At 38.6% G+C, this 60,948-nt stretch overlaps 1 protein-coding gene across 1 annotated transcript; it reads right to left on the bottom strand.

Moving 5' to 3' along the window:
• Window positions 1–30,475: 30,475 nt before the first annotated feature.
• CHIC2 (cysteine rich hydrophobic domain 2) lies at window positions 30,476–60,411 on the bottom strand. Its single transcript, XM_027735932.2, has 6 exons — window positions 60,211–60,411; window positions 54,438–54,492; window positions 54,139–54,294; window positions 40,748–40,804; window positions 40,522–40,581; window positions 30,476–37,658 (listed from the first exon to the last, which is right to left on the bottom strand). The coding sequence occupies exons 1-6, from the start codon at window positions 60,327–60,329 to the stop codon at window positions 37,608–37,610; spliced, it is 498 nt and encodes a 165-aa protein (XP_027591733.1). The 5' UTR covers window positions 60,330–60,411; the 3' UTR covers window positions 30,476–37,607.
• Window positions 60,412–60,948: the final 537 nt, after the last annotated feature.

Genomic DNA, 60,948 nt, shown 5'->3' on the forward strand with positions numbered 1-60,948 from the left:
CTTGAGCCCACAGAGCAGTCCAAATGGAGTGGTCACACCAGTTGAGAAAGAAACAGTCAGGATTTCCAATAGCATACAGAGGCACACTCTTGCACAATCTCTCCTCCTGCTTTTGGCTTAGTCACACCAGGGGCTTGGCTAAGCTTGCAAGTGTACATTAAGTCATCACTCAAGCACCAGGCATTTGATGGTTTGTTGTTAATTATCAGTGGCGTTACCTGTAAAATATTCACAGAAAGTTCCATGTGGGTAGAAAAGCATAACTAACTATGTATTAAGGGATAATTTCATTTTTACAAATATACAGGAAATTAAGAACAGCTGGACAGTAAAATACTTCTTTGTATACAGTATTTTTAATATGAGTTCCATCAATTCCCTGGACTTCACTAGTACTGAAGCTTCACTGAACAAAGAACTGGCTTTTAGGTTTTGTTTTCTTGGAATCAAAGCTAGGAAAACACGCAGCAGGATTTTTCACAGGCTTTGCTAATTTTACTTTTTTTAAACAGTTAATTTACTTTACAAACTGCCTGTGATATTTTCAAAAGAGCAATAAATCTTGCAATAGATGCATGCAAGAGCTTGATTCTGCACCTCATGTTTGTCCTGTACCTTAGACTTTTGTTGAGCAAGACACAGAAGTGCCTCACTTTAAATACAGTTGGTCTCAGGCTAACAACATAGAGCCTATGTTAGTTCAGAACCTCACATTTATTGGTCTCAATGGGACCATGAACATCTTTAATGTGTAAGAGCACCCTGCCTGCTGGAAACACCTCCAGTGAACACTGCACAGAAATGTGAAAAACAATCAAATTTTGTATCTGATACAAAGGAGTTTGCTTGCAATAATGGTACTGGGGCATTTGCAGTTTCAGCAAGATCACATTCTGCACTCAGAGAGGACTTCTGTGTGTGTGTGTTTTAGATCAAATAGCCTCCTGCAAATATTTCTGGACTTGTAAGACAGAGACGTTCAGATTTCCCTCACAAATAAAGACTAACCTCACCTAGAGAGTTCTTGATAGGACAACTGCCATTCCAGAATTTTATAATGCAGATTTGGCCACACTCCAAAAATTCGGAAAAAAAAAGTTTGGATGCCATCAACCCAGGGACGTTTTGGAATGTGCTAATAATTCCCAGCAGAAAGTGGTCAGGTTTGGCTCCTAGTGACTAATGAAGCTGTCATACACCATCCCTTCCTGCTGTTTAATAATGCTTTCAAAAGGGTCCTTTATGGAGATGAATAGTATAGTAGTGCTGCAGCTGAGGAACTGGCATGCTGTCAAAGAAAATAGAGGCCAGTTTACTATGCATGGCACTGTATTTTTCATTATACTTCACAAAGACTTGTTATTAACTGAAAATGAATTCATCATTAGGGGACAGATATTATTTAATACATAGTTCAACACTGTTTTGAGACTTGATTCCGATAGTCGGATTTAATTATAGCAACACAATTACCCATTACTGTAAATGTTGATACAATGTTCATGGGTTTTTACATCCTGAATTTCAGGGGATACCAGAAAAATTGAGATGGAAATGCAGTTAATTCTTTCCACTTTCTCCTCAGTGACATATATATGTATATATATATAGCTGTATATAGCATACAGTTAACAAAGGTGGCAATTCAGCCAACTCACTGGTGAAAGCAACACAGACACAACAGCTCCTACATTCAGATCCAGATCTCAGCTTCTGCTCTGTTAGTGGAGTGATATAATCTCAAGTCACACGTGTGATTTTTATACTTCTTAATTGACTTGTCAGTATCTCAGGTAATTGTTGGGCACAGCAATATTACTGCTGTGCAGAACACTCATCTCAAATGTTAGTTCCAACCTGTAAAAACTTACGGGAAGTTTTTTTCCACCAAGGTGGAAGTCCACAAGACTGCTACCTCAGTGCTGTGTTTAGGCTTGTCTCAAGTGATTTCACCTATTTATGAACTCCTGGGGGCCTTCAGCAGCAGTGCTGAGGTGGTGTGAAACACCTCTATACCCTTTGATTCTTGTTGTGAAGCATATGGGAAAATCAAATCTCTCCATAGCCATACAATCAATCTTCACCACATGCTTCTTTCAGATGTAAAGCCAGGAGACAAGAGACTGACATATCTTATCAGCTCTCTACACAGAGTTCCGTCAACTTCAACCAGAGCCTGAGATGAGCCCAAACAGATTTGCAGTGTGCTTGTTTGAACACAGTTGGCTTTCAGAAGCTCCAACAAGCCTTATCTGTGCAGGGAAGTTTAGAGAAATAGTGCAGTCAGCTTACTTTAGAGTATCTTGGGTTTGCACAAGAACTACTTTTAACCATTCTGAACATTGAGAGTATCAGAGGTGGTACTGTACAGATCTAGCTCGTCCTTTCTCTATTCTGTGGTGGAGGAAAACACTTCTGACAGCTTTAAATCAGTATAACCCATGTAGCTCTTCATTCGGAGAATTAACTATGGAGCAATCCAGGGTGTCATTCCATCCTGGACAATGCTTCACTACACAGTCTTCCTTATTATGCATTCCTTTATCCTTATTGAGAAGTGCAGAGGTAAAGGACTTGAAGTCAGCCAGAAGGCCCATTATTCTCCTGCAACATACTCTTTTTGTCACTGCCATTTTTAAACTTCTGGCCTAGAGGTCTCAGTGTCAGACACTAGACTGCTATATGTATTTGGAGTCACACAGGCAGATAAATTTGGCTCGGCATCTTCATACTTCTTTTGATGCTGAAAGTTGCTAATTGGAGAGGAATAGCAGGAGAATTGAAATCAGGCAGTTACTTCTGTGAAGCTTGTCTCCAGCAACTTCACTCAGTTAAGTGTTATTTCTGGCTTCCATCAACTGGCAAGTGGCAACTTAGATAGTGGCAATTTAAACGACCTGGACAACGTTCCTGAAGAACTGTAGAGTGCTCACACTAGAACTAACACATCAAAAGGCCTTCAAAGCCTACACCTCTTCTGCCAAAAAGCAGAAACCTAAAGCCTGGCATAAGGGACCCCTGAACCTGTTAGAAAGGGGCAGGTCTGTGTGCTCCTCAGAACCTGCAAGGACCAGTTTTTTCTTTCTTTTTTTTTTTGTTTTCTGTAAAGTGGGCTTGAATCAAGACACAGGATAACTTTGTCACTTTCCGTATTTGTTGAAGATTTTATGCTTCACAAAAGTCCAGAAAACAGAAAAATACAAATGTTCTGTTTATTGTAAGAAGGCAAAATGCATTGTACATTAGGGAAAACATTGGCAGAAGTATAATTTTTCATCAAGAGGACTTTTGAGCAGTTCTGCAACTGGGTAATCCACAGAGTGGATCATAAAAACCAATGGGAACCAATAACACCAAACACCAATAGCTAAACAAGTGAATCTAGATATTATTCATTACCATCCCTGCACTACAGTCCATTAAGCCCAGTTTATGTTATAATATGATTATTCCCCAACATTATATATTATTCAGACAGCATCTCAATAAAACCCTCTGATTTATGGAAATCTCCCACCCCGTTTGCACAGACCATGTCTCTAGTTATTCATGATCCCAGTACATCTTTTTGGCAACCAGAACTGTGTCTTACACAGATAAGCAATATTTGGAAGACATTCATAAATTTTCAGTTGTCTCTAATGCAATCAAACAGCTGGAAACATGCAGACCAGCCAGTTTGAGAGACCACCACCAAGCACTGCTGGCCAGAATTTCAAGGTTGTTGATATAATCATCTCAGCACCCATAAACTAAACAGGGTGCTGCAGGCTTGTGGGCACTGCCAAACACTGCATTTCGCTAGAAAAGCATTCTTCACTGTATACCAGCACCAAGTTGCCCAGTGCAGTGGCTTATAGCACTGCTGCCAAAGGTGCTGCCTTTGGACTGAAAATTAACCCTTTGATTTCTAGAAGCTATGACACACTGGTCATTAGGGCACAGGGCTAGGTTCTGTTCTGGCTGAATTTCAACTTCCACAGTATGATTTGGGAGGGGAAAATTCATGCTCGCAGTATCACAGCTGCTCACAACACTGATGCCATATTCTGATACACAACAGAAAGCTCTATTCTGCAACAAATCTTCACAGTAAGGGCAGTCATTTATTTTTATCTCAGTCTTCTCTTACAGCTGTCACACCCAACTGATATAAAAATATTTTAATTTCATCTGGGGAAAATGCACTCAGGAATCATAGCATTACACATGCGTTTTAAAGGACAGTTTGAAAAGTAAAATGGCTAAAAGGAAATTTTTTTACCAAAGCTTGGCTGGGATATTTGAAACAAGATCCATGAACTTTAGAGCATTTAAGTTTTTAGGGATCTAACATTTCCACTAGCAGTTGTGCAAACAAGTTAAAATGTATTCAGAAATTCCAAAGAGCCACAAAACATGGTATCAACAAATTAACAATCATACGCAGTCTTGTTGAGTAGCTGGAGGAGATATGAAAAGTACAAGGTGGATTTTGACCAGCGTCTATGCACAAATAGCCACAATAAATTAAGAAGCAAGAAAATTCTTATTCTATATTTCTCAGTCTCAAACTCACTGCCACCACTGCTGTCAGCTACTCTGCTGAGGAAAAATGCCAAGAAGTTCATCTGAGTTGCTTCCTGCCTGTATGACAAAGTATTGGAGTTGGTAACAGCAGCATCACACATTTCACTGTGAGGTTTCCAACAATCTTGAACTGCAAAATTGAGGACCAGAGAGCTCCAGTTCATGCAGGAGCAAGACTGAAGCACTGAGAGGTTTCAGCCCATGTTACTAAGGAGGTTTTATACTGACCCATGCAAGTTTGAGGTACCTAGGATCTGTTTGGCCTTGTTTCATACAGAGACCAAATTCCTGACAGCTTCAGGTATATTTTTTCCTCAAGTTGTTTTTCAGCTCCTCCAAAAGCTTGACAAAACAAAATGGAAACAAACTCAAACAAAAAGTGAGTTTCAACTTCACATTTGAGCCATGGGCAGAGTTACAAGCAGAGTTCAAAGGCTGTCTGCATGATGGGAGGGGGAAATAATATCCCTTGCTTCAGGAGCAACAAGAGTTCATTACCCATGGCTGTGCTCTTTGGAAATCAGCAAGCTAGTACAAGACATCTTTCCTCTCCAAAAATGAATCATGTTGTCTTTCAGTCTCTCATCAGATGAGGGTACTGTTAGCAAGTGGTCTGCTACACTGCTATTAGAAAGATGAAACCTGCTCCCCAGCCCATGCCAGACCCACATTTATTAGGAGGCAATGGACTGTGCCTTCAGGTGGTGTAAGTTGGTAGTGCTACATGGAAGCCCGAAGAGTCATGTTACACCACCAAGTGTCTGATTCCTTCACTATAAGGTACATAATGCATAATATATGCACTGCCCATGTTGAACAGAGCAGCTATACATATTTTCTGCTAGAGGATGATAGTTATTTTTTCCTAAAAGATCATTGTTTCAACTTTAGACCTTCATAATCCCCTGACAAATGCTTTAACCACAAGTTTGTTTTCATGTTGCAAGACATGCAAGTGACCACCAATTTCAGTTTCATCCCCAGAGTTTACATTATGGGCTGTTTGCCCACACTGGAAAGAGTGCCTGACATCAGGATTAAATAAACTTCAAGGAGTTCAGCAGCTGGCAAGTCAGCTATACTTCCCTTCTCTACCAGTTTATCAGACCTGGTTGAAATCCCACTCTGTCCCTCTTATGAATCATATCCTGCCCACAGGTATGCTTACAAGTTGTCTATTTTTTAAACCTTGAGCACCAGTTAAATTACATTAGAAGGAACAAAATAAAAAAAAAAAAAAAAGGAAGTAGTCCTAAACATCTGGGTGAAGAAATCCCACACTGTTTTTCTCTTAACTTTCCAGAACAAAATCAAGTCCATGCTAAGGAAAGACAAATTAGTCTTATATCAAGGTAGCTCTTCATTTCCAAAGGATAGAACTGCTTTCCTACTGAAAAGCCACAGGGCTGACATCACTGCTTTACAGACTTCAGGTATCACACAACTATAGCTTACAACAATACTGAACACCATCCTACCCATCACACTTAGATAAGAGCAGTAAATTAATAAAAGTGCAATCATCAAAAGAGTTGATAAAAGGAAAAACACTGAGCAACAGTTCATCAGATGGTTTACATCTCAGTGATCCAAGAGTACTTAAAGCAGTAGTTTAGCCATGTACAGGCTTAAGAAGGCAGTTATTATGCTGCAGCCCTGGAGATGAGCTGGATTCACATATTACTTCGCAAAACTTGCCAGGTACAGCCCAAGGGATAAAGCGACTTCAGTGCAAGAGAATATAGTCAGATTTAGAGAGACAAATAAAAGCCAAGTGGACCAGGATGTGGAAACCTCTTTTGCAAATAAGTCACAATTTCTTCACTTAGAAGACTTCTGTTTGTGTCTGTGAGTGAAAACAGAGATAGGGAGATATTTTGCTTTTTTAATAAAAGGTTTTACTTGAGAAGAAATTCTGTAATCAGGATTAGCTACTTAACATCCATAAATTAAAGGACTGATTTCATGCAACCCATGATGGTTAACTTCAGAGTACTTAGCCTTTCAAAAAAGTATCTCCTTGTAACATTTATCATCTAGACATACCAAAGCACTGAACTGCTCTAATTAGCCTTGGGCTCCTCCTAGTTCACATGGATGGTTCAAGCAGAGAAGTTCAAGCCAGAATGATGGCAGAAAACTCAACACCTCATTAGATATGCTCTTCATTTTCAATCCTGAGAGTGACAAGATGACTGGGGAAGAGATGAAAAGCCAGGATCCAGAAGGGTCTGTTCGTCATTGCACAGACCCTTCTTCCAGATTAAAGTCAGGGGGAATATTCGACTGTATTGAAACAAGCAGTCATTGTTCCATACAAACACATCGACCCCTTACAAGTGCTTTGATTGCAAACTACTGCACACTGCTTTCTCAGATAATTTGTAAGTTTGTTCCCGAAAAATCCATCCTGGTTCTACACAAAGTACATCATCAGCTAAGAGCAGTTACTTGAATCAATTTAGGGAACTGTAAGAAATGGATCTGGGAGAAAGCAAATGCTGTCTGCCATATTACCTCCTTTTTCAGTGGAGCTGAAAGGACAGCTGCCTGTTATTACAGTGCACTCCAGGAAATGTTTAGCTGCCAAAAAACTCCAGAGCCAGCAAGGGATTAGCAGACAAACAGAATTCATGCACCTGGGAGTCACGCAGCTAGATATGCCGTCTTTGAAAGATATGATACTTCAATCTCATTTGCAAAGAAATAAAAACAAACAGGAATTACTTAATGTCATCATAATTATGACAAATCCTGGAATTATATTGCAGTTTTGTGGCTAGATTAAGTGGCAGTAGTTTTTATTTAACTGCAGTAATCTGCTGGAGGACTTACATAACTGTCATAAATGTAATGTTCTACATCTTATGTTTAAGCTGTTCCTAAATAATGCAGGATTAATACCATGTTAAGTGACCAGAAACCTAATGGCTCTAGAGATGTGTAATGCAGATGGTGCATAGGACTTAATGATTTCATGTGACCTGTGTAATATAAAACTTTCATTTCCTTCACTAATATCTTTCTAACAGCAAAATTTCTGCTAGACAACCCTTTCCTCCTCCCACCACTCTGTCCTTCATAGGCATGCTCTCATGAGGTGCTGGAAGAGTTTCACCACTCCTGAATCCACGTGGGCTGGGCTCAAGTGGTGCCTGGTGCCATTTAAGGAGTGGACAACAGCTGCCACATGAAGCTGAAGCCATGTTCTACGCAACTCCCTTGCTGCATTCCCATTTACCTTTATGCCCACTGCCACCAATCTGAAGTGGAATCAGGTTTGTATCCTTACCTCCACAAAAACATCAGCAGTAATATTGACAACCTAAAGTATCACTTCTGTCATCAAGATGGATGACACAAATCTCACACAGTATCAAACTTCTAAGAAAACTGCTGCACAGTCCACTGAGAAATATTGTACAAGCCTCAGCGTGCACTGGGGGTCAGAGAGCCCAGGAGAGTTCAGATGGGGACTTTTCCTTCTAGTTATGTACATACATATCATGCCAACATAAACAAGTTAGTAGAAGAGTCATTGTAATACTTAAGAATTCAATAAATTAATTCCGTCCTTGTTTTAGAAATACCTTCTCAGCACGTTTATGGACAGAAGTGAGAAATGCATTAAGAAGTTTCAGGAACCAAAATAGAGCAATAAGCTCTGAAGTTACCAAAGAAGAGCCGTCACACCCTAGGAAATGGTAGCTAGAGAGCACCAGCGTTACCCCAGCTGGAGAGTGGCTTTCAAAAAGGAGCCACCACCAATCTGTCAAGGTAGCAGCTGTATTGTCAATACTAAGATCATACATTACAGAAATTTCTGGCAATAAATCTGTAGAAGTAAACGCACTGCCTTTCAACTGAATACAAGCTTTTACTAACAAAAGCCACCAATGTATTCAGTGACTGACTTGAACATTAGAAGCAGAAAACAGACTCTGATGGACCTACCATAATTGTACACAAGACTGTTTTGAGAACAAATAGCTATGCAATCACAGTAATAGCTCAAGGTTTGGAAACGGAAGTTAACAGACAATTCTTTCCTCTACCCTGTTTTTCTTTATGTATAAGTTAGCTGTAAGAAAGTTCTATTATATTTGTATCATTCCAATCTTACCACTGTTGTTATAAATTAAGAACTGCTAGCTACTGCATCCAGTTTCTCACTGCACTACTGAAAAGTCAGGGCTAGAAATAAAGGTCTGTATTTCCCTATCCTGCCATTTGTTCCCTCACCCTCTTCTTAATCCATAACCTGAAAGATGTCCCATCCTCTCTCGCCTATTTTATATGATAGTTGAAGAGAGAAATCTGCCAGGGAGGACTCTTCTGGAGTTGCACAGATCATCTAACCCAGAGGCAACTAACTCTCTGCTACGGGGGTGGGAGACCTCAAGGTCATATGCACATAGGGAATAACAGCAGTGGAGAGCTGTAGCCCATTAAAACTGCATTTACATCTATTGACCTTCCCTAGAAACTCAAACAAATAAAATTAGTGGTAGCAATTCACAAAACTTCATCAGTCCCATGAGGATGTTACAAGCTGTCCCTTCTCTTCATGAATTCCTAGTGTTCAATTAGTTTCCAGTTTTCTTGCCCAGACAAAATATTGAAAAAACAGAATACTTGAGTCTAAAAATAACTGTTTCTCAGTCCTTTAATTCCACTAAGCAACTGTAACCTCCTCTTCTTTGTGCAGTTGCATGACTAATGCAAATGCACTCCAATATTAACAGATAAAACAAAAAAACCCTATTTTTATTCATAAATCAGACTTAGTTTCAATGTAACATAGTTGCAATGAACAACTTTCCCCATGTACTTATTTACTCAGCTCTTTACACTAGAAATGACCACAAATCAGTGAAAATAATACTTGTCTGAATGCTTTATAAGAACAAAATTTACTTCTAATAAAATAATACCCAAAAGTCAAAGTACATGACTATTCTGGATGGAGACCATGAAACAAAAGCAGTCTATTAATTTTTCTTGTCACCATTTTCAAAGTATAATTGCAAGCCATAGCATTAATCATTAAATAAAAGCCCTCACACACATAGGCTTTTGGTGGCGATTCCCCCCCTCCCCTCTTCAGTTTTTCTCAGGAAAGTGTTTCTCAGGAAACCTTGTGGAACAGAAAATTGACAGAAAGCCCAAACACACCAGAAATCTGCTCAAACAGTGGTTGTAGGGTGCTAATCTACCCACTACCTTTCTACTAATTTTTCCATTTCCAGCATCAGCCTCCAGGAAAGAACTCCAAACTGCACCAGTCATTCTGTTTGCATACAGAACACCGATGAAGGCAAGATTTACCTCTTCTGAACCCATCACTCCTCAGCACTAGTCTGACACAGAAATAATCTGGACTAAAATCTCCCTCTGCGACAAAAAAAACCCCAAAACTACATAGGCTTCTTTAAGTTAAGCAATAAATCTGATGGTAAATAAAGGATCATTTTGCTGAAATTTTTCATGCAATAAAATACAGAAATAGTCTTAAAAGTAGGCATGAAACACAAGCCTTTTGACATTCCAGGACAATTGCACAGCTTCATGTCTTGTTGCCTCAATAAAGTTTCCTGTAATGCCTGAGGAACTCTGAATATTCTTTTGTACATTCTGAAATGTTACAGAGTGAGTATATAGGGGGTGGCTCATAAATAGGCATCTTTGGCACTCTCCATGCAAGTGGGATACCCCAATTTCAACCTGTGCTATACATAAGGGGGTTGAACCTCAGTTTCCAGACGCTCTAGTTTGTAAAATTAAATTGGAAAACTAGGATATTAACAGCAGTCCAGAAGAAGCAAAAAGGGCCTTAGGAAAAAAAAAAAAAAGCAGCCTACAAAGGGAAACCATTATGCAGAAGAAAACATATAGCCACAGGAGAGGCAACAGCTGCCTTGTATTTTGGAGAAACTGGTGGCCTTTTGCATTATTTACACACGCACACACCCCACCCTTAGGTTCTTACAAAATGCCTTAGTCTGGAGTGTCAAGGACTCTCACAATGCTTCCAATCAGGGAGAGACACATAAGGCAGCCTAAAGTAAGTTCACTTAGGTATTGGTAGCTGATAAGCCACCACAACACAGTATCCCAACAGCACAGGCACCTGAGCCACTGCGCTTGAAGCACCCAAGAGCCCATGTCACCATCTGGTGTGTCCCCAAGGACTGACAGTAGCTGAGGCCAAAACCCCATATACACACAACAACTTGTTGCTGATTCCTGACCTAGTAATCATCTCCCCTTTTGCATTCTTCTTTTGCAATTGCATCTAAAGGGATGCTGGCCCCCTTCTAAAGCTGCTGAAAATCAAAATCTTTAGCCCTGAAGCTGCTTGGAGAGAATATCATAGCAACTGCAATCCTGGATCTCCTTCCACTAACTTCAGCTGGCTTTCCAACACACTAACTCACTTCATGCTACTAGGCAGGAAACATCTGTTTCTCTTTGCTCAACCAAGTTTTCCTTATAAAGTGGTCCTGAATGTGCAATTCTGGGTCAGTTTGGACATATACTAGCAGATGAGATATTTTTACTGTATTATATAAGTTGGAAGTGATTTATACTGGAATAGCTTCAGGAGGTCCACCTAGAAGTGGCAGAACACATATGGAAGTAATTTATTTCGAAAACAGGAGAATCTGAGTACATTTACTCAGTTTGTAGTTTTTTTAAAGGGCCATTTTCTGCACTATTCCCAAACAGGCATTTACCTAAGAATTACTTACTAGACAAATGCACATGGTGCTTCAGAGTTCATCTACTCATGTTTTGATATTGGAGATTAATTCTATTTTCTCCCTAGTGGTGAATTTGCATATGTCAGGAGAAAGGAAGCCTTTACTTCAAGCAGTGTGATTCACACCAATGCATGGACAGCAGATGACAAGATACTAGATATCCCCGTGGATTTACTTTACCCTGGGCTTATAGGTAAGATTAATATATAATCATATTTTTCACAGTATTGACACTCCTTGGGTAAAGTTTCAAAGAGTATAAAACAAGACCATTAATGCATAGTTTGAAAAGTAATTTTAAGACTTTAAACTATCTGCAGTCTTTAAAAATCATCAGCTAGAAGGGAAACTTAAGTGCTACAGTATGCTGTGACCTAGATACATACATATATACAACAATGAAATTTCCACTGGTTTGTACCAACTTAAATACATAAGTTACATTTAAATGATCTAGAATTGAAAGTGATTTCTTTCATAAATTTACTTCATAGAATACAAGCATTTACCTACTGAAGAATTAATTTTCCTTTATCTGTTAAAGTATCACAAAGCAGCAAGTTCACAGACAACAACTAAAGATGCTACCAGACTACGTTCCAACTTACTCGGAGGAAAAAAAATACTCTGAGGGATGTGAAAGTTAAAAAGATGCCATCCTAAAACCAGGCAGTACATACTCCCTTTTTTTCCTCAAATAATAAATGGTAAGGCACCTGCCCACAATGCCAAGCAGACCATTTCAAAAAAAAAAACCTTCCCATATTAGAATTTCTCACTAAACGTATTGCATTTTGCTATCAGGGTCTATTTTTCAAACTGGTAGAATTAGCAGTCAGCTGATTCTGCTGTGATATTTAAACCCACAGCCACCTCCATCCTGTCATGCCATAAAAACTGAGTATATCAAACACCTTTCAGTTAACACATGAAAGGATGTGAGCAGGTCTTTTAATGCATCTTTCTGACTTCCTCTAAGCTTTTTTATTTGTGACTGAGAATGGCATATCAGTTTTCCAGAAGATGATCCATGGCAACTCTTTAGGTTTCACTAACACCTTCAAACCAAACCATTTCTCAGAGCATGCTTAGTTCTGCTGTATTCACCCAAATACCATTCTCTTAGGAACATTGAACTCCAATAATCAAACACGCCCTGCTTTTTTCTTTTTAGTAATCAGGACAGAAGAAAGTCAGAAGTGAAATAAGAAAGGTGCAAAGCTAATTCTTCCCATGTCAGACCAGTGAACCACAGAATCATTGCTCTTCATGATTCTCACAAAATAACAGAAAAAGAAGTTCTCCCACTTCCCAGTCGCAAGACAGGCAGACACCAGCCTTCACTTACAGGGCACACTCGTAGTTTTGTTGATTCAGCTTACCTTGATGTGTAATAGCACCCTAACTGCACTGTATGACCCCTCAAAAACTCTGACTATGGCTCTTACACTGTGAATTCCCTGGGATCTAGACTTCAAGAATGAAAGACTCAGGGAAAGTCTTTCATCTGTCAGCGGATGAAGGTAACCTTATCTTTATTTTTACAAAACTAAACAGACAAAGACAGCAGCTGCAGATGTACACGTAGTTCTGGATAAGGAAAGCTTCTCTGCATACTCTGCAGCATCCCTCGTCCTGGCCAAGATTTCTGCTGACCAAGGATACAGAGTCACATAACAGATTTGCCCACATTCTAAATCTGCAGAGCACAAGCCATTTCTAATACAGAATCATTTAGAAGCTTTAATGCTGCTGTTGCAGTCAATATGTATTGACAGTCTTGACTTTTAATCCACAGGATCCTGGCTTCCCTCTAGTGCATGGGATATACTTTCTAGCAGTGCAGCAGAGTCCCATGGTAAAATCGCTGTCACAGGCAAGATAAGTGCAAGAGCAACAACAGTCATAGAGTTAAAACTACTAAGCATTTCTGGGAGCACCAGATTTTGTCTCTGAAGTTCTGATGTGAAACAAGGGTTTATGCTAAACAGCTTGAAGTTTTTTTTTTAGAGTCTTCTGAGCAAGGACAAGGTAGAAAATAAACAGCACCAGAGCAAGTATGCACTTAGAAGCCAAATTATGCAATTTTAAGTCAGTCTTTGGGCTGCTTGTCTTTGTAGTTTTGATGTAGTTCCTTCAACACATTTTATGCTACTTAAACCACATAGCATATATTTATAATCAGGGAGTCAGTTCCCCAGTGTTATTCAGGTAAAGTTCAATTGCCTCTTCTATTTCCACATAGCAACCAGAAGTTTGCTAAAGCAAGTTGAATTATTAAAATCACTTGCAAGTCAACCTTCTAAACAAATATAGCATGTATGTCTGATTACAAGTTAGTATATACATCTCACAATAAAACTCGGCCCTTAATCTGTACCTTTTCTGGTGCAGGTGTGATGAATCCCTTCCTGCTTTTTGAAAAAAAAGAAGCTGTGCTTAGGACCAAGGCATTTTCACATCACTACTGAGGCACTCATTGCTTTGCCAGTAGGTATCAGTGTATGAGATCAGAAACCGCACACAAGAGAGAAAGAAAAACTACCCCTGCCACCAGCCATTTAAAACCTCAACCCATCCCTGGAGCAGCTGTGGAAATGCTGGCAATTACCTCTGAAACAAGAAGCAGCTGGGTTCAGTTCCTGATGCATCTTTACAAAGCAAACAAGGAGAAGGAGGGTCTTATATAATGAAGTGGGGTTGAGAGTGTTGGGAGAACAAGTGATGTTGGAGGAAAGTGTAGAGTTAAAAGGCTGTTAGTATACAATTTGACAATCTGTCTAAAAAGCTGTGTGGTTAGTTACTGAAGGTGTGGGGAAGAGTATTCTCAGTTTTAAAAAAAAAGTACATTATCACAGCAGAGATACTGAATGTGGGATGTGTGAGCTAGACATGGTTTCTTAGGGAAACATCAGTAAGAGCCCGGTGACAGTCATGACTGTGGAAAGACAGTCTGGAGGTGGATCCGTGTATTTTGTTTATTTCATCTGCTTCTTCCAGGGCACCCTGCAGACGGGAGATAAGAAAAGATCAGAGGAATTTTTTCTACCTGCCCTTTATCTTCCTATCACACAGTTATATATCTGTAGTTGCCATGTGTATGGCTAATAATTGAGCTCAGAAGAAAAGGAATGGGTTAAGATGAAAAGAATCACTTAGCAAAGTATTATGAACATTCATCTTCTTTTTCTTGGTTATATGCAGGGACTCTGCTAGCCTGTATAATGATCTATTTTTAAGTTTGTCACTGGAAACATTATTTGTACAGAGGACACATACATTTGCATGCACGTTTCTGTAGGGTGGCTGACCAAGCAATTGTAAAACCACTGGGAGCTCACGACACTATGATCCGTTCAGGACTGTATGATACTGCAGTCATACACATGCAGATAACTGGGATTCCCCTTTAAAAAGTGAGAAGCATTTTTACTTTTATTTTAAATATGACTATTCTGCATGATCCTTATTCTTTGTGACTGGTAAGTATGCATTCAGCATCCTTACTATGGAGTCACCTTTTCTTTCATAAGGAGAATTACAGTACCCTGAGGTGCATGAGGAAGAGCATTGCCACCAGGTCAAGAGAGGTGATCCTGCCCCTCTATTCTGCCCTAGTGCAGAAGCTCAGAGAACCTGACTTCAGTCGTGGGGTGTGAGGCCTAGTGAGGCCACATCCAGAGTGTTGTGTTCATTTCTGGGCTCTTCAGTACAGGAGAGATATGGAGCTCCTGGAGTGAGTCCAGCAGGTGATGAAGATGATTAAGGGACTGGGAGCAGGATGATTGAAGGAGCATCTCTCTTACAAGGAAAGGCTGAGGGAGCTGAACCTCAAGAAGAGAATACAGAGGGGACCTCATCAATGTCTGTAAGTATCTACAGGGAGGGTGCCAAGAGGATGAAGCCAGGCTCTTCTTGGTGGTGCCAACCAATAGGACAAGAGGCAGCAGGCAAAAAGTGATGCATAGGAAGTTCCACCTGAATATGAGGAAAAACTTCTTTACTGTGTGGGTGACCACACACACTGGAACAGATTGCCCAGAGAGGTTGTGGAGTCTCCCTCACTGGAGATATTCAAGAACCATCTGGATGCAAACCTGTGCAATGTGCTCTATGGTAACCCTGGTTGAGCAGGGAGGTTGGAACACATAATCCACTGTGATCCCTTCTTAACTTTACCCATACTGTGATTCTGTGATTCCTACAGAATCATTTAACAAAGCAAACAACATGAAGGTGCTCTCTTAAGGGAGACAATGAGTAATTTCCTGTTTCACATAAATGAATGGGGAAAAATAATATCATGGCCAAGAGGCACAAAGAATCAAATCTAGTTTGTATGCATGATTCATGATTCTTTCTTGGGGTGATGAATGAAGCAGCACACTTCCCGATATGCAACTCTTTCCTCCATGCACTTGGTTTTGCATCATTTGTAGAGTCAAAACAATTAAAAAGTACTTCACTCCTTATCCTCCTTGCAGGAATTCAGATGCTCCGGTAAGTCTATCCTTTCTGGAACACATTAGTTTCACAACAGGTAAGCAGGAAACAATGCAACACTTCTCATTGCTGGATGGGCTAAATGGTCTTGATTTGAAATAAAAATACCTCTCTGTTCAAATTTTTTTATAAAATGTTGTACACTTGCAAGAGTTAAAGGAGACATCTCCAAAATTAGTTTCAAACAGCTCACAGTAATTATGTAGTGCTTATTAAGAAGAGACTGCTAAAGATCATATGAACTGTTATAAGTAATTTTCCCATCTTTTATCTCCATAGGACATTCCTCACTTCCACTAAGCAAGGAAAAAATATTCATCTGCTAATATATCCTACAGATTCACGTCATAATTTATGCTCTTTAACTATAACTAGCTATATAGCACATTTTCCAAAGAAACAGGGAAAATACAGGCAAATCTGACCAAGTGTCTTCATTTAAAATGGCACTGTCAACTGCAGGTCATTTGGTCTTTTATAGAAGAAGATGAACTTAGGAGATCTATTTTCCATTCTTTGGCTTGATACAGCTGTTAGTGCTGTTGCTAAAAGCCGGTATTCATCTTTGAAGATAAGCTGCCCACATGTCTTTCTGAGGTTAGCCAGATGGTCGTAGCACACTGCTGATGCACAACTGCAGTGTTAGTACAGGCTGAGTGGAACTAATGGGCAGAAGCGTGGGTGGGATGCTCAATGATTTAAACATTTGTTCCTTTTTTCTTCTTTAGGTGATACTGGTGGTCCATGCAGGCTAGCAAACTTTAACTTCAATTAAGGTTGTAGGTGTAGGATTCACACTTTTTTTGTAATGTGTGGATACTGAGAGCTTGCCACATTGTACATCACCATCAGACATGCCATACTTGTAACTACCTAAACCACATCTGAAAGTATATTTTGTACTTCACATAAAAGTAAAAGCAAACTAAGATTTCTCATAAAAGTACTATATTAATATATTTATAATATCCCCTTTATAGGGTAGATATTCCAAAACATCATTTAACAAGGATATACTGAATATTGATTAAAAACAGTCCTGCGTTTAAAAATTAAAAGCTATATATCTTATTGCTTAGCTTGGCTTTACAGTTAGACAAGAACCCTGCCCAGCGCATTACAGATTCATATGTGATTTTTGCTGCAATTGGTACTTCACGGCTATTCTGTCTAAACTATGTTATGGTGTTTAATGATGTTACCAACAGCCTGAGAGACAAGCAACAGGGAAAGGAAGGAGCTCTCCCGGGAGAAAAAGAGCACAGAACCCCAGCAGTGAAATAAGCAAACAAGAATTTCTCCTTCTGGGTGTTTTTTAGGCCTATATAAGTCACTATCTTACACACTTTACAATTTAGTAATCTTTTCACCTTAGCACTTCAAAACAGCATCCCACAAACTATCAGCTTAAATATGGAAATATTTACTTAGTAGGTACTTTGCAAACATTCATATTTCATTTATAGTACTACAAACTAAACTATAACTGAAATCACATGCCCTTCACTTTCCTAAGTATTTTGTACTTTTCCACAATTTCTCTTTTCAACTTTTCACCACTAAGAAAACATGAAGAGAGTTAGACTGATTTCTTAAGAAAACGAACCATGTACAGTCACAGCAGATCTACCTTGCTTTACAGCCCGAACCACAAAAGTTATATTCTTCATCGCCACTCATAACTTCCAGGTTATGTTTTCCAGACTTAAATTCCTGAGTTGGACATCATAGTTCCTGCAGAAAATAATGTAACACATTGTAAAGGGAGAATTAGGAGTACCTGAGCAGCACTGACTGCAGAGAAGCTGAAGACAACACCCTGGTAACATCTGAGAGAGAAATATGGTTGCAATTCAGCCCTCTCTGAGACATAGACTCTTCCTTGCAGCTTGAGTTCATCTCCTGTCTCTTGAGGCTGAGTTTCACAGCCTAGAAATTCTCCCTAAGACATTGGCACCTGGGCAACATTTCTCATTTCAAGTTTGGCAGAAGAAAAGCAGTGGGTTGTGGCTCTTCCTTCCTCTCGTTAAGGACACAGATGGAGTCTTATGGCTTAAGCCAATTTCTGAAAAGTAATTTTCTGCTTTGATTCCACTCTTTCAGCATGCATGCATGCCTTCAGTGTACAAAACCTGACTTAACATAGTTGATACTGTCTCCTAGCCTTTCTTTTGCCTTGCCAATACTCAAGCATACCGGGCACAGAATGAACCCATTTGCCTTTGTTACTTTTTATTTTCTAGGGCCCCAAGAAGAAACACCATAAGGCTTTGTTCTCACCTTCAACTACCGTAGCAATGGCAGCATTCATTTTCTGTACTGTTCATTATTAAACTGCTAGTAATGTTAGTCTTCCATCTGTTGCCAAACTCTTTTATTTAACATGAAGAATATGGAAAAAGCCTGTCTTGCATTTACATGAGTAACAATAACTTTTTACTGTTTGTTTTTCCATTACAGACAAAATACATTATAACCATTCCTATCGCTGATAGGAGAAAGAAAGTCACTCTTCAAACCTTCAAACCCCAGCATTTTTCTAAAGTTTTCAGTCTCAAGTGAATAGCGCAGAAATACTTGGTATATAACAAAGTAATCACAACTACAAAGACTAGCCTGTTTGAAAATATCAAAGCAGCTCATGTGAAATGTTTTTGCCTTAGTTTGGATAATGAAAAATAAGCACAAGTCATCACAGGGAAGCACTCATTTTTCAGCTTCTCAGTAGGATGCCAAAATGGGAGAGCACAGAAATCAGGGTGTCACTGTAAAGCAGGAAGCCGTCTGCCCCTGCCTCCTGCTGGTAGAAGGTTTCCTGATGACCAAGAAGGTCGGCAGGCCTGCTCATGCAGGTGATGGCCTCAGAAGATATAGACCCTGTGGTCAGTAAAAAAATCTGAGGTGCAGCAACAGGTTTTTACATAGTTTCATATATGTGTAGAATTTTCTAATTTTTAGAAGAAAACTTCAGCAAACTCATCCTTCCGGGATCCTACTGATGCCAGAGGTGTTATAGCACAAATTATTTCAGTCCTGAGAAGCTAAGTAACATTGGACCTTGGTTATTCTAGGTACTAAGAGTATTTATTATTTCCCTGACATACAGCTAGGTTAGAGTCCTACTCATGAAATATCTGTAACTACCAGGCTTACCTGTAGTCTGTTAAAACAAGTAAAATTAGATGCCCATAAAAACCCACAGACATTGTATGATGTTTCCAAGCCATGTTATTTATGATAAACAGCAGCTGTGAAAGCGAAGTCCCTCCACATAAATGTGGAAGGCGTCTTTCTTGGCAATTATTCACCAGACTTCTGAGTGAGCAGAGGCTCGAATGTGAATGATGAACTGCACAGCAGCCCACTTGTGTGTCTGCAGCCTGGGGAAGGGCAGGCACAGCCCTGACTTTTAAACAAGGACACATAAACAGAGCAAAAATGCTGAAAGCCATCATTATAAAGTCTGAGACAAAATGAAACAACAACAACAAACAGTTGGGTAACCTTTTTGAAGTGGATGTGCTCCTCTTTCACTGTTTTCTGAATCTCCTTGAATTTTGATTGGCTTTAGATTTGAAAGCAATTGGCAGATGGTCAAAATTTAAAATTGATGAAGTACAATTGGTCTGTTCATGGGATGCTTGGAAAAGAAAATAATGATCTTTCAGACAAAAATGTTCTGAGGAAGCTAAGCCTCCATGTCAACAGATAAGAAAGCGAACAGTGGTACTGAAATGGCTAGAACAAACTGTATTTAAAAGAAGGTTTTGTCCTGGGGGAGTTGCAGCAAATTCAGAGGGCTCTATACTTGGTGTTCTTTAGGATATTCTTTCATGCTTCCAGGACATGCTGGCAGTATAGCAAGGTCCAAGGGTCTTAAGTAATTTGTATTAATCATATCAGTCCAGAGGGGAGACCTGAAAATCTGAAGTTCATACTGTAAAAGAATGACATGCCCTGTATTGATCCAAAAATTTTAAAATGTCAGCCCTACTTAGCACAGTCTTTTAGACCACACTCCCCCCTCAAAAAAACCCAAAAATCAAAACAAAACAAAACACAAAACCAAACCAAACAAACAACAAAAACAAACAAACCCCAAACAAACAAACAAAAAAACACAAAAAAACAAAACCTCCACAAAAACGCAAACCAAAACACAACACACACAAAAATGAAACAAAAAAAACCAAACCACCAAACCACTGCTGAGGTAGTTTTGACCTGTGGACAAATTCAAGAAGGCACACAAAATATATGTAATCTTGGCAAGATGTGGGGCAGTGCTGGATAACTCTGTCACTTACTCTCCTCCCTGCATGAAAAGCAGTGAACTTCATGGGACAGCTGCTGGGTCCCTGCTTGGGTTCTTAATCCCCTCTGGGTTCTGAGGGCAACCTGTGAGATACTAGCAGGCTGAAGAGGCTCATTGTAGTGGGTTTCTGTGGCTGGGTTTTGGTAGCAGGGGGGCTACAGGGGTGGCTTCTGTTACAAGCTGCCAGAAGCTTCCCCTGTCCCATGGAGCCAATGCCAGCCGGCTCCAGGACGGACTTCCTGCTGCTGGCCAAAGCCGAGCCAATTAGGAGTGATAGTAACACCTCTGTGATCGCATATTTAAGAACAAAAGATTTTTGCACAGAAAAAATTCCAGCCAGGGAAGAGTGGAGCAAGAACATGGGAATAACAATGTAGACACCAAGGTCAGTGCAGAAGGAGGGGGAGGAGGTGCTCCAGGCTCTGGAGCTGAGGCCCCTGCAGCCTGTGGAGGACCATCAGGGTGCAGAGACCCACCTGCAGCCCATGGAGGAGCCCATGCTGGAGCAGGTGGATGCATGAAGGAGGCTGTGACCCCATGGGAAGCCCAAGATGGAGCAGGGTCCTGCTGGAGACCTGCAGGCCATGGAGAGGGAAACCCATGCCAGAGCAGGTTTTTCCCGAGTAGGACTTGTGGCCCCTGTGGGGGACCCACATCAGTACAGCTCATTCATGAGGGACTGTACCCCATGGAGGAGTGACCCACGGGACAGCAGTTTTGGAAGAGCTGCTGCCCAAGGGATGCACTCACACTGGAGAGGTCCATCAAGGACTGTCTCCTGTGGGAGAGACCCCATGGGAGCAGGGAAAGGACTCCTCTGTCTGAGCAGTGGCAGAAACAACAACTGACCGCAACCCCCATTCCTTGTCCCCCTGCACCGCTGGGGGGGAGGAGGGAGAACGTGGAAGGAAGGAGGGGGAGGGAAGGTGTTTTTAAGACTGTTTTATTTCTCATTCTTTGGCTCTTATCCTGTTAGTAATAAATATAAGTATTATCCCCACTTTGAGTCTTGTTTTGCCCGTGAAGGTAATCAGTCACTGACCTCTCCCAACTCTTATCTCAACTCATGAATTCTTAGATGGTTTTTTTCTCTCTCCTCTGTCCAGTTGCAGAGGGAGAGTGAGAGAGCGGCTTTAGTGAGTACCTGGTTATCTGGCCAGGGTCAACCCACTACACTCATACATTCTGCAGTTCTGGAGCTTGGATTTGTATATCAAATTTGGTTTACTTTTGCATCTGTATGCCTGGGTGACATGCCACTGCTGACATAAGAACAGACAAAAGTGCAAGACATTAAAACTAGAGGTTTGTAACAATGTCACTCACTGTGACCTACTCGAAGATTTGGAAAATTTCTCCTGTCTTCAACAATGAAGCCAATAAGATTTGTAATCAGTGGGACCAGTCTGAAAGAAGGTAGATTTATACTGGAATCAAGGAAGAAATTGTTTCCAGTAAGGGTGGTGAGACACTGGAACAGGTCACCCAGAAAAATTGTGGGTGCCCCATCATTGGAACTGTTCAAAATCACTTTGAATAGGGCTTTGAACAACACGGTCTAGTGAGAGATGTCCCTGTCTATGGCACAAGGGATGGAACAGAGGCCTTTTGAAGGTCCCTTCCAACCCAAACCATTCTGTGATTTCCTCATGTTGGAGAATTAGCATTGTGATACCTTATGGAGAAGGGTTTGTGACATAGGATTACCTCTCTTTGGCAAATCTAGGCCACTTTGTGGGCATCTGTCAGACAGTAAATTAGTAATTCCTAGAGTAAAAATGGCAATAATAGCTTCCTTTCCCTTCCCTGCCAATAAGCGCTGTTAAAAGTAGAGGACTTCGATTTATAAGCCTATCGCAGGTGAATCATGTTCCTTTAGATCAGCCAAGCAACAGCTTGCAGGCACACCAGCCAGTGTGCAGGGGGAAAGGATGGCTTTTCTTAAGCAGGAATGGAGGAGCAGAGGCAGGATTAAGTTCTTACGGGTTTACCAGTTGTCTGCTGGAGTCGTTTGAACAGGTTGGGGCAGTAAAGGGAGAGCAGCAGGCAGTGTGTGTATGTGTGTGGAGCTGGGGAGAGGACGGAAAATCTGTAACTAATAGGCATCTTTTCATCTTTCTCACTCTATTTTCTTTCCAGGGGTGCCCAGATAGGGGACAAATCTTCCCATAAACGGTAATCCTTTAGAAAGTGCTCAAGTATGGCTATTACTTAACTTCCTGATTAGTAGCAGTCACCACCTGCTACTTCTGCTCCACATTGTCCAGCATAATGGAAGTGTTCATTTCCCTGGCTGTGAAAAGGTAATGGGAGGGGAGTGCCTCTTCTCTATTTTGGCAAAAAGAGCAACAGTCCCTCCTTTTCTTCTATAACTAATCCCAGACCATATTTATTCAAGAAAATAAAATTCTATTTCTGATGACAAATATCTGGATAAAGCAGATTATGGGGAAAAAAAAGCCACCCCAAAAAAACCCCAAACCACAGAAACAATCATTCAGATCTCTTTAAACTAAATTAAGGGTTCCTGCTGCAGAGCTTTTTTATTGCCTGACCATGGCTTTGAGATCCCGGAAAGCACCAAGCAAAGGCAATATATTCAATATTTTTGACACCTCAAACATGCAAAGACTTTTCAAAGACTTCTGTTTTCTTCAAACCTTACTAGCTGAAGCTGCCAAGAGAGCTGCACATGTTGCCTTGAAAGACAGCTGTTAAAATAGTCTCCTTTGATCAAAATTCTTCCATGTTTATAGCTAGAGCAAGATAAAGTATTATAGGATTTTCTTAGCATGGACTAAAAATCATAAAAAGAATGAAACTTGCAAAACCTGAAAAGTGCATTTGTCATGAGCGGGCATAACTTTTGAAATGTCAGTTAAAAGGAGACAACCCATGAATAGACTATGAGGATTTTCAGACTTTCTATTTCCCTAAAGTCCTCTTTTGTTTTACACTGGGAGTGGTGGTGTCCCTTCCTAGGGAAGCACAGACAGGCAGTAGATTAGTCCTTATTTAGATGGTAAGTTCCAGCCTATTTGAATTGTATTAAGCATTCTCCTTACTTCTGTGGGATTTGTCATAAATCTTGAGTAAATATACTTAGCGCAATCTCAAAGACTGAAGTTTTGATTTCTCAGAGGGCTCAAATCTTTAAGCCTTAAAACTTCTCTTGTTTAAGAGAGATAAAGCAAAAGAATCTACTTGTCAAAACAAACACAGGGGAAAAAAACCCTCAGTTTTATCTCAATGGGAAGTGGCACTCATTCAGGGCTATTTGGTAGCATTCTTTGCCCAGGAGTGAAATCTATTATAGGAATTAGAACTGCCCCTCAAAATGGTAGCATCACTAAGAAGCAAATGAATCCTACTCTCTTTCCCTCTGTTTTCCTATCCATTCTCCTTCTTCTAAATAGTATTCAGAGGCTTCTTCAAAGGTCTTCATCCTATCTTTGTTGCCATGGTCTCTTACAGAGTTGAAACAACATTTTCAAAACTAATGCCTGCTCTAAATGCATTGTTGTTGGGATGCTGAGTCAGTTCTCTGCTGACTAGGGCAAAAGAAAGAGGATCTTTGAAAATCAGTTTTAACATTCAACTAACCTGAATGGGGAAAAGCAAGACATCTATGTGCCACTAGACAGAAGCAAAACTTTTCAAGGATGAGATGCCTTGTATTTTGGGAAGAACACCAAAGTGTCTCGAGTTTTTCTGCGTCAGCTATGCTGGTTTTACTCTTTTTTTTTATTCATACCAGACCTGAGAAAGACAATTGCTTCTCAGAAGGGAAAAAAAAACAACACAGAAGAATCCTGTTGATTAACACACACCTCCCCCCCAACTAAATCCTTGCTGTGTGGGTGACAGAGGATGCTTGGTATGCGTTAGCAGTGACAAGCAGGGCTAGCTTTGACACGGCTCAAATGAGTAAGGGGAAATGATGAGGAAGCACCATTATTTCTGAGGGAACTAATAAGATATTTTGCTTGTATTCAGCTTTTCTATTTGCTTCTTTTGTTTAACTACTTGCACATTCTTTGAAATAAGGTCCATCTCTAGCATACGTATTTGTACAGCACACAGGAAAACAAGCTTACTTTCCTAATTCAAACTTTTAAGCTTTATTATATAAATAAGATCACCTATTTGCTATGTAAATTAGAGCACTGTGCACTTCGTATAGGCATTTCAAGGAAAGACAAGATCTTTGTCACAGACTTGGCTACATCAACTTTAAATTGTTTTTAGATGCCTGCCTTCAATTTTTTATAGATCCTTTGAACATCTGTCCTAATCCCATGGTCTGGCATGGCATGCTGAAATCTGTATATTTGTTCATTATTCCTAAGGGAGGAATTTGCATGAAAATTCTGCTGGTCTAATTATATGCCTCAGCTAGAAAAACTCTATTAATCTGTCTGCAGCAAATTTCACCTTTATGGAACAGATGATGACTTTGCCAGAAACTTTCTGGACATTGTAACAACTGAAGGTTTTACAGCCTACATTCATAATATGGGTCATAAACTGAATTGAAGGGGCAAAATAAAACCCCCTTAGATCATGACAATGCTTTTGAAAACAACCCTTCATCTTCAGGAAAAAAAAAATCACAGTTTAATGGGAAAAGATGTTTGCAGCAGCTTATTGAGGGTAAAATGCAGCCTCCCCCGCTACTCATATCTCACTATGTCAGGAAATTCAGGTTGTCAATGAGGAAAAGCTGAACAAGAACCTGAAAAGAGCATGTTGTGGGTCTCAGTCTCTGAGATACACAGAGGACTGAATATTGGAAGCATTTCAGAGTGACAGGATGCAGAAAGAAGAATAAAATGGGGCAAGAGTTCTTCCTATGACTTAAAAATCGCATGAATAAGAAAGTGCATTCACTAAATGGGAACGGTAAGGATATTCCCAACCTGAAACAGAGCTGGTGATCTTGGGGTTTGCAGTTTCCAAAGCTGTGCACCTTTCAGAAGGTTTAAAGGTATTTCTAAAGAGATGAACCCAGCCTGTACATTGCAGGTACACTTCTCCTGCTCCTTTCCCCTCCTCTTTTCTCTGTACCATTTCAGTTTTCCCCCCTGTGATTTTAATGTACAAAACTCTCCCCTTTTCACTTCTAACTCTTTTCCCTCCAGGCCTTTTGAATTTCCTCTTTTTCCTTCTGTGCTGTTTGTCTTCCCTTGCTCAAAATTTACTCATTTTCACTAAACTTTACTATTTCATATTCTCCTAAATTTCACCCTCACAAAACTTTCATATTCCACTTTCTAGTCTGTTCTTAGCTTTACAGTCTTTTTTAATGCTGTTTATACACTGTTGCTGGGGCTTCCAATGCCTTTTTAAGGTTTCCTCTATATATTTCCATTCTCTTGATCAACTGTATCAACCCATCAATCCTATTGCCTAATCTACCACACACCCCTCTTCCCAATCAATGTAGCTCATCATCTGAAATCCATCTCTCCAATTAATTTCCTTTTTGGATACCAGTGCCACACATCTGCATTGATCTTTTCACTTTTGGCTTGGATCCTTCTAGGTTCATTTATACAAGTACATTCTTTGAGCTCCTCAGTATGTATTTCATTATCCTCGTTTTCTTCCTAAACAGGCTGCTCTTTTTGTTTTCTCACTTGACTAAAACATCCCCCCTTTTTGTACCCATCACAGTGGCATCAGAGAGCCTAATGACAAGAATGAAACAGAGTGCACTCTCTGCTTGCCATCCTGGGCTTCCCTGCCACGTGACTTTCTTGTAGCTTGTGGACTTTCTATGGAAACTGTATTTTCCCCAGGGATCCACCAGTGGGATTCACGGGCAACCACGGGCAGAGCAGGGCAGCTCCTCTTGCACTGCCTGTCCAATGCGCTTCAACCACGGGCTTTAACTCCTGATAGGTTGCACCAGAAGAGGAAGAGTTCTCATCCTCATCCCCATCCTTACAGCACAGCTGGCTCTGTCCTCTTCCTCAGGCAGATTCACTGACTGCCATGGCACAACCTTCGGCAGAAAGGGAGGTAGGATTTGGCCCCGAATCAAAGATGTCAACAATGTGTCATAAGAGTTAGTATGAGTGTCTGTCTCCGCTGGGGAAGGGCTAAGAGCTAGACTAGTAAGGGTACTTCAGGTCAGGCCTGAGGCAAATTAGCAGACAAGTTGTGAAGCTTACACAACATGTGGTCACATTATGTGTGGCTCCGGTCAGCGCTAATAGCCTGTCATTGAGCTCCATGTTTAAACAATTTGAGCAAACAGCAAACACAGAAGATGGGAGGAGGGAAAGAGTCCTTCGAGGAATAAGAAAGATCAGGCTACTCAGTACACTTGGCAAGCAAACATTGCAGCGGTAAGGACAACAGAGTACCTACTAGGTACTTAGAGACATGACCCAGATCCTACCGTGCAAAAGTAACATAATACAAAAAAATGTATTACTTGTCCAATTTTAAAATTCACTTGGATAGCAGTTTTTAAGCTACATTGGAAACCAATTTTGGTTTAGGCTGTGTCTGATCATGTGCATTATCTGGGAGAAAAAAAAAATATATACGGTTTTGGTTTAGCAGCAAGGAAACAAACAAAGAAAAAAGAACGGGAAGAATAAGAAAAAACAAGTTTTAGTAACAACAAAGAGTAAAATTCAACCACATCCATATAAATAACATTGATACTAGTGTTGGGAAGTAAGTATGAAAACATTTTAAAATAGAACTTAGAAACCATACTGCATTGTTTAGTATGAAAATAATAGCCTTTCTAGCCAGTACTATTAGAGTACTTATTTAATCCAGTGCAGAATTGGCTATGAAACCATCCACTCCACCATGGGAATGCTTAGCTCAGTATCTGGTAGGTTGCCAGCCATTTAAAATGTTTTTGTGTTGGTTTAATGATTGTTCCCATGAGCGCTGATGGTAAGGGTTGACATTAATTAAAATACCAAGTCATCAGAGCTTGCATTGTGGGGAGAGAAAGAATAGGCTGGATCCAATTGTCTTCAAGGTTTCTTTGGCCTTCCACATTCTTCTCTTAGCTGCATCATACATGCCAAGTATCCTCTTAGCTGAGGTGTAACAATGTAAACAGACTGTCTCCACAAATATTATCTTTTTAGGTTTTCCACGTACTTCCATTTATCTGATTAGAGGACAGTCATTAAAATCAGCTAATCATGTAATGTGGCTGTGTTCTGAATGCTAAACAAAATGCCTAAATGAAAGAGGATTTTAAAACACTGTCTGCTTCTCAATTTATTTCTACTGTATACTAATGGCACACAATACAGTAGGAATTCTGGGCCTTATCCTCATTAACCTCAAAACTCATTATCTCATATAAAACCAGAACCTTTTCACAGAGTATATTGGAAAATGTACGAAACAACAAATTAAAAGATGTGTTTTGGCACACTCTCTTGAAACACGATGAAGGATTTCACTTAGAACTGTGAAATTAAAACAGAATGGCATAAAATCCTAAGACCCACTGCTAAAATGATCTTCACTTCATTCATAAGCTATCCTTATGCATTTCTCTCATTTTATTAAACAATTACTCAAGATCCAGATCTTCAAAGGTGCACAAATAGGAAAAAGTCACTTAACATGGAGTCCTCCAGAGGTCCCCTCAAAAATGAGTAAAGAGGTTGAGTTCTTCTACTCCTCCCACCCTTTCAGCAAGCCTGAGTTCCCATCCTTCTGGCAGAGTCTTAATATTGCAGAGAGCAAGAGTAGAAGACATAAAGTTTATTCTACATATAATATGATCAATAGCCTAAGAACAACGACCTCTGGCTTGACCAATGCAAAGAAGCAAGCTGAGCCTACATAAATGCAATGGGACGTTTTTGCAGCAAGCAATATACAACATAAAGGAGACTGCTACTTCCGATGCAAAAGGTAGAGCACTTCCATATATAAACCACATTTGCTCCTTTGGATCAGAAGTCATGTCATGCTGTGACTTTGGGTCACCAAAACCTAAACAAGGTGCCTGAAACCAGTCACCATCCCAGCTCATTCACCAGCACATGGCACAGGGTTGGTGCTTCCTACGTCACCTGGGGGGCTGCACAACAGAAGTCTTCATCTCTGAATACCTGCAGTGCAACCACTCCTGTGCTTTGCAAGTACATACATTGCTCCTTTACCTTGTTTGTGGACACAGACACAGGCCCTCTTTGTGCCATCCCAAAGCAAAGCAGGGGGCAGGGGTTTTGAACACCGCAGGCAGATCTCTGTGACAGCAAACCCTGGAACATGGGAACGCTCTTTGGCTTTTTGGTGTGAATGTTCTCTGAATAATCTTTTCATATAAAAGAAGTACCAGGTCTTTGAGTCTTTTAGGAGCTCATTGTTTTAATGTGGAAGAGCTAGAGAGAGCAAGGGAGGTCCTTGTCCATGAAGGCAGGAGGCCTGATGTCCTCCTGGGGCTTGTCTTCAATGGAGCAATCATGAACACAAGGTTAGAGGTTGGGGTTTCTTTAGTACTTTTATTTTAAACTGTTAGGTTCAGTTCGAGGGTTGTTTTGCTTATTTGTTTGGTGGGGTTGCTTTTTTGGAGTGGTGGTGTTGGTCTGTTTGTTTTTAAAGGGCAGGCACGCTCAGAGGGATAAAGCAGTGCCTAGACAGCCCCACCAGCCCCTCACCGAGGGCACCACAAAGCCAGCGCGGCCGAGCGCAGACTCAGCACAGCCTGGCTACAGCGGTGCCTCGATAAAGCGGGTCCCTCTGCCTCTTTGTGCCCCATCCGAAAGCCGCGGGGAGCCGGGGCACCACTCGAGGGGCCCGGCCCGGAGGGCACGGCAGGGGCGGGCGGTGAGGGCAGCGCTGCAGAGGCCAAGGCCGCGCTCCCGCAGCTCCACAGAGCTCGCTCTCCCGCCGCTTCCCCGCGCCTGCGGCCGCGGGGAGCCGGGCGGGGCCGGGCCGTGCCCCCGCGACGGGTAATCCGCGGGCCGGGGCGCGGCGAGTGGGTGGTCCGGGCGGCCGGAGGCGCGGGCTGTCCCCCTGCCCCGGCGCCGGGCCCGGCCCGCTCCCGCTCCCGCAGCTGGGCCGGAGGCGGCCCGCAGACCGCTCTCGGCACATTTCTTCATTTCTCACTTGAGTGCCCTTCTTTGGTTCCCTTTCAACTGCCCACTTTATATCGGCTTCATTACACCACCGCTCCATTTGTGATGTAAATCGGGAAACTCAGGGAAGTTTTTCTTTTGGCCTTGTCTGCGGAAGAATACCGAGAGGTATTCAAAACGTATTAACACAAATCAATGGCACCAATAAAAGCAAAATCTCCTTAGCAACATAATCTTGATTGCAAAAGGAGAACTGAGAGCATTTAGCAGAACAGTGGCCCACATGGAATACGCATTTGTCCAGAAGAATGCAGCACAAAGCCTAAAAGAGAGATGCTGAAAAAATCCAAAATTAACTCACACTGAACAGTTACTCTTTTTTTCAAAAGTACACAATTGGCTACATTAAATCTATCGTGCGCTTTTCTGCTCAGCAACATTGTATCATACCGCTTTGCAAGCCCACATTACAACACCCGGAATGCTTCACAGCACCGGGAGGGAGCACCCCTCCCCACCCACACTTTGGGGCCATGTGCACGTCTAACACCCCCCCCATATATGTTATAGGCATTATGCACACACACATTATAAAGAAGGTGTCAAGATTTCCATACTAGAGTAACCAAAGAGCTGTAAAATGTTTCATGCAAGAAAAAGCGGCTGACTGATGAGAGCCAAGGCCGTCCTCAGCACAGTGGAGAGCGCAGCGTTAGTTTTTGTTCATAAGGTTCAGGTTAACCAGCATTTCATATCCGATCATCTTAAAAATATGTGAATTGCACTGATGGGATTGATTCCTTTCTGAACAGGTGGTGTCTGCCTCAATTAGATGAAAAGCATATCTTGTTTGAGAGCATTAGTGTATATATAAAAAAGTGTACAAACAGCTTCAACATCACCATTCAACCGGAATGATAGTACATATAATAAATCCTACTATCATTAGGGCTTGAAAAGCTTGAAGAATTCCAAATGCAAACTTAACGAAAAACCAGTTTGAAACAGTTAAGGCAAGCAATGCTTGTAATTTGGTAATTCCAGTCCTGAAGTCACATATATTGTCACCTAAATTATCCAAAACTGTTCTCTCTTCCCCCCTCCTGCCAATTTAGACTAAAACTATCAACTGGAAACAAGAGGAGATCATTAAATCATATGCCAGAGTTTTTCATCTTTTTCTGTCTTTTTCTTCTACTCTCTACCACTCCCCCTCCCAACACAGATGAAAAACACCAAGGCTTAGTAGATACGTTAACAATTATTTTATTAGTTTATAATACATACAACTTAAGAAATGCTTTAAAAAAAATTTATACTGGAGTCCATTCCAATTCTGGGTCAAGTCAGGAAAAAACAATGCTGATGGCATTAAATAATATTCTATAATTCAACAATAGATTAACTTCAGTAATTTAGCAGACATGGTTAAATACTCTTAAATACGCATATATACAATTGTGCAGCCTTAAAAAAAGTCCTTTTCTTCCTATCTTCTCCTCCCAAAGCAATGCACCCTGTGAACACAGTACTGTCTCGTAAGCTTTCAGTCTCTCACCCAGACTTAAAATATTTGAAGAGGAATGTTACAACAGTGGAAATCACAGCAACCCTATCTTTCTAAACTCTTTATGAGAGGAGAGATGCCCAACAGGCAAAATTAACATCAAGTCTCTCTGTAAATAGCAGCTTCTTTAATATCCAGTTCTAGATTAAATTATTGCTTACATAATTTCTGCCTGAAATGGATTTTTAACATAACTGGATTTTTAACTCCAGAATACTGGGGTTTAAGTTTGCCCTCTTGAAAGGCAACACCCTTTCACTGACTTATTTACCATTATGGTTTTATACATTTTACAGGTTTTTCCTAAGTGCACACAATCTGATGCAATTCTCTGCCAATTTTTTTAAAGCAACTTGAATTACACAGGTCTAATTTAGCACACAACATTTAGGCACCGTTTTGCAGCTTACTATTCTCTTTCAAATTTATGTTTGGAATTACTTTGCTACTCTGATTGCCATACTCCATCCTTTATGAAAACAAGAATCTAAGTTACACTTTTCAAATCAGGAACTACTCTGTATTCCTTGTTATCTCACTGAACCAAACTGTTCATTGACAATATTAACCAGTAGGTACACTGCATATCCTAACAAGTCAGGAAGCCTGTTGCAAGCACAGAAGGATCAGAGATAAACACTTGGAGTGGATGAATTAGATGTTTACATCAGTACAGTGAAATCAATTTAAACATAGAGCCACTAAAAATACCAATTATATTGCATCAGGATACCTGACTTTTTGAAAAAATTCTAAATGTGACTTAAAAAATGGATTCACAAATGTAAAACACTGTAACAAAAAAAAAATCTTCAGCTGACTACTAAGTCTAGTTTTCAACACAAGGCAAAGTAACTTTCAATGAAGAAGTTATAAATTAGGAGAAAACAGCAACAAAAAAAGCATGTTTCAATAAACATCATAAAATCTACTATTTGCTTTCAAAAAGTGAGTATTTGTCAATGGTTCCCTTCTCCATAAAACCTACAACTAACTACAAAAGTCTCTCTTACTCACACGAACTTAAATTGTACTAACTGGATCCTACTTGTAGGCCTTAGATATACTGTCACATGACAGGAGCTGTCTGGACAAGTCAAGAATTTTCTTTGGAAACAATTAGCCATGCATTACAGGCTCCAGCTTAGGAAAAGCCTGTTCTGCACTTACTGTGCAGCTCTCATCAGCAATTCCGTTTTGGTCTGGCTATTTCAAATGAAGAGACACTGAGTTTAAAAAGAAGCTTACCTTCCGCATTATTATTCTGTATAATAGAATTGTCTATCGACTAGAGCATAACTAAAATAAATTAATAACACACTTATTAAAATAAAAAAATAGAAGTTAACACAGTCTACCTAATTACTGAAATGGTCTGCTAGCTTTTACTTAACTTGCATTATTCAATACCATTTCATTCAGTTCAAAACTATTTTCCATCGTACTCAGAGAACTCCAAACCTAATCTCCAAACTCAAGCTTTTGGGTGTTGCTTCTCCTAATTCCTATGTTTCATCTTTTGCCTCACTAAATTGTTCCTAATGGTCTGTTGTATTCTGAGGAGCCAAGCATTTATGAATCCTTTTTCAAGAAAATAAATCTTAATGAAATATTAATGAGCTAAACAAAGCAGAATTCTTTTTTAAAAGGACAACTTCCATGAAAACAGTAAAATGTAGTTTATAAAGGATATATATTACCCCGGTGTCATGTGGTAGAGATACACACACCAGCACAAGTGTCAACAAATGAAGTTTCATGCAAGGATTCAGACGTTTTTAAATTTTAAAAAATAGTCTCTAATTCAGCCCACACCGACTGAAACATCAGTGTGCAAAAAGATGAAAGTTCAAAAATTAATGAACGGCAAAATTCTGTAACCAACAAAACAACACAAATGAATATCTGTAACTAATGAAGAATAAATGCATGTTTCCAGCAGTGAAATTTTTTTGCTTCTAGACTACGTCTCCCCTTCAAATTTTTTCTCTTCCTTAAGAAGAACGATACTATTTTCTCATTACGTCAGTATCCCCTGTTTCACCCAGCCTATTCAAAGAGAACTTTACAAAGAATAAACACAGGAATTAAGAAGGTAGCACCATTAGAAATAATCACTCCATCGAAATCAGGAAAAAACCTTCATTTATCCTTATCCAACATACTTTGACATTCAGCAGCCTAATAATACAGGGTAAAAGAAGCTCTCATAACTGTATATTGATAACATTCATAATGGTCATGCATATTACAATCAGGTTTCTAGAGTGATGTTTGCAAAGTAAGCCTTCATGCAGATAGGCATTCAGCTCATTAACTCCATTTTCATATTTCCTATTAGTCCCTGAGAAGATAATTATTTCTACCTACAATATGGCTATTAAAGGCATTATAACGATCATACACGTAGCTGTTTGTGACGGAAATGCAATGTGGCTTTAGGGAAAAGCACAGAAATTACAGCAAATTAGCAGTGATGAATACAGATCTTATTTCTGAAATGCTTTCTTTTCGTAAACAAAGTTGCTGAAGAGCAACATAAATGATTTTAGTCACGGATACAAAACTAGCCAGCGTCACTTACCCTTAATAAATTGCTACTATGAATCCAAGACATTTGGGGCTCTGAGACCTCTCTAATTGAGCATTTCCTTTACACAAAATCATCTGGATTTTGACCTAATGTAGGGTCATCACGATTCTTCTTTTAATTACTCAGTAGCAGTGCTGGGAGAACTTAAAAGAACCAGGGATTTTCTTTGCTTAACATATCTTTTGCCTCTTAATTAAAGTGATCTCTTTAAATTGTTCAGAATTGAAATGGGTTTTTTTGGTGGACACTTTGCATTATTGCCAGCTGCTCAAAAACCATAAGCTAGGGCTCCAAAACAAGGGGACCAATTTAAAACTAAGACTTTGGGGTGGGGGGTGGAGGGAAAGGAATAAATAAAACTTCTTTTTCCTTTCCTTCTGGCTTCTAAGCAGTTACAAATTGCATTTTAAAGCTCTTCCCTACAATCTTCAGGGCTAAATAATGACTTTTAGAAAAAAAAAATTAAACCCGACTTTTAAGAAAGCCTGTATATGAGAGACAGAGCATTTAAACACCATGGTCTTGGGAGTTACAATAAAATACCATTTAACAAATTCGTTTAGAGATTATAATTTACATCTAAGTACTGTAAAAAGATTTTATCCTCTATTCTACTTCAGTTTAAGTATCATTTTGGATATTTAGATATTGGGAAATTTTGGATTTGCATAAATAGTTTATTAAAATTACCCTTACTGAGCTATTACAAAAAATTTACTTGACTTCCTGTAGCCTATCTCCACAAACATTTTAATTTCTGGTAAAATTTGCCAATCCCAGTATAAACTTCAAATCAGAGCTATTTAACAATAGATGAGCTCTACAGAATTATTTATGTAGGGTCAGACAGAAAGACCTTCTCCCTCAGGACTTATTTCTATCTATCACTAAAAGATTAAAAAGAATTTATTTCTATTATACTACAGAAAAAAAATCTTTATTCACCAGTTAAAGGCCACTATATCTAAAAATAATTATTAGCTTTCACAGGGAGTCATTGATGCCTTCACCATTAGTTTTTCAGGCTAAAGGTGAAACAGGCATAATGAACATCATTTGCTAAATGATTAATATCAACTCCAACTGTTAAAGGAAATTTCAAATAGATAAGATTATTTGTAGGAATTGCTGACTTGCAAGAAGCTGAACAAGTTAGTACAATGTAATATTTATTTCAGCAAAGTGTAGGCTGTGTCCTGGAAGTCCTACTACAGCTTCTGGTCTGTTCAAACTATGCAACTTCTTTCTTTGCCAAATAGACAAAAAGGTAATGTATGTCTTCTCACTAGCACACAAAGTAAATAGATTTCGTATTTCAGAAGCAACATCAAAGGAAAATCCTGACAACTGCCACAGGCATTAAACAGGTGATTAAAGTTCCTGCCATGTTCAATTTCCATAACTGTAATTAATGAATTGAAAAGGATTGTATCAGAATGTTTTATAACATTCTTACTAGGTGAGTGTACTACCTCTTCAGGAGAATAACACCTTTGAGATAAAACTCATCTCTCTGTATATGCAGTTTCTCAAGTTTCCTGATTGTATTTTAGGTCAGAGTCAATGTTTTAATACAATATCGGAAATACTTTTAGAAGGAATTAGTCTAGCCTCCTTACTAAGGGATTTAACTTTTTAATTGCTCCGAGCTCTACTCTGGACCTCTGTACTAGAGTTCTTTAAGAGAAAGTCATAGTTAAAACACAGAAATGCCTGCTAAGCAAGCCCATGACTGCTGATGCACCTAAAAGTAGGCAAGAACTTAACCAGCACTACCACTTACATGGAAGCTTTACTAATGAGATACTCTTTGTAAACTCATAAGCCACACTCTATTCACTGCTCTGGTTTCAGCACTTGTTGTGCCTAAAGTAGCTTTACTGTCAGTGGGTTTGGGTGCTGCTGGCAAGGTATCTGTGGTGTCACAGAATGTAGCATGGAAAGTTTGGGTAGTAAACTAAGGTAAACAGCTCACGCTGAATGTGGCGCTACTATTAACGTATCGCAAGCCCTATCCAACCTATCCCTTCACGCTATGTGGAAGGATAGGTTTCCACACCAGTGGAAAACTGCATCCATGACACAAATTATCTGTACAGTCAACTGAAAATCTTGGTAAAATCTAGACTTCATATGATTCAATATTCATTTTATTGAAAATCGACACTTAAAGAAACCAATATATATTTCTGGTCATCAGAATTTATCACCAGTTAGGACCTCTGTTCCATTTCAACCTCTCCTCTGGACCTCCAATCTCCCCAGTCTCAGCTGCCATCAATGTTATGTTTCTGGCCTCCCTTACAGGCTAAAAACTAGTTTGAGGTTATAATTAATACTTCTGGGCAAGAGGAGAAGCGTTGCAGACCCAGATTCGTATTAAAGAACAGGTTGAAATTGATTTTTAGAAAATTATAAACATTGACTTTGGAGAGAGACCATTGTGGCACCCAGAAGACCAAGGAAGCACGAAACTGGGATTTGTTAATTAAAAATCATGTTCCATCATGTCAAAGAAACACACTTGTAGGCTCGTATGAAAAGCATAGCTGAGCTATTTTCAAAGTGAACAGCAGGAATCCACAGATGAAAGCTGAGCAAAGGACAAGTTTTGGGAACAGATACAGAAGGCTTAGATTTAAGAAAACTTAAAACTTTCTAGACCAGTCCTACTATGAACAATTCAGGAATATAATACTCACTAGAGAATATTTTACAGAGAATAAATATCTTGAAGACACAGAAAAATAGTTCACAGCATCAAGGTACCTGTATTTAAAAGATTAAAAAGAGAAGACTATTCTTGTAGTGGTATCAACTTTTCATTCATACAAATATTAAGCAGAGTATATCTGTTTTTTCATATATTCACATTATTGCTTGCTACCACAACTGTACAAGGAACATGTTCTTAACTTACATCAGTGTTCATGTACAGTAATTTTATGTATCTAGAGCAAATTCTGAAATATGAGAGTTGCAATTAAAAAACCCCAAAACCTTTTGTGAAGATATGAACAACTAAGGTATAAGCATAAGAAACAAAACACAACCAGACTGACCCAAGCATACATCATATATCCAGTTAAAAAAAGTCTTATACTTGCACAGAAAATAAGCTTTGTAAACCAAAATGAGCAAAAGAAAATGGTGCAACAAATAATTGTCTAACACATTTAAAATCCCGCTGTTGCCCAGTGTACCCTGCTTTGATTATTAAATGGCCTTTGCATCTGGAACTCTACTGTTCAAGAATACTTCAATAACTTTTTCTGCTTATGTAGTTTTAAAATAAACGAAAAAAACCCTGAAAGGTCCTCTTGGACAATAAGTTTTAGTAAAACAAGTCCTTCTGCACCCCTGTGTACAGGTTCTGGTAAACAGTAGGAATAAAGCTGATACATGGCATTAGACTGAATTAAAACACGTACATTATAAAATGCAATACTAATATATTTTTGTGATCTTGAGTTCTACTAACCAGATGCATGCAATTCTCTCAGTGAGTCTTCTAATCCAAGCAAAATAATTCCATTTTGCTGCTTCTTTTTAACTTTCAAAGCCGAACTTTTTCAGAACCAGCTGACAGGACTTCTTCATGAAAAGCACAGAGATTTCTACTAATGCAATGGCATTTGGGTTCCAAAAAGCACAGTTTCAAAAAGAACTTTATCTCCTTTTGCTGGAAGAGACTAGCCAATATCCCAAGAAGAAATAAAAATATTTACAATTGACTAGTCACTGACAGAAGTTTAGGAATATCTTAGAAGGAACTTCAGCATGTAAATGAATAACTAAAAGGACCTACACAATGTACAGTCAATCAGTTGTGTCATATTGGGATAAAAAAATACCTGTTCACTTGTATATAATTTTCAGCTGTGTATTTATGGTAATATATATATATGTACACACGCGCGCGCACACATATAAAAGACTCTTCGAAAATCAAGATACGTTAATAAACAGAAGTAGCAAAAGTAAAAATAACTTAAGTAGTAATTAACACCTGTGTGAAATCAGCAGTTTGACTAAATGCACTTAGAACATGTTCTTATAAAAAAAACAAAACCAAAAAAACAACGAATGAAACAAAAAAAAAAGAATGAAAACAACACAAGACTCTGTAGAACCAATGCTATGTCACTACCAGGAGAGCACCAAGCAAGGCACCATTGGAAAGACAACATACTTGAATAAGTCTCTATAAATAAATCAAATGCTAATCTGGTCGAAAAATTGGTGTCTTTGGTAAAAATTCTATAAGGATGACCTGTGTAAAAAGAAAACAAATATATATTAAAGATGGCAGCAATCCTATTATTTATCACAATAATAATTCATATTCCTTTTTTTTTTAGTACATCAAGTTGTGACAAAAATCAAAGATCACAGAGCTTGTCTTAGGTAGGAGACCATTAGAAAAGTCATGCATGTTAATTGTTTTGGGGTCATCAGTAGAAACTCCAAACTCTTAAAAAATCAAATTCAATTGAATAAGCTTGGCTACTGACACGTAACATACGAAAACGAACTGAAGTAAGCTACTACACAAAAATTCCTTAACATAATTCGTTTCCTTTATTAGGAAAAAATTATGAAAGAGATAAATGCATTCATTTGAAAAAAATAAAAAAAAAAATCCAGAAGGCACAATGCATAAAAAGTTAATTTTCAATTACACAGGCAACTCCATTTACTTCAGAATTATTTCCACTTAATAAAGGATTCTAAATCATGTTAATAGTTTAATACCTGTATAGAAAAGTGTACCAACTTTTGCAAAGTTCCCATATCTACAAATGTGGTTAGTCAAAAACTTGACTAATGCTTTTGCATGATTATTCTCATGGTCTTGATTCAAATTAAAACTACGTGTTTCTGAGCTAAGCACATAATAGGGTCTGCTCCAGAACACAATCCAAGTATTTATCCTCCTTTAAATAGGAAGCTTAAAGAAAATGTTCACTTGCGCATCTTCTTTCTTCAGAGAGACAGTCGTAACACAGCAGCATGATCTGATTCATAAAGAAATAAATGCATCTAGTAACATAACTAAGGATTTTATTTAATTGTAAGGGGGACTCACCTTTCTAAAAGTTAAAAATTATTTCTGAATATTTTTGATTATAAAGAAGAACACCACTTAGCTGCTTAGCAAGTATACACTATCTCTGATAGTGTACCAAACATCAGCAAATAAATGAGTCTCTGATTTTATTTCTAAGGCAAACACATTAGAAGTAATGTATACTGAAATCAGGTGTACAAATTTATTTTTTGAGGGATTCAGAAGGGACTTATTTTCAGAAGTGATGCAAACTGCTCAAAATCTATTGATCAGTGACGTTAGTCAACCACTGGATTCTGCAGAGATACCAGGGCTTCTGATATTCAGGCAAGGTTTCAAGAAGGGAGCAAGAAGTAAAGCTGGAACACTCTGTTTATGCCAAAGATGTAAGATTATCTTGTCTTTCCTAATTTCTAGAATTATTTATTTAATTTAGCATTTACAACAGTGAAAATTTCAAATTCAGCAAAGCACCAAGTTTTGGGTGAAAGAATCTAATTTCAATCATCTGTTTTGAAAAAGAATTGAGGATAAGTATTTATTATTTGAAATTAAATCATGAACACAATAAGGGCAGTTTTTAAAGAGACTAGCAAATCAGTTCACTGAAAACGAGAAAACAGTACAGTGAGGTTTGGTAAAAATTCTCTCACTAAGTATATCCATAGATAATACCAGATGTTTCACAAATTGAAAATAAAATCTTTGAACTTTATCTCATAAAACTGATTATAAATTATATTTAATAAAATGAATATTCATCTGTAAACACTGATGGGCCACAGTATTTATAAACTTGCATTGTGTTTTTTTCAATTGAATCTGAAACCATTGGCTTTGACAGTGTTTCCTGTGGAAAAACAAAGTTTTCAGGAAAATAAGAACCACTTAGGTAAAGCTTAGGTCTACTTTCTGAAATTTGATTTATTCTGTTTTCAGTCACACTCATGCATCTAACCCAAAAAATTTGGTAGAATAGATGTTAAAAAATGTACTTATTCAGTGAACTGAATAGAGTCATTCTGTAAAAAAAACATTTTTAAGATCTTATATTTCAGGCTAGAAATAAGATCTAATGCAGAAACAGGAAAAAGAGGAAGACTAAAACGTAAAGATAATTTTAATCATTTTGAACTGTTTAATAAAGTTTGAAGTTTTAATATGCATTATAGCTTTGTTATTTCAAAGAATAGATGGAGTACTGTGTAATGGAAGATCACAGATCAATTACAACTAACACAGTAGATATTTCTCAAAAACTAATCTTAATTTTTAAAAAGTTAACCTTCCTATCGCCCAGTTCCTAAAGCATTAAAAGAAATTATGGAAATTCTGATGTTTCTCATATTTTAGCAGCTTAATTTCATCCTATCCTATGTACTTCCAAGACATTCTGAAAAGGAAAATAAGAAAAGCACCTAAAAAAAGAACAAGAAAGTTGCAAGCTAAACAAACTGAAATCCCATACTGGACAACATTCATTTTAAACCACATATAACTTCTTCACTGTGTATTTCCAAGAAGGGCTTATGGAGTCTCAGCCAAAGACTGAATTAAAACTCCAGAGACTGACTTAAAAATATTTTAGTGACACCAATTGGAGATAAAGATACTTTTAAGATAGTTGAGGTAAAGGGCAGTTAAAATCTAAAAAGGTTTCTTAAGCTCCAACAGCTTAGTTGAAAGGTCTTCTTCCATACTTTTAGACTTGATTAGCATTATATAAAATAGCCATATCTGACTTGCTGCGTAACCAAAGTTGTGGTTATTCTTTATACAGCATCTAAAATTTCACACTCCATCAGCACATGTTCAAGCTATTTTATCTTGGCAATTAATTTATTATTTTTCAGAACACAGTGAAGCCTTGTTTTCAAGTCTTTCATAACTTTATAAATCAGTCCTGCACATGAAACCATGCATCTGTGAACCGTAGAAAATCCTTGCACTCAGGCGATTAAGCTCCTGACACCTTTACTGATTAATAATCATGAAAAGAATAAGATCAGAAGCAAAATAAATGATCATTTAATAGAGAAACTCACAAAACAGCCCTTTAACTTACATATTCCATCATGTTATTCGTTTCACATTTCCTTTTGCTTAGTCTCCAATGCAAGCACAGCTAGACAAGGAGGAAAGAAAAAGAAGAAAAATGAGCTGTATTTTATTGCAGCACACAGACTAGCCCATTTGTCCACCTTTCATATTTTTCGTTCAACAAAAGCATCTGTTTCCATACTGTGCAATTCAAACTCCAACAGTACGAAGCTGCTCCCTGCGGCACTCACCTTGTGGTATAACCTATTGTTTTCCCATTCTAATAACTTCTCAATCGATCTTCGTGTCTGGAAGACAAATGAGAAAGAATTTTACTCTTGACTGGTTTTAGAAAAACTTTGTTTTGCAGCTGCTTTTGTGTGAAAAGGAGAGAGGTACGGGACAGTGACTGAGTACAGGGTGGTCTGCAGTACTATCAGAACTTCTCCAGTATTAAATAGTATCTAGAACAGAAACAACTTTTTATGACAGCCACATAATTATTTTCAACCACTTTGGAACAAAAACTGTTGATATACATGCTGTCTGGTTCTTATGGCAGTTATAACTTTAAAATCGCAGAAATTTCAAAGTGAACCAAGTATAAAAAGCAGGAACACTGCTCCCTCAGTATCAGTGGTCTAAGTGCACTGACTAAGGTCAGCAGCTAAACTCAAAAATGTTGCAAGTTATTTTGCAGTGCTGTAAGCCAAGTACAAACACACAATACTCTAAATGAGAAATTTGTTACATTTACATCCAGATTTAGAGACTGAAAAAACAAATGCAGAATTTACAGTAAATTGCACAAATTCATGTGATTTTTATAAAGAACAAACCCAATATTTAGGATTCTAAAGCAAAGGTTTACTGCCTGACAGTACTGCAAGTACTGTCCACACTTGACACTTCAGACAGGGAATCCTGAAAGCTGTTCTGCACAGCTTTTTAAGATTATGTATGCTAGAAGTAAAGGACATTCTGTGCTGTAAAGTTTCACAGCATTTTGAGTATAACTATTCAGTTATATTTACATTTGACAAACACATACTGACATTTATAGTCATCTGACTGCCAGAATATATATTGCTTAGCTCTAAATGAGATTTGCTACAGATTGTGAATAAAAAGAGGATAATTCATGGTGCCAGGTGTTAAGATGAGACCAACAGAGCTGCAGGTGCAAAAGGACGCAGCAATGACAAGGATCAAATACAACTTAGTGCAGCTGCAGCTTCCTTACAAGGTGGAGAGGGGTGAGGGGAAAGGATGAGAGAGCATCTTGCTGTTATTACTACAAAATACTAGTACTGTAAATGAACCTTAACAAATCAAACTAAATGTTGTCATGAGAAACAAGGAGTAAAATAAAAATTAGACAAAAATTTATTAATTTCCTCTCAAATATTAACTGGTGTTTTCAAACACCAGTTTGTCTCTAGTTTAATACTGATGCGGTTGTGGGGAAACACATCTAAGTATGTATTGTGGTCACATGATTAAAAATTAGATCATTGCTATCTATGTGTATTCATTACACTGAACTTTTTATTATGTTTTATTTTAAAAAGTACAAGTCAGGGAATTATCAGAAGGTGGATGTGCCAGTGACTATTTTATCACATCAATTGGAAATTGAGTATTTTTGGGGTTATTCTTATTATTATGTTTTTAAAGACAGTGCCCTTTAACAATAATCAGTAGACCTCACTTGTTTCTTTGTAAAGATAGCCTTTTAGAGTCTGCTCTCCTTTTAAATGAAAATAGGGCAGCAGTTATGGTCACACTTTTGTTAATTTAGTTGCCAGTCAGCTCCAAATCAAAAGAAAATAAGGCTGCAGAGTGTAATTAACATTCAGTTCAGTCGTTTTGTCCCTTGTCTAGCCCCCAAGCTTTGTTAAAATTGCCATCTGAATGCTGAAGGCTGTAGGGAAATCGATTTGATTCTAATCGCACCATGAAAAGAACATGATCTAACTGCTTTCAGCCCTCCGTAAATCTGTACTAGGTCTTTAGCACAATGCAACTTCCAATTTAAAAAGCACTGAATGTCTCGTCAATGACTTTGTGAAGAAAAAAGAACAAGGAGCAGACATAAAAATTCCAATAGTTGTTTAAGCATTAAAGTTCATTTGCATCACAGCAAACCTGAAAAGGGCTGACCTCTCAAACCGCCTCTCAGGTCTATGAAGTTGTAGCCTTGACAAGCTCACATTGACAGAGCTCATTGACTCTGAAAGGCTACTCTATCAATGGTGAAAAATGGCAATAGGTTCTACTCTGAGCAGGCATCTGCCTGCCCACCCGCTGCTAAACCAATGGCAAAACTGATTCAAAACCTGAGTCTACCTTGTAATCTTCCTTTCCAGGACCTTGTAATAATAGATTAAGATCACTATACAATTTAATTTGTTTGCCCCAAAGACTGTGAAAAACATCCAAGCTTTTCAAATTCCAATAAAATTACATCTGTATTACAAATTATACATATAAATAAGAAATCGATAGGTAGTTATGTACTATTAATTGGTTTATATAAATAACACAGTTTAAAATCATTTGACTAGCATGAAATAAAAATACATGCAGCCTCAAGACCATGATTATTTATCTTCCCAGAGCCTTAAATATAATCCTTCCTATAGTATAATCTGGGATATAGTTCCCAAATCACATCATATTATCAATACAGAAATGTTAATGAAAATTAGACTGTAAAATATTTCTGCAAACCTCAGAGCTTGGAATAAAAAGAAATGAATTAAACAGCATCACACAATTCACTATAGTAAGTTTTCTTCCTACTTGACAGGTGAAAAAAAGCACTTGCACGTGCAGCTTAATTAATCACTGCTCTTGACATCTCAATGATTTACAGTGAGGAGCAGGTGAGGATATACAAAACCAGAAAGGAACACTTGATTTGAGTGTAGCATTTCCAGCACACTAGGATGACAAGCTTATATATTCTATCAATGGTGTACAGAAAAACCCATACAACAAATTATTTGTTAGCCACAACAAAAGCACAAATTAAGTGGAAGAGAGACTTGCTTATTAGGAAGATTTAATACTATCCAGCTTTCAAATTTTATTTTCTTTTAAAACCCAGTCCAATATTTGAGCAAAGCGAAAACTGTAATTCATGTACTTTTTAGCATACCAATGATAAGAAAGTATGCTTTGTAACATACTTCATGAAAAAAAACATAAGTCCTTAATGCTACCCACAGAATTTTGTGAAATAGACCTCTTCAACTGTCTAGATGCAATGTTTAATGAAACATTCCTGTAAAATAGATTCTTTAGAGATATTAATGTCTAACAGTGTCTTTCGAAAAATGAGACTACCAAGAAAGCCCAACTCAGAACAAACTTTCACCAGTGCTTATTGCTCTTGATTCAGAAAAATAAATGTTTTCCCTTAAATGTGGAAGAACAAAAAAATCCCAGTATGAACTTTTCACGCAAAAACAAGGTAGTATTGAATGTATTACCAACTGCAAGACCTTTCTGTTACGTGTTTGCAAGTGTTTAATGCAGTTAGCTTACAATTCCAGATGCAGCTACGATCTGGACTGGAAGGCTGTGCAGCAACAGAGACCCCTCTTGCAGTACATGACCTGGAACACACACACAACACTAAACTACACTAGTGAACAGGCCAAAGCCCCCTCGACTTCTTCTGCAAATCAGTAAATGATTGCTACAATATTAAACAAAAGGATCTTGACTCCCAAAAACGTTGCTGATCTGAGTACCTCCCTTTGTCTTTATTAAGTGGGGAAACAACATGGATAGTAACAACATGATCTAACAATTTTAATCATAGTTGTCTAAGAAAAACCGAAGAGTCTCCTGCTACATGCATTCGATCTTTGACTTCTCATCTGAAAACACATGTAAATGTTGCACAACATGAGTCCAACAAGTAGCAAGAGATTTTCAAATTCCTTCATACAAAACTTCACCACAATAAAATATTATTAATTTTGAATATTATCCCTGAACAAATACGCTTCATGCTCAAATTTCAAAATACAAAGAGACCACTTCAAGCAGACTTTTGTTGATTGTCACATGGGTGGAATTTGTATTGAAAGAATGACCAGAAAAAAGTCAAAGGATCCTGTCAGAGGTCTGAACTATACTATCTCCACTCATTTAAAGAGAGAAACGACAGAAGTGGGAATTTCTATTCACTCTGACTACAAAATTTATACCCAAGTAATTTAGTTATCAGCACAAACAATGAAATAGAAAGTTAGAAGTCAACTGAGTCACAGAACTGTGTGCTCACTTTCACCATGCCAGAATATCCCCCAAGCCAATTTTGAGGCCCATATTGGTACCACAGAAATTCCAAAGCTGTACTCAGAACACACATAACTGAATTACATACATCTGTGCTAATCAAGTCCTCATCTTGAACACTCTCGCAAGGAAACCCTTTATGAACTGTAAATTGGTAAGATTCCCATCTCACTGAGGAATTCTCTATTTGTGAAGGGCGAAAAGGACAAAGGGGAAACCCGAGTTGATTTCAGATACTGACATGCTGGAATACCTGCTTCAGCACACACAGTACTTTGAAAAGGTGTCTGAACAACTACATAGGTGAACATGTAGATCTTGCATCATCTCTCCTATTAGTAACTAGGATATTTCTTATTTTAGACTACCATAAGGGTAGTCACCATAAGGGTGATCATCTCAGATGCCACTGCAACATCCGTGCAAGAAAGCAAGTGAAACCTATACTAAACAGACTGAAGAATGTCTCAAAAAAAATATAACAGTAGTGCTTTTTGTAGGATCTTGAAATAACTGCCTTGTCTAACAAGATTACTATTGCTGCATCTTGCCTTACCTATAGATTATTCTGTGCAGAAAGCGAATCCCACCTAAAGCACAGATCACAGTTACTGATCAGGCAAAGAGAAACGTAATCGCAGAATTCTGGAGCAGGAGAACTGACAACATCAAATTGACCTCATGAAACTCCCCATTCTGAAAGACAGCCCTGAGAATATTGTCCCACACTCAATCCATAAACTGACCTAAATTTTACGTGTCTCAACCCTGGGTTGGTACATCACAGAAAGATGAATTTAAAGCTTAATGAACCAAAACAGACCAATTACTTCCTGAAAAGGTCTCTTCCACATTGTTTGCTGGTATAAAGAGCAGCTCAGCTTTATTTGACATGTAGTATTTTTTTAACATCTAAGCCAAAGACAATTCCTTAGTGACTGGTTGCCTTGATTCTCAGATTCCTAGACTGTTTAAGAAAGCAGTAAAGCCATGAAATATGTGGAGAATGGAGAAGGTGTACAGAAACATACACCCCATGTGTATTATCCAGGAGTAAAATGGAGAGGACATTTAATTATCAGCAATGTACTGACAGATACTAGATGAATATTTTCCAAAGTCATCTTAGTCTGCAAACAGAAGAACATAGCAGAGACAAATTATCAAGGGAAGTTCCTAGAAGATGATTACAAGTCTTATATAAATTTCCTCTGAACTGTAGAAAGCCCAAAAGACTCAAGATGCTAACTTGATATTTTAGCTGTCCAGTAAGAGCTAAGTCACCAAGAAGGTGTTGCTAGCTACTTTCTGTAATGAGATGACAATGACTAGAGCCAATCATTGTGAAAACTTCATGCTATGGAGAAGCCTTGTGGAAGAAATAGTCTTGACCTTGGTAAAATTAACACACTTTCCTCAAGAAGGCCTAATTGAGATGTGGAAAAACATTTCACAGGCAGACAAATGTTGAACTGATCCATGAAACATCAGGACTGTAATTAATGTTGTTACTTGGACTAGTAAATTAAGATTAGTAACTCCTTTATTCTAGGATTAAATTCTAACTCTGACTCTGTCATTACAAGAAAACAAAAACCATGAAGCTCCATTCCTTCCAAACAAATTATTCAAATATGGCCATGATGATCTAAAGCATCCACCTCCTGCTGGAGGACGTTCTGACAGAAAAGGCCACAGAAAATGAACATATAAAATGTATGAAAATAGGATCAAATCTCCATTAAATAATTCATCTGATGTCATTCTCTGTGAGAAATTTTAAACTGAACATTAATGAAAATTTCACCTCCATCTTCTCTTTTAAGGTTACAGAGATGTTAACTTCAGTCCCCATCATTTATTTCCAAAATATCCAGCAGTATGCTATGGAACACAGTTCAAGACCAGTGTAGGTGGAGAAACTAAAGGATCTCAGGTTACATCTCTATTAAGAAATGAAACTGTGCCCAGAAATATTCTCATTCACTTCGAGCCAGCTGGCAGGGAACAGCTTACATCTATATCAGTAAGTTTTCATAACCTCCGAACCACTCGTAGTGCCTAGAGCATTCTGGTAATGCCTATGAACTGTTACACAATACAGAACCAGAGCCTGCCAGGGGCCTCCCTAAAAGTACAAATTATAAAGCACCAGTTCCTAGGAACATTCCTTTGACTCCCGCTGTTATGAGTATCTAAGGGGCCAAGAATGGAACAGAAGTTACATGGCCAGAAAGACTGAAAGGCAGCACAACTTAACAAAATAACTCCATAGAAGACCCTGTAAAATCCAACACCTCACTAGTGTGTATGCTGAAGAGAATGATCCCTCTGAAAGGGACAGCCTCTACAGTGCTTTGTCCATCTAGGACTGATTTCAGAAAAATACAGAATCCCAAGTTGATCTGCAGCTACTTAACCAATTCAGAAAAAAATCTGGCTACTAAAAAAAATATCTTCCATTATCATTATTGTTCCAAATTCACCAATTTTTTCCAAAATTCAGCAAAACTTATTTTTATGAGCTAAAAAATTAGAAGTACCTGGTCACTTTACATGTATGTTTGGTATGGCAGAAGAATATTTATTAATTCCTTTAATCTCTTTTGTAGAACTGGCCTCCTCACCCTCCCAACCATTTTGTCAGTAGTAATGTTTCTTGAACTACTATTTTTTTGTTACATAACAAGTTATTTTCTTTATATATAGTGCTTGCGTTACTGAGAATCTACACTTAGGCAGAAAATAATGTTTTACTCTGATTTCTTTAGTAAAGTGGAAAAGTGAATACTTTCCCGACCTAGACTACTGGGAGAAAAGTCAAGAGAAGAGGCACACAAGTGTGCCACTACCTCTCATTTGCCAGAACTCCATTCACTTTTATGTTTGTTTTACAGTACCATAGTCTAACAAGCTATTGTTCAGTAAGTGCTTTCTACTTATTTTAATTTTATCATATAGATTGCAGGTAATTTTGCCTTCTAATTTTTTCCTCAACGCTGTTTCCATATGCTCCCCATTTTGCATTACCTATATGTTGCTTAACACAGAATCCTAAAAATGTTCCTTCCTAAACTGATTTCCAAATCTAACAACTAACTAGACCATTCTTAGCATGCTCTTTCAAAATAGCCCCATGCAAATTTCAGCTAGCTCATGTCTGTATTTTCAAAAACACGTCAAACTGGACAAGAAGAGCAATATAAAAAGCAATATTAAACCCAAACCACTGCACGATCCCTTTATATACCTCAGCCATCACAATGTAAAAGGGGTTACAACATGGAAATGTTAATTTCACCTGCATTATTCTGATTAATATTAAAATGTTCAGAGATGGAATTCTGATTACAAATGCAAATAGATTTTAAATAACATTTAAAATATTCGCTACAGATACCAGAGATATGCTACGTTTAGGATTTATATAAAACCCATTACTAAGAACAAATCAAATTACAAATTTAACTTCAGAATACATATTCTTTAATTACTAAAGGTTGCATTTTTTACCTATAAAGAAACAAACTAGTATTTTGTGATATACTTATATTTGTTAGTGTTCTTCATGCCAATCTTAATGCCCTGTCCTCCACCAAGCAGGTCTGCAAATTAAAAGACATGGTAGAACTAGCTGCTCCCACACCTCATTATGCACCAACTCACTACTATATCCTTCAGGAAAGCACATGAAAACCTGATGAATTTTTGGAGGGTGCTTTGAAGGAACATCTGATTTCAGATATAGAAAAAAAAATTACCACATAGCTATACACATGATGATTTCACTTTTAGATTGTTCTACAAGCTCTGTCACTTGCAGTTTAGTATGTGGAGGACTTGGTGATTCTTCTGATCAAAATTATAGTGAACAATTTTTAAAGCAAAATATACCAGGTCTGAATCTTCTGATTCTTTTAAAGTTTTCATTTCATAGTTAGTAAATAAATAAAAAAAGACCTTTGAATACATTTGAAGACAATGGTAAGAATGCATATTTGATACATACAAGTCTTACTTTCAAAAAAGTTTTAATAAGTTGACTAGAGCCAACATAGAGATGACATGAGCTCTGGTTAGGATAAACATAATATATTACAATTTTAAAGGTTCTTCCAAACTGTATTATAATGTAAATTGTCATAACAGAGACTTCAAAAGCAAGGCACCTTCTGTCTAATGCAATTGCCTTGTGGAACTCCTTGGAAAAGCATTAGGCTATTAAGAGTATTTCCAATGCAAAGTCCCTGGCAGATAGGCATAAGAGAAAAATATACATTTTCTTCAGTTTTGAAAATAAATGTAATGTATTCATAGCTTCAATAAACGGAGCTAATATATTTTAACATCAGTATCATCCATTGACAAGCAAGACTACTGTATTTAAGAAAATTCATTCCAGCTCCTCCACCACATATTTAACTTAATCAATACTTGGGACATTGTAATTAGCTTATGTTTACACAGCATTCTGAAGATGTGAACTGCTAAGTGACAACTAATGATGAGGCTTAAGCAGCATTCATCAGCTTTGTGTGAATTCACAAACAAACAAGCAGCTCTTGAAAGTATTAATACAGATCACTATTAAATATCTAATTCTATTCATTTTAACAGATTGTCCATAAAGCTTTTGAAACATGCAATTTACTTGTACAATACCAGCTTTTAAAAATCTAGCAGTATTGCAATTCTACCATAGCTTTCATTGTTACTGTTTCTGTTGAAATTATATATCCTATTTACACATCAGGAACTACAGCATTTAGTTAATACTGAAAATGAGTGCCAATTCATTTGAAAAGTGGCTTCAAATGGGCACCTCAGTCTGCAGCCCTTTTTGAATTATAATTCACACTCTTTTTACTTAAAGAACAATAACTTAAAAGACTTAATGTTCATTTGTACAGTCTGGAACTTGTCCCAGAAACTATGGTGCAATCTATGAGTAAAACTGCTGAAGATCATTGATGATGTAGATCTGCAAATGAGGGACTACTTCCTGCAACTTTCTTGCAGCTTTTATTCATTAAAATCGAATCAAGACCACATAAAAGGAGAGAGACAACAAGATATTGAATCAAATAAAACACTTATTTTACTGGTGAAGAGTAGTAGGTTTTTTCTCAAATACCTCAATGCAAATGAAGAAAGGAAACAACACTGTACAAAGACTTACAAAACTAGCACTGAACAAAGCACTGAAAAGAAAAATTCAGTGAAGGGAAGGCTTTCATTGCATGGAAACGCATTAAAGTGATATAATTAACAATTAAGCTTACAAATGTCTGTGACTTAACAAATTCCTAGTTTGAAGCACCTGACGATTTAAGGAGAAACACCGTTACCTTATTTTTCACTGCACAAAAATAAGCAGGTATTCCGACTATACACAAACTTTCAATAACTGTCTGTAACCTCAAAAATCTTATCTAAATTTGTGATAACATTCCCGCGTTAGAATTTAAAAAGTCAATGAAAGGCAGTAAAAATACAGAATTCAAGGAAAGACTAAGAGAATTATTGTAACTTCACAAACTCTGAAGCTGCTTTTTTTACAAAGTACCACAGGAATTTAAGAGTATGGTAGATCGATTCAGACTCTTTAAACCAGACATTTCTTAATTGGTCATTCTGAGAAAAATTACTCTTCTATATTAAAAGTAAGCAATTGTACAGTTGAAACTGTTGTTTCATTTAATAAAATCCTTGAGAAACACTCCCACTTGCTAGCTCACTGTATATGTAATTTAACAGAACAAATTTGTTAGTCTTCTATTTCAGTAGAAAAGGGCAAAGATGAAGGCTTATACATTTTTATTGTGCAATTAAGACATGATCTACATGAATTTCAGGACAGGAACACTCCCATCCTGCTTTCAGAAATCAAACTCTAATTGTACGGTCTTGGGAGTTTTTTGTGATCACTGCAGCAAAGGATATAACACAGATCAGTTCCAAGTAACTGGCCTTTCATTAGGAATCACTTAGGACAGGACTGAATTATGAAAGCTCTCTGGGTAACACTTTTTGGACAAGTGTAGGTACTGCAAAATAAGCAACACTTTATTTATTGATCATTTGTTATTCTTGGTTTACAATATGAGCACTAGTGGGAAATAATTCACTGTATCTAAAAGTTAAAGGGAAGAAACAAGAACATGTTTCCTCAAAAAGTGAATCCTGGCTGTTGTGACTATACCTATGGTTGAGTCTGGCCAGTAAAAGGAAGTCAAAGCATGAAAGATCATTTGACCAACACAACCCTTTTCTAAGACACAGTTCAGGTCAGACATGAGCAGTTCAAGAGTTCAAATGTTAGTGAGTACTTCATATTGAATACATTAGTCTTATGTATCAGCAAAACCGTGACACTAGCAGCAAATCAAAATAGTCTATGAGTTTACTTTTTTTTAGTGGAAGAATATGAAGTTACAGTTCTACTGGAATCTACTGAGCAAATAGAAGATTGGAACATAGATAAACGAGGTAGTATTTACAACTGCTGTCAATTTGCTGAGCAGTTCCAGGTAATGCACTTTCATTTTCCCCACTTCTAGGAAAATACATATCATTAGTTTCCTGCACTTGTCACAGCACTTCAATAAACTGATGGAAAGTCCTGCATAAAAGAAAAATCTTACAAGCTTGTGGATGCAATTCAGTACTGAGATCTTAAAGGGTACAAAACCTGTAATTCCACGTGAGAGGGATTTAAAGGATTTATATCAGTTGGTATTTTCCTGTTCTGGGTCTATCTACCAAGACAAAGTTGAATCCACCCATACCTGTACAAGCAACTCAGGTGGCAGTAACTTTTCACTGTTTTTCTGTCAGAAGTAGCCCTGACTAGAACAATTAAAAATTCTTCTGCTTGTTGGTTGTAGTAGAATTTCCAAATATGTCCTTCAGATATATTCCACAGCTTTTCTCCTTACCTTCTCTACCAGAAAAAAATATTCTTTCCCAGCCATTTCCAGGATTAAGAGTTCAGAGTTAAGAGTTTGGGAAAGCACTCTTTCCCCTTTCATTTTGTCTTTAAGAACACAAGCTAATTAATTTGTCTATATATTTAACCTTCTAGATGCCCAACAGACACCAAGTTCTGAGTTCCCTCTAAGCACACATCCATTTTCTGAACTGCTGATATGGACAAACGATGTTGATCAGAAATCTCCAGATTGACTTAAATGACTTTTACTCTGGAGGAATAATCAAACTGCCTAAGCACAGGCATTGAGTGCCATCGGTGTCTAGTGCCACTGTGCCATCTACAGTGTCTGGACAGCTGAGTCCAAAGATCAATTTCACTAATGCTGGACATCCAAGTGCAGAAAAAGGTGCAAAGGTCCTTAAATGTCTTCTGGTACCTGTTTTAACAGGAACAATGCAACATTTACGGACAATCTGGGCCAGACCTCTAGGATGACTCACAGAACTTCAGCCCCAAGTCTGTGTCCACGCTCCTGCTGTTCATTCTTTTTCAAGACACTTCTGTTTCTATCCAGTCTCTGTATATTACAGCAACAATGACACCACTACCCTCTTTTCAAACTCCTCTGAACAAAGTATACATGGTTGGGTTTTTTTTTTTCAGATCTATCCTTTTGGAAGGAGTTTACCCTCCATGAAAACTTCAACAGAACTTCTCTAACTGTTCCTTCACAAAGTTCCCACACAGAACCTCTCTCCTCAGCTTCAAATGCTCTTTTCTGACCCCAGATGCTAGAAGCCCTTGTATTTTTTCTGACTCCGTTTAACAGTGTATAAAAAGTAGTTTACTTGTGAATCTATTCTAATAATAGATTAAGAGGACCCAGTTTAGAAGATGAGAGTTTGCAACATCGGCCCCTACCAGGTTACATCCTGTTATCATTTCCTGCTACAACCCATTATATGAGAAAAATGGGTCAAACTACAGAGCATCAGAAGCATCTTCATTTAGAAGTTAAGCATGGACAGTAGCAATGCAAGCTTCCCTTGTGTTTGTAATGAACAGAACTAGACCTAGAATAGTAAAGGTAGTCTTCTATGCGAGCTAGTTAAGTCACCAACTAACCTGTTGAAGCAATCACGAGATTCTAATTTATTCTAGCAGACTTTTGGGCTATAGATATACAATCATGCTACAGGAGACTTACTAGTTTGTTACAGCTTGAAGACAGAAAACCTCATGTTTGGTATCATTCCCACTGACACCAATATTTTTATTTTGGTTATTTTTGTGATTTTTTCCCACAGACACCCACATTACCAGGAGGCTTTTCTACTTTATTTTGCATACAGTTAAAACTAGACTTAAGTAATCTCTTAAACAGACTAAGCATTAAGATCTTAACACAGAAAGTTACAAAGGTTTTATTATAATTACTGTTCACCCTACACTTTTTAGAATGCCTTCATTTATTGACCCTATAAAATGAGGACTTCTATAGAGAAAAACATGATGATGTTCAGTGTACTGAACTGCACAAAAGTTGTAGCATTAAGAGGTTTTAGACATGAGAGAATATACACAAACCTTGCCATGAAATGGAAAGATGAACTAAATAGTGAGGAAACGATGAGGAGGCACAGAGACTTCTTGTAAAGTAGTGAAATAGAACTAGTCAAAGACAATTTTTACACACACAAAAACAGAAGAGGTGGGAGGGTAGTCTACTTAACTGCACTGAGGGAAAGGAAGTGAAAACCAGGCACGAGTAATGAGCTTCTGTTATGAGCAATACACTAAGTGCCAAGTGTACACAGACTAAAGGCTTGTTTCAAGTTCTTAATGTAAAAAAAAAGAATCTTACTCATCTACAACTTGGAAGGAAAATCCAAAAAGAAATATCAATTATCCTTTTTAAAAACAGCCTTTTTTAACAAAAATATATGGTTACTTGGGTCACAGTGTAATAGGAAGCTCCTCAAAAGCAACTTGTCACTCAATCACTGCCAAATTCTGATAAACTCAGTGCATCACAGAGAAGATGCAGCTATTAAAAACATGTTGAATGTTAGTTCAATAACAATAAGAACTGTACAGTAAATGGTTCTAGGAGAGATATTCAGCTATACTACTTCTCATTGAGTTATAAGCTCAAAGTCCTAACTGGTACCTTTTGTAACTTTAACCAGTATGGTAGACAACTGATATCAAAATGTATGAAATAAAATTGATTTAAGTAAATTCTAGCACAAAGCTTTTAATGGTGGAGGAAGAAGAAAAAAAGTAAACCAAAATGGTTTACCAAAAGTAAACCAAAAAAATAAACCAAAAAGTAAACCAAATAAAGCCAGTACAATTGTAACTATCAAAAATTATATGAATAATTCAACTTACTCTTTTACTGAGGCAGATAACTGGCCACATACTACAACCTAAAGTGCAGCAGCAGCAAAGGCATCCACATAGTAGCCATCGTACATTAACTGGAAGATTCTTCTTAAGACAACTGTTAACTCTACTGATGCTGGCTTTAAATTCTTCAGGTGCAACCTACAATGAAAAAAAAAGAACAAAAAAGAAACTAGTACTCCAGCAGTGAAATTTATTACTTTTATAGCGGTCTATACTTGGAACATCTGTTTTTGTAATAAAATCTTAACTCCAATTTCAAGCTCCCATTCAAAGATACTCACCTTTCCAGTTAAAGATGAAGGAAATTCTGCTTCAAATTTGTTGCTTAGTCCAAACCTGCAAAAACAAAGTTAAGATTGTACCAAAATTATAAATAACCCTAATCCATGCCACAAATTACAAGCACCTCATTATACTTTGAGTGTCTGTATCAGCAACAGCATTCATTTCAGGGAAGTAATACTCATTATTAAAATTCCTAAAATTATCCTAACAGACAAAAGCACACCACTGTACACAGACTGAAATCCATCTTGCCTAGAGTCTCTTCTCATAGTTCTCTTGATACTGGTGACTCTTCCCCAAACTCAGCGAAACATATAAGCAATAGTGGAAAGTGAGGAAAATGAAGTATTTATGGGGAAAGGGGAAGTAAGTTAAGGGCACAATTTGAATCACCTCCCTCCTGCACCAACATAGACGCATCTTGAAGAAAAGCTCATCCAGTGCTAAATAACTGTTCTAAGCTTAAAAAATCAAATCAACACCAGCTTGTTTTCCAGAAAAGAAATACATAGTAAGTTTCAAAACACAAAATACTGTGTAACAAAACCTGGGTTAAATGATAACTAATTTTAAAGAAACATACTAACTACGAATGTAAAGCTATGAAGCAGTTTGAAATGAGCTAGAGTTATTGAATCTTCTGGGTTTCACAAGATCTAAAGATAGAAGAGTTTCAGCTTTTCTATTCAAAAAATGTTTTCTACCTTATAGTTGCCTGGTTGATTCATGAATGGATGAACCTCAAAGAAAATCTGAATGTTTTCCGGCATCTGGACTGGGCTATAACTTCTAATAGGAACTATACAGACTAAAAAGTCATGAATAAAACTGTATGACTGGCTAGTCATTTGGTAAACAGCAGTCAGTGGAAAATACAAGTTGTAATTAACAAGCCTCTGACTATAAACCAGAGCAGTCTTACTATCAGATACTACAAACAACACAAATCAGAAACTAAACTGCTCAAGACTTGAATATTGGCAGTCCAGCCGTAGAAACGTAGCATGATTGTGTTGAAAGGGATCAAAGGTCATCTATTCCAACCTTTCTGTCATTAGATCAGGTTCCTCAAAGCTGCATCCAACTGAACTTTAAATACCTGCAATGATGGTGCATCTACAGCTTCTCTGAGCAACCCATTCCAGTGTTTCACCACTCGTCACAGAAAGTGGTTTTTTTATATACAAGCTAAATCTATGCTTTTTCTGTTTAAGATCATTGCCCATTGTCCTGTCATTATAGGACATGGTAAAGTCTCTCTCCATCTTTCTTATAAGCCTCCTTTGTATATTGAAAGGCCACAATACGATCTTTCCAGAGACCTTATTTACACATAAGTTATCTCTCAGCTCTGCAACTTCTACAAATCTCTCAAAACTGGTGGAATAACAAATGAAAATTGTTGACCAGAGAAACATATGGCGACCAAGCATTACCACTTCGACACAGAACAAAGAAAACTTATACTTACTGGAAACATAGCTCTACCATTGAAAATCCTGTTGACTACTCCAACACAGGAGGAACATCGACCCTTTCCCCAAACTGCTGAGTGAAACTAAGTGCTGAGGCAAAAGTTATGTAAATGTCAGAAAGTGTCATGCCCTATCAGTTAAGCTTTTTAAAATTGCCAGTAAATTGAAATGGAAACCAAAGTCTGAAAAAAATCCCTTGGACCCACACACATTCAGAAGCAGTCAAAGCAGCTTGTGCTGCAAGAACTAAAATGAAGCTGAGCCCCTGACCAAGAGATGAGACAGAATTTCAGCTGTCCCTCTACCCAGAATACTAAGGAAGCCCTTGACTCTGAGGCATGAGCAAGTAAGTTACAGGCACAAGAAAGCCTCCTTGTTCTCAGTTAAGTCATGAAAAAATGTAATTGCAGGGAAAACACTCCTCAGCTTCATGCCAAAGATTTGTCAGGACAGAAACAAAGTGGTTTGTTTTGTGAATGTATGATCCAAAAGTACTCAAATATTGACAGCTCCATTAAACACAAACAAATATTCATGAAGATCGTAAAAGCCATGCCTAGCAAAGGCACCTCTACTGGAAAACCCTGAAATTGCAAACACTAAGGCAGAGTAAAGCACAGAAACTTCCAACCAGTGCTGTTACACTTGTTCGAAGTTATAAGCAAATAGACTAAGAGTTGCTCCTTGAGGCTTGTGGTAATGTTGAATACATGGTGGGACAGTGAAACTGAAGCTAACTCTACCAACATAATTCTGAGTTTTCCCCATTACAGTTTGTCACCATACACAGGTAGCAAAAAAGGGTGACTCTATACATTAAAAGCAAACCATACCACACATTGTAAGTAGTTACGTGATCTCAGAATTGTTACTCTTGACTGCAAGCTGCAATTTGGAAACAAAAATATTAGAAACCTCACAGAACACTACTACATGTTCACTGCAAAGACTTAACAGCTCTGATAAAAAAAGCAGAAAAAATATGTCTCAAAATCAAACACTGGAAATCAATATTTTGGAGATGCATTTCCTCAGACAGCTGTCCTACTATAGCACTAGATTTCTTATGTGCAATACTGCATCTCCAGTGACACACACTCTTCTCTGCTTGCTCTCTGCCTTTCCCACTCTACATTGTGTCTTCAACAGATCCATGCTCACCTCATGCATGAGTACTTCTTTTAACCTTCCTGGACCTGAAAAAGTGTTTCTTGAACATGACTCTGCTTGAAAGGTTCAGATGAGTTCCTGCTCTTATGTACAGTGGAGAAAGAAATGGTGAGAGGTGGAAACTTCAAAGTACAGAAGTTTACAGTGCAGGACACAGCCAATTTGTAACCTTTTTCAGCTTGCAGTTCAGATCTTTCTCACACAAAAGTACTGATACATGCTATCCTCTTCCTCTTTGTCCTCTCTTATGGACACTAAACCATTTTTTCATTGCTCTCAACTTTCAGTTCACATGTTCCCAGCCCTTACAAAATAAATACATATTCCACAAATCTTAACGCACTCCATTACTCTCACATAGCCCTGCTTTCACTCATATGTCCTTGATACAGCGTAAGGTTGAAACTGCAGTTTAACATTAAAGAAACTGACTTGGGTGAAAATATCTTTTGCGAGGTTTTGTTCCCCCTACAAAAAGTTATCTTGCATCAAAACACAAGGTGCTGTAACAACAAACAGCACAGAAAGGCATTAATCAGCACAACACAACAGCTCTCCATCATTCCAACACTGCAAGAGACTAAGAAATTCAGTATTACCAGTTAATGCAGTCTGCTATATATAAGGCTCAACTGGTCAAGGAACAGGAAAACAATCACTGAAAAACACATAAGTATTGTCTTCATGATTTCAAACTCATCATGTACCTCCCTTCCTACCACAATATGATTTTAGAAACAAGTGTGAAATACCTTGGACTTTCAGTTCAGTTGTAAGTAAGGATCTATATTTTCTCAGTTTTCAAGTTTCTTGCCATTAGAAGAGATCACTTCACATTGCCAGAAACTAGATGAAATGTTGCTACTGTCTACCAAGCTACCTAAACTCTGCCAGTGTGAAAACAGTTTAACTGAATATTTAAAAAATAATGTTAGAAAAAAAATTAGTATTGTCTGCAGCATGCTCCAAACAGTGAGTTTAAGGAGAAAACTCTTAGTGCTAACCAAAAGCCCCACATCCTGCAAAGGCAAAGCCTTTGTATGTTTAATTTGGATAATATTTACCTGCTTTCCTTTAATTGCTTTTAACTACTCAGCTTAGAAAATACTCTGACACACTTCCATTCTCTGTTGGATGAAATCAAGTAATGGTAAATGTCTTTCTGATGCTAATCTGTACTCATGGAATTGACATATTTCAAACTCAACATTATGACTCTTATGTGAGATCAGAGAGGATATAACAACAGACCATGAAAAGAGGGCTTCTGTTTAAATATACACATCACAGAAGCAGTCAGCAACTCTTCAATCTGCAGAGCTAGGGACAGATCAATCCAGTATCTGCTTAACTGCGGATAATTTTTGTCAGACCTTCAAAACGTATACATGCTTTTATACTGGCAAGACTAATTCATCATGTACATAAGGACTTGACCTATCCCTTATATCCACCAAGTGAACGTTCTAACAGGGATCTAACTGTTAATAATAAGTTTCTGGATCAATGACAAAAAAAAGTTATAGGTTCTACAGAGCTAAAAGTGGCTGATGCTATTCAGTGAACTGTTGACACCTGGCACAGTAAAGAAAACAGATGAAGATCATTTGCCTAATTTTGGAGGCACATGTACATATTTCATTGCTCATCCAAAACCTAGAGAACAAGTATTTTAAGGAAGATCTTAAAGTAATAAGTTAGTAACCACTAATGAACAATTAATGAAGTAGCCATCCTTCAACCACAATGTCCTTAACTAGTCACAGCTAACACTTCACAAGCTTCCCCAGCATTCCACTAACGGGCCTTCATCTTGTCTTGCACAACTTAACCTTTGAGTATTAGAGATGAAACCAATGTTTGCCTCTGTTTCACTTCTTTATAGTCTTCATTTGCGAGTATGAAAACTATCTAATTGTGGTTTTGTTCTGTTTTCCAGAAACAGGTTAAGGCTGCTGGCTTATTTTCAGTGAATCACTGGTACAACTTCTGTTCACAATAAACAGTCATAAGCTGAACACACTGACTTCACGCTTCTGTTCCTTCACAGGGCCTCCTCGGCCTCCTGCCCCATCTATGTTCTTTCAGCTCTCCAAATCTCTCTCAGTCTATCCATGACTTACGTCCTCTTTTTAATCAGAGAGCTAACTGTCCTGTCTGGCTATTAGTATTCATGCCAACCAGATATTAAAGCAGCAATGTACCCAAGTGCCACAAAACTACTCTAAATTTAACCCTGGATTTCTGGGCAGGTCAGTATCTGAAAATCAGTATTTATGGGACTCAGAGCAACAGACTACAATCCCTTCAACTTTTATGTCTCTATTCCCAGACTAGTCCTGCTGAACACTGAACGCTAAAAAAGAAAAAGTTTGCACTACTGAGTCTTGTCTCCAGCTTGATATTTCAGCTTCTGATAGTATACCTCATAACTGACAACTACACTTCAACTGATTGAAGGAAAGATATCCTCATCTGTTACATTATGGAAAAGTACTACACGAGCTGGTCACTCACTGCTTGACTGTCAGAGATACCAAACATTCACAAATCAAAACTAAAGTTGCTCCCATGGTAAACACAGTGAAACAACACATATCAATCACAGCTTCACATAATTTTACATGTACCTATCAAACTGATGCCTCTTCTTTGTTAAAGCCCTCAGAGCTATATTAGCGGCCACATGTTAAACGGGAGTGGGAAACAGGTACATAAATAACCCTAAGCAATAGTCCAGCCAGTCATGTGCTGGCACATACCTGTTATACACAGGAACACAGGCACCTGACTTCCTGACAGCTCATCATTTTGGACAAATACTTCACATTCCTCCGCCAGTCACAGCCCATGCCAGCCTTGTTTCCTCAGCGCCTGGGTGGAGGTTTGCACCCTCTTGCGAGTCCCAGGCGGCTCCAGCTGCCCGGCAGGGCCGGGAAGAGCCCCCTCGCAGCACCACGGCCGCCGGGGAAGGGCAGCAGTCCCGGCCTGGCGCTCCCCCCGCCTGCCCCCGACTCGCCCCGAGTTGTCCCCGCGGGCTCGGAGCCCCCGGCCGCCCCCGTCCCGCCGCCCGGGCCTCCTCCACCGCCCGCCCCGGCCACGCAGGCCCCGGCGCGGCCCTTACACGGTGACATGGCCGGAGCCGCGCACCACCACCGGGTCGGGGGAGTACTTGAGGAGCTGCTCCTCCAGCGCCCGCTCCTCGTCCTCCTCCTCCTCGTAGATCTCATCAAAGTCCGCCATGGCCGGGCCGGGGCGTCCGCTGAGACAGAGGAACCGGGGCGACGCGACGGGAGCCGGCCGCGGAGGCGGGCGGGAGGGGGCGGGCGGGGCGCCCCGGGGCCGGGCCGGGCCGGGCGGCGAGGCCGCGGCGGGGCTGGAGCGGCGGCGGCTCCGGGCGGGGAAGCGCCCGACACCCTCCGCGGGGGGAGGGGCGGGGCGGGGCAGGAACAACAACAACAACATCCGGCCGCGCGCCCCGCCCCGCCCCCCGCCGCGCGGGGCGTGTCCGCGAGGGGCGGGGGGTCCGTGAAGGGTGGGCGAGTCCTCGGCGCCAGGGATTTGCGTTGCTCGAGTTTCACAGACTCACAGAGTGGGTCACGTTGGAAGGGAGCCCAGCGGGTCATCTGGCCCAACCTCCTGCTCAAGCAGGGTCATCCTAGAGCAGGATTGCATCGAGATGGTTGTTGAATGTGAGGGAGACTCCACAACCTTTCTGGGCAATCTGTTCCAGTGATTGTTACCCGCACAGTAAAGAAGTTCCTCCTTGTATTCAGGTGGAACTTCCTGTGCATCGGGTTCTTCCCGTTGCCTCTTCTCCTATTGCTTGGCACCACCGAGCAGACTCTTGACACCCTCCCTT

This window comes from Pipra filicauda, unplaced genomic scaffold (genome assembly GCF_003945595.2).
Source record: "Pipra filicauda isolate LSUMZ 115617 unplaced genomic scaffold, ASM394559v2 scaffold116_size3395265_pilon, whole genome shotgun sequence".
Classification (NCBI taxonomy): Eukaryota; Metazoa; Chordata; class Aves; order Passeriformes; family Pipridae; genus Pipra; species Pipra filicauda.

Bases quoted from the DNA above. Each gene is read 5' to 3' on its own strand.
- CHIC2 (XM_027735932.2), bottom strand. From the start codon at position 60,329: ATGGCGGACTTTGATGAGATCTACGAGGAGGAGGAGGACGAGGAGCGG. The intron at 40,582-40,747 runs GTGAGTGCCGCA...CTCCTTGTCTAG, and splicing joins ACAATAGGTTATACCACAAG to CTGTGCTTGCATTGGAGACT. The intron at 37,659-40,521 runs GTAAGTTAAAGG...CTTTTTACACAG, and splicing joins CGAATAACATGATGGAATAT to GTCATCCTTATAGAATTTTT.